Source organism: Pan paniscus, chromosome 23 (assembly GCF_029289425.2).
Source record: "Pan paniscus chromosome 23, NHGRI_mPanPan1-v2.0_pri, whole genome shotgun sequence".
In the NCBI taxonomy this organism is placed as follows: domain Eukaryota; kingdom Metazoa; phylum Chordata; class Mammalia; order Primates; family Hominidae; genus Pan; species Pan paniscus.
The window spans coordinates 54,367,631-54,433,553 of NC_085927.1; the positions used below are offsets into that span (position 1 = coordinate 54,367,631).

Below are 65,923 nucleotides of genomic sequence, written 5' to 3' on the forward strand. Positions count from 1 at the left end.
ATCCTGTGTCCTCACACAGCAGAGGAGAGAGAGAGAGAGGAGAGAGAGAAAGAGAGAGATGACACACACGCTAACTCCCTGGGTTTCTTTCATAAGGGCACTAATCCCATCATGAACACCCCACTCTTGTGACCTAATTACCTCCCAAAAGCCCCATCTCCAAATACCATTGCATTAGGGATTTAGGTTTCTACATGTGGATTTGGAGGTGACAACAAACATTCGGTCCACAGCAAATTCCTTAATAATCTGGCCCAACAAGATAATTCCATTGCCGCCAAGCACACCACTCCCCCTGAGGTCTCCATGCCTCTGCCTCTGATCTTTACTGGCTGGAAACCTTTCCTTCCCTTCACCTGGCAAGCTTTTTATGCCCATTTTATTATTGAGGTATAATTTATATATAGTAAAAGGCCCAGATCTTAAGTACAATTCACTTCCATAAATAAATTCACCTGATTAAGCCAAACCCCCGTTAAGATACAGAATATTTCCGTCACCCCAGAATGTTGCCTCGTGCCCCTGGTCCCAAGGCTGGGGTTGGGGTAAAGCAAACCACCAGAGCACATTTAAAGCTCTCCTTGGCCCAGCATGTTCCATTGGCCTGAACGGATCATACGGCCAAGGCCTGAGTTAAACAGGAAGGCTCATCTGCTTGCAGCACAATATGGAGGGTGAGAGGCCACAGGAAGCTAGGATCACACTTAGCTGAGGTCATTCTGACTTCACATGCCATAAAAATCCAAGCTGATAATACAACGTTATGCTGTCATGACAACCATCATAATTCTTGTTTTTACCTTCGACTGAGCAAAGGTGAAAAAAAATGCTTGATCGTATTGGCCAGGTGCTGGAGGTCAGTCTCGCATGCCGCTGGTAGAAAGATAACTTGGTCATCCTTTCTGGAGGACAACTTGGTAACATTTTATGAAGCAATGAGAAAATGCTCAGATCATTCATCAGGCATTACCTTGCCATGAATTTCATCAGATGAGGCCACAAACATCTCCCTCCCTCTGAGGGTGCATCACCAGGGTTGCATGGAGTGGGTGGAAACTCCATTTTCTTTCCACAATCTTCCTTCCCTGCCCTCAGCCCTGCCACAGTCCCTGTGGGTAGTGTCGCTTTCAGAGCTTCCTTGCCTCAAGGCTGGGTCATGAGACCTGCTTGGAACCCTGGGATGTGGGCAGAAGGGACGGCATGGCTCTTTGAGGCATGCCAGGGTTCCGTTACCCCTCTGGCTTTCCTGCCCCCCACCATCAGAAGAGATATCTGAGCTGACACCACTCCTTCTTCCTGGGTTTTGGGGAGAGGGGGGCAGAAACAGGTGGAACAGGCCTGAACCCAACCACAGCCCAAAATCGAGCATGGTGCTTGTCATTGGAAGCCACTGAGAGACAGGGAATGTTTGTTATGCAGCATTATTACAGCCAAAACTGACTAATACGATGGGGGACATTTTAAAACAACTGAGCAAAAGTAGAAAAACATTGTTAAATGCTTACTGTGTTCCATGCAGGCACTTAACCAAGAGCTTTACAAATAATAACTCATGGCCGGCTGTGGTGGCTCACGCCTATAATCCCAGCACTTTGGGAGGCCAAGGCGGGCAGATCACGAGGTCAGGAGATCAAGACCATCCTGGCTAACATGGTGAAACCCCGTCTCTACTAAAAATACAAAAAAATTAGCCGGGCGTGGTGGCAGGCTCCTGTAGTCCCAGCTACTTGGGAGGCTGAGGCAGGAGAATGGCGTGAACCAAGGAGGCAGAGCTTGCAGTGAGCCGAGATCGCACCATTGCACTCCAGCCTGGGTGACAGAGCGAGACTCCATCTCAACAAAAAAATAAATAAAAATAAATAAATAACTCATTTAATTCTTACAGCAACTGTATGTGGTCAGCGCAGTTTTCAAACTTATTTTACAGATAAGGAAATGGAGGCCCCAAGAAGTAAATAAGTTGCTGGGCACAGTGGCTCATGGCTGTAATCCCAGAACTTTGGGAGGCCGAGGTGGGTGGATCACCTGAGGTCAGGAGTTCGAGACCAGCCTGGCCAACATGGTGAAACCCCCTCTCTACTAAAAATACAAAAATTAGCCAGGTGTGGTGGCATGCACCTGTAATCCCAGCTACACGGGAGGCTGAGACAGGAGACTCGCTCGAACCTGGGAGGTGGAGGTTGCAGTGAGCTGAGATTGCGCTACTGCACTTCAGCCTGGGCAACAAGAACAAGATTCCGTCTCAATAAAAAAAAGAAAAAAGAGAGAGAGATAAATAAGTTGTCTCTGATGAATCACCAGTGCCTGGCAGAGCCCAGATCTGAACCTGTGCAGCTTGGCTCTGGCACCCAGATGTTTATTCACACTAGCGGCAGAGATTTGGCTCCGTAAAGCCGTTAACAACCCAGATAACGGAATGTCTGCAGCCCTTAAAAAGACACAGTCTAGCAGGTTAAATGGTCAGTCCTCACCCTTTCCTTTTGCTGAACAGCCACTGTAGATGGTGTCCCATACCCCTCTCCCCTGAGCACACCCCCCTGACCAGTGCAGCACACACTGCCTGTCATGTGACCACGGCCACGAGCACCCCCTCATTCCAGCTAAGCAAATGCCTCAGAGCCCCTGTACCTGATGTTGACCTTGAACTTATGATGATTTCTGAAAAAGGTCATGGACTTTCCAAAGCATCAGCATATAAAACGCTTACAAGCCTTCATGCATCCATGGTGGCCATTATTTTAAAGGGTTTTTTGTTGTTTTTTTTTAATTGAGACAGAGTCTTGCTCTGTCACCAGGCTGGAGTGCAGTGGTGTGATCTTGGCTCCTGGCAACCTCCACCTCCCAGGTTCAAGCAATTGTCCTGCCTCAGCCTCCCGAGTAGCTGGGACCACAGGTGCACACCACCACGCCCAGCTAATTTTTGTATTTTTAGTAGAGACGGGGTTTCACCATGTTGGCCAGGATGGTCTCGATCTCTTGACCTTGTGATCCCCCTGCCTCGGCCTCCCAAAGTGCTGGGATTACAGGCGTGAGCCACTGCGCCCGGCCTATTATTTCTTGATGTAAAGAAGAAGTTGTGTGTGTGTGTGTGTTTACAGAGAGGGATAGGGATCCCAAATTTGGAAGGAAGGAAGAAAAGGAGGGAGGGAGAGAAGAGAGGGAGAAAGAGAAGAGAAGACAAGGAAAGTGAAAAGAAGCAAAGTAAATATCCTCCCACACATAGCCCTGTTGGGTTGTTTTGTCTGTTCTGGTTTCACATATAAATGTCATCTTGGAATGGGTCATCTTTTCTGTCTGATGTTTTCCACTCAACACTGAGAGAGTCATCGTCGCTGCTGCCTTTGTCTGTGGCACCTGCGTTCTTGTTATTGTGAAGTATTCCATTGTGTGGCTCTCCCAAGTGCACCTCTCCACCCACTGTGATGGGCGTACGGGTGGACTTCTAGTCTGAAACGGTCAGGAACACCCCAGTGGGTGTCTCTGCACCTGCGGTGAGCAGCTGTGTGCATTTCCGCCCTCTGCAAACATCCTTCGGAGCAGGATGGCCGGGTCACTGCGGGGCTCAGGTTCAGCTTAGTAGATACTGCCAAGTGGTTTTCAAAATGGCTGAGCCGGTTTCCAATCCTGCCAGCATTTATTTCATCTATGGCACAGAGGCTATGATTATTGCAGGGAGGAGCAGAGACTAGAAGGGGCGTGGAGGTTTTTTGTTTGTTTGTTTTGGATTGTTCGGTTTTGGTGTTGGTTTTGGTTTCAGAGACAGGGTCTCACTCTGTCACCCAGGCTGGAGTTCAGTGGCGTGATCTTAGCTCACTGCAGCCTCCATCTCCCAGGCTCAAGGGAACTTCCCACCTCAGCCTCCCGAGTAGCTGGGACTACAGGTGTGCGCCACCACCCCTGGCTAGTTTTTTTTGGTATTTTTTTGTAGAGACAAGGGTCTCACTTGGTTGCCCAGGCTGGTCTCGAACTCCTGGGCTCAAGCAATCCCCCCCTCCTCGACCTCCCAAAGTACTGGGACTACAGGCATGAGCCACCATGCCAGGAGGCGGTTTTCGAGGTGCTGATAACATTGTTTCCAGATCTGGGTGCTGGATACATGGGTCTGTAACCATTGACAATTCACCCAGCTACACACTCAGAATTGGTGCACTTTTCTAGATACATATTATACTTCAATATGTTTTAGAAGAAATATGTCCATAAACGCAGATACATATACACAACTCTGCAACAAGGGGCATGAAAAATTAAAAAATAAATAATAAATATTTTTAAAAGATACATGGCTGCATGTGGTGGCTCACGCCTGTAGTCCCAGTACTTTGGGAGGCTGCCGCTTGAGCCTAGGAGTTCCAGACCAGCCTGGACAACAAAGTGAGACCTCGTGTCTACAAAAAAAGTTTTAAAATTAGCCAGCTGCAGTGGCATGCGGGTATGGTCCCAGCTACACAGGAGGCTGAGGCAGGAGGATCGCCGTAGCCCAGGAGGTTGAGGCTACAGTGAGCTGAGATCATGCCACTGCCCTCCAGCCTGGGTAACAGAGTGAGATCCTGTCTCAAAAAAAAAAAAAAAAAAAAAGATAAACGCATGAGTCAAATGTCCCCACGTCCTCTAGTTATTGCCATCTTTCCCCTTAATACGCAAATATATATGGGTCACCTGCTATGTGCCAGACACTGGGTGTACAGTGGTTCGCCAGACAGTGCTTGCACACACAGGGCATACATGCTAGGGGCAGGAAAAAATCATACACGAGTAGCCAGATAGGCACATCAATGATGGCGGCTGTGACGTGTGCTCTGAAACAAAAGGGGCTGCAGAGAGGAATGAAGGATCCAGCCTTCACTTAGCCAGGTCATCCAGAAAGAGCTGTCCTCGTGGGGCCAGGGGGCCCAGCCAGGAGGAAGTAGCAGGTAACAAGTATCCTGGGTACTGGGAACAAGAGGAGAAGATCTTGGGGCACCCAGGGACCAGCAAAGAAGCTGTAGGCCTGAGGGCCAAAGAGCAAGGCAGGGGAATGGCGCAAGGCAGGGTGAGGAGGCAGCTGGAGGAACAAGGAGCTGGAGTCTCATCCTAAGAGCAGTGGGAGCCACAGAGTGTTCAGGCAGGAGAGTAGCATGATCAAGTTTAGGTGCCAACCTGCACCTCCCCGTGATAACGCCACACAGGCCACCGTCTCTCCTGGAGTTTCCTGGCCTCACCCTCCAAATTCCTGGGCAGTCATACTTGCAGTCACACACCCCTAAAAGGAACACTGGGAGGAGCTGCATGAAAAGGCTGTCATCATTGTCCCTGGGAGGAAGAGTGAGGCAAATTTGCCTCTTAATATGAGGTTTGCACCCAAATTTTCTTCAAGTAATTCTTACATTATGATTACATATTACATACAAATACATGTTTATTATATACAAATGCAAATACATGTTTATTATATATTAACGTATAATTAAGTTTTTTTTTAACTTGGGGCAACGAATATTTATGGTTCATTCAAAGGAGGGTTTCTTTTTTTTTTTTTTCCTTTTGAGATGGAGTCTCGCTCTGTCACCCAGGCTGGAGTGCAGTGGCGTGATCTTGGCTCACTGCAGCCTCCGCCTCCGGGTTCAGACAATTCTCCTGCCTCAGCCTCCAGAGTAGCTGGGATTACAGGCACCCACCACCACACCCAGCTAATTTTTGTATTTTTAGTAGAGATGGGATTTCACCATGTTGGCCAGGCTGGTCTCGAACTCCTGACCTCAGGTGATCCACCTGCCTCAGCCTCCAAAAGTGCTGGGATTACAGACATGAGCCACTGCACCCGACCCAAAGGAGGTTTTTGAAAAGCTGTGCCATGCATCCTGGCTTCAGCTAGTGCAGGAACAGGTCCTCATCTGTTCCACCCTGGCAGTTTTGCTGAGAAGGGACTCTGATCCAGGTACTTCTCTAGGCTCATGGGACACATCAGTGAACAAACAAGTAGGAGTCCCTGTCCCTGGGGAACTTATCTTCCTGCAGGGAGAGAAAGATGGTAAAGCATGAAGGAAATAGACAGGTTCAGTTCTTACAGTGCTGGAAGGAGGTAAGAACAGACAAGGCGGGTGGGGAGCACCCAGGGTGGAGTGTCCTACCCCACGGTGGTCAGGGAGGCCCCTGGGGAAGGGAAGGCCTGCAGGCCCCTGGAGGGAGAGCTCCTCAGGCAGAGTCAAGGCTCTTGGGGATGTGGGGGCTGTGTGCCTGGCAAGGTCAAGGGCACAAACAAGGAAGCTGGCATCGGGCCTGGAGAGGAGGCGGTGAGCAGCTCACGGAGGGTCACTTATGGCCATTGGCTCTCACTCTGAGTGAGATGCCTCCAGGTATTGTGCAGAGGAGAGAACTGACCAGCCTCATTTTAAAGGGACATTTGGGCCGCTGCACTGCAAGCATCAAGGGCAGCAGCAGGGACGCCCCCGTGGTCCCTCCATTGGCTCCAGGGGAGACGCGGGGACATGCCGGCCATAGCAGTGGGCTGCAGAGAGGCACCGCCGTACCTGCATCAGCTCTGCTGGTGGAAGTTTCGGGGTCCCCCATGGGTCTTGTGTGGGGAAATGAGAGAAACTGGAGGGCGGTAGCCAGCTTCATCCCACCAGCGCCTAACCAGCCCGCACCCTCACTCTATCGCCACCATTGCCTGGGGCGGTGGGTTTGCCACCCCCTACTGTGACCATGGCATGGTGGTGGCCATCTGGCCTTTGGAAACAGCAGCTTTCCTAGCACATCTTAAAGAGTCTACATCCCACCCTCGGCTTTTGGGGAGTCTCATGTCCAGACACGGCCATAAGGTGGCCCTGGCCTTTGCCACAGTGACAAGGTTGGGCACCGCATCCAGGTCATTCACCAGGACCCCCGCAGGAAGCTCCACTTGAGGCCACAGTCTTACATCCAGGCTGGGAAAAGCTCTGCCTCTCCTGAGAAGCCCCCACGATCTTTTCTTCTCTCCAGGACCAAGAACCTGCCCCCACGGCCCGTTCTTGGAGCCAGGCTTGACCATCTTCCCAGCAGCTCTGTTCAGCGTGATGTATTCCCTTTGTGTCGGTACCTCTTGATTCCAAGAATCAGACTTACACAAAGTTGAGGGGCTTATTATCAGGATAATGTAGAAGTTTGGGAAAGCCTAAGAATGCCTCAGAGCAGAGCTGCTGGGCTGGAGGCTTCCTGGGGTTTCCACTCCATGCCTCTGGCTTCATTCTCTCTACCCCATCCATCCCCGTGCAGGAGAAACAGTTTCTCTCCGGGTGACAGGCTCTGTGACTCAGTCGCCCTGGCCCTTGATTTCTGTGTCTCAGCCCAGACCTGAATGGGTCATCTCTGTCCAAGGGCAGGAGGTGGCAGGACCTGGGCAGTTCCCAAAGAACATCAGGTGGAAAGGGGCAGGCCTGGGGCAAGGATGCAGCCCCTGCACTGTGCAACAGTAGGCATCCCCTGCCTCTTCTTTCCTGTACTTAACTTTTCTGTTCTTATTCTGTGAACCACTTTATTTTATTTTTTATGTATTTATTTGTTTGAGACAGAATCTCACTCTTTCTCCCAGGCTGGAGTGCCGTGGTGCAATCTCGGCTCACTGCAACCTCCGCCTCCCAGGTTCAAGTGATTCTCCTGTCCCAGCCTCCCAAGTAGCTGGGATTACAGGCAAGCGCCACCACGCCGGGCTAATTTTTGCATTTTTAGTAGAGATGGGGTTTCACCATATTGGCCAGGCTGGTCTTGAACTCCTGACCCCAAGCGATCCACCCACCTCAGCCTCCCAAAGTGCTGGATTACAGGCATGAGCCACCACACCCAGCTAGCATTTTAAACAAGCCTATTTTGGAAACGTCTGTGAAACAGCAATGGTATTTTATCTCATGATCTCATTGTATCTTCAATAGAGTCCAACAATGGAGGCACTGCATGCTCCCATCGTGCAGATGAGGAAACAGGCTCAGAGGGGTGAGGTGACTTGTCCAAGGACACACAGCTACAAAGTGATACAAAGGATTCATACCCAGTCCTTTCTGACTCCAAAAGCTGTGTGGGGTTTTTTTTCCCCATATCAAGACAAACTTGTTCTTAAGGCTGATTCCAACCCTCTCTGAAATGTGGGGAAGAGTACAAATGCATCCGATAAATAAACAAAAGCATTAGGATGTCTGTCCTCATAACGCCCAGCTGTCTGGGGTCGAGCTTAGGAAGAACCCGACGCTTCAGTTCTCCTGCAGGGCATGAGCTCCCGTCTCAGCAAAATGCCTCAAATGTCAAAACCTGACTTTAATTAGCAGAAATCTCTGGGTGTATGTGGTGCCAGGATCCATCTAGGATGCAAAGAGGCAACAGCTGTTTATTAGCTCAACAGCCAGAGGCGGGCGCAGGGAGGGTTCCTCCAATAGCCCTGGAGCCCGCCCACTCCTCCAGGGGATGTGGGGAGGTAGCCAAGCCCCTGGCATTGCCTGCTCCAGGCGATGGAATCCCTGGCAGCAACATCACCTGTTTCTGGGGTGGGACATCCTGGGGCCCAAGATGCTAGAGATTCCTGGGGCTGGCAGGGGAGCCTGTGGCTGAGGAACTACCACCGACACCTGTGCCCGCAGTCACTGGACTCAAAGTTGGAGAAGGTTTTATCCATGTCCTTCTTGGAGGCCTTTTTGAAGGACCTAATTATCCCAAACCTGGTCCGGTCAGTACCTTGATTGACCCGCTAAAACCTAAGGCTTGTTAAAAGCATCTGACAGCCGCTTGTCACCCAGAAGCCGCCAGCGTCTGAGCAGGGAGCCGAAAACGCTCTTTTTCAATGCCAATGAGAAGGTCGTCAGCAGCGGGACTGGAAACCTGTTTGCCTGTCAAGAATTTGCATTCATGCTGTTATTTCCTCAAGCTGCTCTCCACTGCAGAGAGCGGGAGATAAAAAAGCCTAAAGAGATGAGAGCACTCTCCGATGAGTCACACGGCGTTAACCTTAACTAACATTTGCACAGTGCTTTCGGCACACGGGCACTGCTTACAACGCTGCACACGCATTCCTCTTCCAATTCTCTCAACGGCTCTGTGTGGCAAACAGTGTTGCTGTCATCCCCAATTACATATGGGACACTGAGGCATGGAGAGAAGTCAGGTGTCCAGGGCTGTACATCTAGCAAGTGGCAGAGCAGGGATTTGAACGCTGGCAGCCAGACCTGGAGCCCAAATGTCAGCCAGGACGTGCCTCAGTCACCTTTGCACCTGCCCTCATTTTCACCACCTGAGTCCCAACCCTCCTGTGCACCAGGCCAACCTTCTCAGCCTCATGACTCAGCTCGACCCTGATATCTTCCCGGAGGCTTCTGGGCACTCCGGGTGATTGGCACTCCCTACATTGCAAATGCAGCAGTGGAGGCTCAGAGAGGCTAAGTCACTTTCTCAGGGTCACACAGCCAGGAAGTGGCAGGGCCGGGATTCAAGTCCCAGGATGCCTGATCTGTGAGCTCGGACACTTAACCAGTGCTCTGAGATGGCTCAGGCAAGTCTGGAGCCCCCCTCATCTGACAGCAATGCCCCTGCTTTCTCCCAAAGTGCTGGGATTACAGTCATGAGCCACTGTGCCTGGCCCATCATTTCTAACCTGAACTGGCCCACACAGAGGGCTTGCGTGAAGGGTAAGCATCGAAACCCAGGCAGATCCTGGCCTTTCCAGGTCCAGCTGTCAGAGCTGCCTCCAACCCTGCAGCCTGACCCCAGGCCAGCCTAGGTTTGGCCCTGCTCACTCCTCCAGCCTCATGGACCCAGCACACCTGGCCTAACTTGACTCAACTCCCTGTACCTCTTGCCCTGGCCTGGCTTCCCTGCCCTGGCTTGGGCTGACCTCTCTCCCCTGCCTAAAGCCCTTTCTCTCACCCCTTGCCTGGAGTCCTCCTTCAGATCTAACTAGATTCATCTCAGATGTCCTCTCCTGAACCTACCATGCCCCTGGGCACTGCCTCTGGGCTCTCAGCCCCTGCCCTTCTTCCCTCCTCCAGCATCAAGGCCAACAAAGGTTGAGGAAAGTCAGTACCAAGTCCTAGGGCTTGAGGTCTGCAAGGGGTCAAGGCCAGGGACTAGGTTTAACTTTGCTTAGCATCCTTGGAGTATGGCACAGAGCAGACACAAGTATTTGAGGGACAAGTGGGTAGTTAGGTGGGTGGGTGGGAGGGTGGGTGGGTGGGTGGATGGATGGATGGATGGATGGATGGATAGATGGATGGGTAGGTGGATGGGTAGGTGGATGGTGGATGGATGGATGGGTAGGTGGATGGTGGATGGATGAATGGGTGGGTGGATGGATAGATAAGTTAATGAATGTATGGGTAGGTGGATGGATGGATAAGTAGGTGGATGGATGGATGGATAGGTGGGTAGATGGGTGGGTGAGTGGATGGATGGATGGATGGATAGGTGAATGGGTCAGTGGATGGATGGATGGATAGGTGAATGGGTCAGTGGATGGATGGATGGATAGGTGAATGGGTCAGTGGATGGATGGATGGGTAGGTGGATGGGTAGGTGGATGGGTAGGTGGATGGTGGATGGATGAATGGGTGGGTGGATGGATAGATAAGTTAATGAATGTATGGGTAGGTGGATGGATGGATGAGTAGGTGGATGGATGGATGGATAGGTGGGTAGATGGGTGGGTGAGTGGATGGATGGATGGATGGATGGATGGATGGATAGGTGAATGGGTCAGTGGATGGATGGATGGGTAGGTGGATGGATCTACGGGTAGGTGGTTGGGTGGGTGGGTGGATGGGTGGGTGGATAGATGGATGGCTAGATGGGTGGATGAGTGGGTAGATGGATAGGTGAGTGGATGGATGGATGGATGGATGGATGGATGGATAGATGGATGGGTAGGTGGACGGTGGTTGGATGAATGGGTAGGTGGATGGATGGATAAGTTAATGAATGGATGGGTAGGTGGACGGATGGACGGGTAGGTGGATGGATGGATAGGTGGGTGGATGGATGGGTGAGTGGATGGGTGGGTGGGTGGATGGATGGATTGATGGATGGATGGATGGATGGATGGGTAGGTGAATGGGTCGGTGGATGGACGGATGGGTAGGTGGATGGATCTATGGGTAGGTGGATGGGTGGGTGGGTGGATGGGTGGGTGGACGAGTGGGTAGGTAGATAGGTGAGTGGATAGATGGATGGATAGATGGATGAATGGTGGATGGGAGGATTGGTGAGTGAATTGATGGTTGGGCATATGGATGGATGAATGGATAGAAGGAAGGAGTGGAACTGACATCCTGTGCTTTAATATGATGGATCAGTTTTGCTTCTTCTATAGCAAGAAAATCCCCAAGCCCCACCCTGCCGCACCCTCCCCCAACAATGTTAGGAGCCTTTTCTGGGCTCCCTCTCCCCTTCCTGAACTCCCTTGTGCCACAGCCCTGAGCACATTGTGTGGTCACCCCCTGACCATGAGAGCCTGAGGGTCAGCTCCGTGTATACAGTGCCCCGCACAGGGCCTGGCATATAGACCCTTGAGTGGCAGGACTCATACTCAAGCAGCAGGTGCTGGAGAGGCAGATGACTATGACACATTGGCACCTGCACCACTCACTCTGCACAGGGCTCTTCCAGGAAGGCCAGCATGGCCTCCACCAAATACACTGGCATTGGCAAGAGCCTCTCTGGCCTGGGACCACATAGGAGCAGCAACCAGGGACGGCATCCCTCACATTTATGGTGGAGCTGTTTATGTAGAAATAAAGGCAGAAGGCTAGAGCCAAGCCAGCCAAGCCAACTGGGGTTAGGAGGGATCCTCCTAGGAGGGAAGCCTGGCCCACCTGGGCCCCAGGTCTACAGGGTAACCAGCTAGGTGGGAGTGACAGTGGGGACCTGGGACTCAGCCTCTTGTTCTGCCCCTTAAGGGATGCTGCAAGGTGATGCCGCAAGACATGAACTCGAGGACTGACAGCCCCAGGTTCAATGCTGACTCTGCCACTGGATGGCTGTGTGCCCTTGAGCCTGTCCCTTGCCTCCGGGGTCTAAATTCCCACATGGCTGCTGTGAGAATGGGTGGGTTACAGTGGTCATTACTGTGCGGTGTGTTGCAACGAGCCATTCAGTTGCGTCACCTCACTCCTACTCCTTCCTCCCTCCCCAGCTTCTCCCCTACCCTGCTGTCTGCTCCTGGCTTCCCCGCTGTTTCTCAAACTTGCCAAGCAGACTGCCCACTTAGGGTCTTTGGGTCTTTGCACTAGTACTCCTGTAGATGAGCACCGCCAGCCCTCACTTGCCGGGTCTCTGTTTGATGCCATCCCCATGGAGAGAGCACCCTCATCCCCATGGGAAACTCCCCAGGGCAGCTGGGGTCATGTCTCTCATTCACACAGTGTTTTGGCAGCACCAGGAGTGAGGGAGTATCTGCTTGGAGGAACTGGGAAAGGTTCACAAAGAAGGTGGCATTTCTGGGTTTTGAAGGATGAGTAGGAGTTGGCCTGATCAAGAAGAAAGGCCTCACAATTCCAGCATCAGAACAAGTATTGGTTAATAGAGCGCAGAATGGAAACACTGACTGAGAAGCAGGGAAAGAAGTGATGGTAAAGAAGAGGGGGCGGTGTTGACGCCAGGGTCCCAGGGGAGTTTTTCCAGCATATTTTCAGCTGAGGGCGTAGGGTTTCCTGGGAGCCTTGCAGGCACAGGAGTTATGAGAGCCATAGGGCTGCTTGTGTCCCCACCCAAGATCTGCCCAGGCCTCAGTACACAGTCAGTGCTCACAGACAGTGCACCCGTACCCATGCAGGCTGATGTACCTGGAGGAGCCAAGATTCTGGGTGTCCCGAGCAGTGGCTTCATCAGCCAGAGCTAAGGGGGTCCAGCCCCACCAGGATGGCCTCTTGCAGTCAGTCCAGAAACGCCAACCATCAGAGTAGCAGCCTCAGAGGGAAATTTCACAAAACCTATGCCAGATACAAGAGCACTTTGTTAGCCTCAAATCCTTGGTGGTCAAGAACATGTGCAGAGGTTCGAGTGCTTCACTTTGCAGAAAGGACGAACTCCCACCACTGGGGCCCATGAGGGAGATGTGGGGGAGACACCGGCTGGCGTGCTCACGGCAGACCTTAAGAATGGTTGGCGGCCAGGTGCAGTGGCTCACGCCTGTAATCCCAGCACTTTGGGAGGCCGAGGCGGGTGGATCACCTGAGGTCAGGAGTTCAAGACCAGCCTGGCCAACATGATAAAATCCCGTCTCTACTAAAAATACAAAAATTAGCTGGGCATGGTGGTGGGCACCTGTAATCCCAGTTACTTGGGAGGCTGAGGCAGGAGAATCATTTGAACTTGGGAGGCAGAGGTTGCGGTGAGCTGAGATCGTGCCATTGCACTCCAGCCTGGGCCACAAGAGCGAAACTCCATCTCAAAAAAAAAAAAAAAAAAAAAAAAAAAGAATGATCGGCAAGCAAGGGAGCAGTTGTTCTCAGTGTATGGGGAGATGGAGCCTGGCAGGCTCTGCTCTACCTCTCCTTGTCATGGCTCTCAGGCAGGGGCATCAGTGTCAGCCCCTCACCTCTCTTTGGCATCTGGCCAGGAGGAGCCTCAGCCTCCTGCTCCATGCCAGGCTCCTGTGTCTGTGCCCTGCACCTGTTCATTTCAGCTCTGCCCACAGTGATGTGCCTCCGCTCTGGCTCTGGCTCTGCTCCAGAACCTTCTCAGGCTCAGCCTTAACCCCAGCCAGATGCATCAGAGCCTTTAAGGTTGGCTCCTGCTCTGAGCCTGAACAGATGGGGGCAGAACCCACGTGGGCATGAAGTGGGAGGCTGAGCTCCACCGCTCTGAGCAGCCCCTTCCCCCTTCCCTGTGTGTGACCGCTGGGCTCCTGGGTCCCAGCTCCCTGGCCAGCAGTGCGGGCTGCAGAGGAAGACTGATCTGGGTTCGATTTATCATCCTGCTGCCTCGCAGCCACGTGGCCTTGGGCAAGTCACTTCACCTTTAGGAGCCTCAGTTTACTCATCTGTGAAATGGGCATCACAGAGCCTCCTTCAAGGCATTGCTCTCCAGATTAAAGGGGAAGCTATATAGTCCCTGCACATGAGCATCCCTCACTTCTGGCTGCCAGTTTCCGCAGCATTCCCTGGCCAGGGAGCAGCCATCCCTGCCCTCTCAGACTCTCCCTCTGCCCACATGGACCCCACGTGGGCATCCACTCAGCATCTCACATTCCCCACGGCCCAGGAACATCACCAAGTCAGGCGGGGCTGAGAGCATGGCTCATAGCAAAAGCAGAACATGGAGAAAATCAGATGCTTTTCTTAAGGGGAGCTTTCTAATGAATGTTCTTATTTTACTCTTTTAAGCTTTCAAATAAACAATAAATATAACTCCATTCAAAACACAAATTAACTTCTATGTTATAATATTAGGCAGGCTCCCACACTCTGCCCCTGCCTCTGAAGTTGTCGTTTTCATTCATTTCTCTTTGCATCTTCCGAAAGTGTTTCTTTATGCAAATATAGCAAATCTATGTTCTTACTCAGAGTGTAGCACTTTGAGTGGCTGTTTTCACTTAGGGGCATAGTCTTATTGACAAATGGCAGTCTTTAATTTTTTTCTGCTCCACACTTTATCCAGTCAGCCCCCTATTGATCGACTTAGGGGCTATTTCTATTTTTTGCTACTGTAAGTCATGCTTTGTGAATTTCCTTGCCTGGACGCTCTTGTCCGGAGGGGTGCTCGGTGGGGGCGGGCGGGGGGCGGGGCAGGGGTTTCTATAGGACAGATTCCTGCAAGTGGGGCTGGCGGGTCAAAGTGTAGGTGCACCAGGTAGTTGCAGCAGAAATCGCCAGGTTCCCTTCCTGAGATGATCAGCACGTTCCACTCTGCCGGCTGCTGTGCACGCGGGGGCCTGTTCCCCTGCCTCATCCAGAGGGCGAGGCCACATTTATCTGCAGCACGTTTATACTCAACCATCAGGATTCCAGAGCCGGCCTGGGCTGGGCCAAGCGTGCACCCTGGGGACAGCGTGGCTGTCAATTTCAGAGCAGCTCTGTGGATCCACGGAGCCCAGGCTCCATTTCTGCCTCAGCCTGGCCTGACCCCATAGCCAGCCCCACCCCTGAGGCGGCGCCACACAGAGCTGTCACTACTCATCCCTGCCTCAGTCAGCCTCAGTCCTGCACTGCCTACCCGCCCCCTCCACTGTCCCCACACCCCACCCAGTCCACCTGCCTGAAAGCCTCCTGGCCCTTGACTTCCTGACACCTTCTTAGTTTGCACAGAGAGGTTAAGTAACTTGTCCAGGGCTGCACAGCTGAGAAGCAGAGCCTGGAGGGGACAGTGGCAGCCTGATTCCAGGGTCCCTCTTCTCACTCAGGACACCCTCTTACCTCTGCATCATCAGCATTGCTCAGCATTGTGTCATTTGAGAGGCCTGGGGCCATCTGTTAGGAAGTGGGGGCACGTGGGGACAGGAAAGGGTTCAGGATCAAGGTAGTGATGAGGGGAGTAAGCCCAGCACACCCAAGGGGCTTAAAGCCACCGGGGTACCTCACAATCCAGGAAGAAGCAGGGAGAACACTCGAGGCTGGGGCGCCGGGGAGGTGAGCCCTGTCCAGCCCAGATGCCCTCTGCTGAGCTCTGCTGACTCCACCCCACGCTCAGCATGCACTGGCCTCTCCTCTTTCCCAGGTGAAATTTCACTCATCTTTATAACCCAGCTGAAACATCCCCTCCTCCAGGGGCTCCCCCTAGCCCCATGTCCTGCTGATACCTGAGCACACAGGTTCCAGCTCCTCTACGTGCCCCAGGCTCCTCAAGGGCAGAGCCTGGGCCTGACCTGCCCCTCTGTCCCCAGTGGGTCCAGCCCAGACTAGATCCAAGCAGGTGGCACAGAGGGACACTCACTCAATGGGGCCCCCTCCACATGTGCTAGGGGCTGAAGTGGGCAGAGCAGGGGAGACAGTGAGGACATCGGGGAGGATGTGGGACTTCGGCACAGTGACCCACAAAATGTGGACCATGGCTAGGCAGAGCAGGTGCCTCTGAAACACACAGCCACTCAGACCGGCTCTTCCCAGCTCAAGCCCACCCTGGCTCGACAGGGTGCCATTGCCTCCCACAGCCCAGCATGGGCACCTCAGCCCATCTCCACCCAGCTCACCCGGGCCCAGGTGCCAGCCCTAAGCTCCCTGCCGGGGATCCATAGCAAGAAGGGAGAGCTTCGGGCAGCCTGCAGCAGGGGATGCATGTGGCCTGGAGTGACACTTGCCTGGGTTCAGATCCCACCTCCCTCGCTGTGACTGAGCGCAGGCCCCAAGGAAAGGCCAGCAAGAGGCCTAGAAACAGTATATGCAAATCAGCTACACCTGGCCCAGGTATCCCACAGGTGTTGTTTGCTCATGGTCTCAGGTGCATGGGATCTGCTGCTGCTGGTTGTTGGTGGGGGCCCGGCCCAGCTCTCCACCTTGACCCTGGTCACCCTCAAGCCTGGGCTCAGGACTTCTCCCTGAGCTGTGCTCACTCTGGGTGGAGGGTATTGAGGGAAGAGCATGGGATTTGCCTTCAGGACCTGCAGTTTGGGTTCCAGCTCCCCCTTTAGCAGCCAGGTGACCTTGGGTGGGACTCTGAGTCTCAGTTTCCCCTTACCTGTGAAATGGGACTGATAGGATTTACCTAATCTGAGGTTTGATGTGATAAGTTGACCACACCCCTGGCTCATGCTCTGCTGACATTTGCCATCATTATTGGGACTGAACCGGCCTCACCCTTAGCCCAGGTTGGGTTCTCACTGAACCCCCAATCCTGCCCTGATTCTCTGGGGCTAGTAAGGGTGGAACTAGAAGGGGGACTTGGCCTGGGAGACATTCCTGAGAAAATGCCCCCAGGGAGCCTGGGTTTCCTTGGCTGGAGAGGCAGGGGGAGGAGAGGAAAGGGCACACGCTCATGAGCCCCTGATAACGCACACCCTGTGTCAGGCGCCGGTGAAACAGATCGACCCTCACCTCTCGGCATCCCAGCAAGTCAGTGGGTCTTGTGTCCCCATTTGACGACTGAGAAGACAGAAGCCCAGAGCGGTGATCAGTTGCTAAAGGTCAGCTCCAGGCTGCCTTTCCTCCACACTTTGTGATCTTGGGTAAATTCCCTCACTTCTCTGAGCGTTGAGATCCTCATCTGTAAACAGGGGTGCTACCACCTAATTTCCAGGGTACTCAGGTCACTCAGACCTCGCCCATTAGACACGGAGCTCCCCAAGGGCAGGCCATGTCTTTTTCTTTTTCTTTTGTTATTGAGACGGAATCTCACTCTGTCGCCCAGGCTGGAGTGCAGTGGCATGATCTCGGCTCACTGCAACCTCCGCCTCCCAGGTTCAAATGATTCTCCTGCCTCAGCCTACCAAGTAGCTGGGATTACAGGTGCCCACCACCACACCTGGCTAATTTTTGTATTTTTAGTAGAGACAGGGTTTCACCAGATTGGCCAGGCTGGTCTCAAACTCCTGACCTCAGGTGATCCGCCCACCTCAGCCTCCCAAAGTGCTGGGATTACAGGCAGGAGCTGCCGTGCCCAGCTTGTCTTTTTCAACTCTGAAGTCCAGTCCGGGGTCACTCTCAGGCATGTGGATCGCTCTGCATGCCTGGGATCCATTCTGTGAACTACAGATCCATGTCACTCCCTTCTTAATCCCTGTCAACAGCTCCACAGGACTCCAGGGCTGAGTCCAAACTCATAGTCCTGATATTCAAAGCTCTCCAGGACCCAGCCTCTGCTTAGACCTGCAGTCCCATGTCCTGTCCTGCTCACACTCATGCCCTGTGCCCTTGCAACCTTCAAGAGCTTGGCCCCTGCTCGTCCCTGCCAGGGATGTTTTTCAGTCACCTCCTACACCTGGTGAACTCCTACTCAACCTTTAGAACCCAGCTTGGACATACCCTTTCCTGCATGCCCGACCTGGCTGTCCTTCCCAACCTGGACTCCCATGCCCCCTTGTTGCTGTCTGCCTGTTGCTTTCTAGCTGTCTGGATGTCGGTCCCCACCTCACACTAAGATAGCTCAGGATTGTTCCTGACTCATGTCTGTGGCCCAGGCCCTGGGCCACCTGCAGTCAGCATTCATTAAGCTCCATAAACATGAAAGAAGTGACCGGGCTCAGGCCCTTGGCTGAGAAGCCGAGAAGACTCAAGGCTGCCTCGGTCTCTGCTCCCTGAAAGCGCCGGCCTCCCCGGGCTCCTCTTCGGGCCCTGGCATAGCAAAGGCAGCTCATGAGGAAACAGCCGGGGCCCCTCTGCCCTGGCAGCTGTGAGGCTAAATAACGTATCAGCCTTTTCCTGGGCACGTGGGTAAAATATTTCTTTGGAGACGAGATTGTTCATCAAAGTTGGCATCATGCAGAGTTTTGCTTTCCTCAGGGCACCAAGAGAGTTGGCCTTTCTTAAAAATAGAGGTATCATTATCGGCTCTCCATCCAGCCCAAGAGGTTGGTTTCAAATGCAAATCCCATCCTTGTACCTCCCGCAGGCCCCGGAAACCCTTCAGTTCCCTTGTCCAGGTCAGGGGTAAAGCCCAAGCTCCTGCTGCTGCCTGCCATGGGTGGTGGGTGACTGCGCCTGCAGGACCTAGCCCTGCCTGGCTCCCGGGCCCCTGCCCTCCCTGAGGAAGTGACATTTGATCTGAGACAAGCAGAATTTTTTTCCTTTTTTTTGAGATGAAACCTTGCTCTGTCACCCAGGCTGGAGTGCAGTGGGGTGATCTCGGTTCACTGCAACCTCTGCCTCCTGGGTTCAAGTGATTCTCCTGCCTCAGCCTCCCAAGCAGCTGGAATTACAGGCACCCGCCACCATGCCTAGCTAAGTTTTGTATTTTTAGTAGAGACGGAGTTTCACCATGTTGGCCAGGCTGGTCTCGAACTCCTGACCTCAGGTGATCCGCCCGCCTCCACCTCCCAAAGTGCTGGGATTACAGGTGTAAACCACTGCATCCCACCAGAGATAAGCAGAACTTAATCCCCAGAAAAGGGAAAGGAAGAGCATTCCAAGCAGAGGGGAGAGAATGGGCAAGGGCCCTGAGGCGGACAAAACCATTCGCTGGAAGCATCGCTCATCTTCCCAGCTCCGAGGAAGACTCTGACCCACAGCCCCCCTTGCACTAAGGTAGGGCCATGTTCCTGAGCTCTGCCCTACCTTAGTGGGCATGTCTGCACAGCCAGGCCATGCCCAGCTCTCTCCTCCTCCTCCTCCTCACTGGAGAACATGAAAGTGGCCTGGCTGGGTCCCTGAGTCACTGTATGGAGGACACCACCCAGGAGAGCTACCGGCTTGTGTTAAACCTTTCGTGAGAAAGCAAGCAACTGTGGCCGGGTGTGGTGGCTCACCCTGTAATCCCAGCACTTTGGGAGGCTGAGGCGGGCAGATCACCTGAGGTCGGGAGTTGGAGACCAGCCTGACCAACATGGAGAAACCCCGTGTCTACTAAAAATACAAAATTAGCTGGGCGTGGTGGTGCATGCCTGTAATCTCAGCTATTCGGGAGGCTGAGGCAGGAGAATCGCTTGAACCTGGGAGGCGGAGGTTGCAGTGAGCCGAGATCTCACCATTGCATTCCAGCCTGGGTGACAAGAGCAAAACTCCATGTCAAAAAAATAAAATAAAATAAATTGCAAAATGTCTCTTTAACAACTCATCTAGAGTCCATGTTGTACCAGTATTTTGGATATATTGAGTTAAATACAATGTATTATTAAAATACTTTTACCTATTTCTTTTCTAAACGTGGCTGCTAGAAAACTTTAGCCACAAACTCTGTATGTGGCTCAAATTCCATGTCTATTATAGTGCTGGTCTAATCCACCCACTTCATTTTACAGATGGGAAAAGTAAAACACAGAGAGGTTAATGAACTTGGTCAAGGTCACACAGGCATGAGAGTTTGGAGTTCTCTGTGAAGCTGAGCTGCTTCACAGGTTTACAGAAAAAATCTGAAGTTCCACTCATGGCAAAGAAAACTTCTGAGCGGTAGGCCTCTCTTGCTGGGATTGAAAGCAACTGAGGCTGAGCGATCTGCAGGTGTCTGCCTGAGAACAAGGGTGGCTTCTCCCACCAACGGGCTTCTTAGAGAAAGGAGAAACACAGAGGTGGTCAGCAGTGAGGACCATGGGCCTCAAGGCAGTGAGAGCCCGGCTCGGGCCCCAGGTCTTAACTCATATCTGAGGATCACAGAGACAGGAGGGAGAAGACGTTGACCCTCTCCTTCCCCACCTTCACTGCCCACATCAGTAAACTAGAGATCAGGTGGCGACTTGCCGAGTTGATGCAAGAATGCAGTGTGATGTCTGTTACCGACCAGGTCAGAACCCAGCTCAAACTGACTTAAGGAAAAAGTGCAACTTACTGGCTCCTAAAATGCAGAGGGCCCTGGATTGACCAGCTTCAGGCATGGCTTGACCCAGATTCTCTTGTGATGCCAATAGGGTCTCCCCTTCCTTCATCCTGACAGGGTCAGGAGAATCGCTTGAACCCAGGAGCAGAGGTTGCCGAGAGCCGAGATAGTACCACTGCACTCCACCCTGGGTGACAGGGTGAAACTCTGGCTTAAAAAGAAAAGAAAAAGAACCAATCATCAGTGTTCACATCACAACGACTATGAAAATGCTATTCACAGCTGATTGCAGAGTACACTATGCTATGTACACTTCCTTAAACAACATTTTGTCTTTCTGAAGTTAATATTCTTTGCTTTGTTTTGTTCTTAGCTTGTTCCCAAGTTCCTGTTACCAAACTCCCTATCAATTGTCTATCCCTTGAAGCATTCCCTTCTCGAAGCTCTCCCCCGGGGCCCCCAGAAGGCTCAGGCTCTCGCCAGGCTGTGGTCCACAGTGCCTCGGTGCAAGCTGGTGCCCCAGATGCTCCTTCTCCTCTTTCCTGAGTGGGAGTGTCTGTGTCCATTGTCCTATATCCATTGTCATACAAGCCCATACAAAGTGTTTGCTATATTGCAAAACTCGAAATATCTTTTTTTTTTTTGAGAAGGAATATCGCTCTGTTGCCAGGCTGGAGTGCAATGGCACAATCTTGGCTCACTGCAATCTCTGCCTCCCAGGTTCAAGCAATTCTCCTGCCTCAGCCTCCCGAGTAGCTGGGACTACAAGAGCACAACACCATGCCCAGCTAATTTTTTTGTTGTTCGTTTTTTTGTTTTTTGAGATGGAGTATCACTCTGTCACCCAGGCTGGAGTGCAGTGGTGTAATCTTGGCTCACTGCAACCTCTGCCTCCCGGGTTCACACCATTCTCCTGCCTCAGCCTCCCGAGTAGCTAGGACTACAGGCGCCTGCCACCACACCTGGCTAATTTTTTTTTTTTTTTTTTTTGGATTTTTAGTAGAGACGGGCTTTCACCGTGTTAGCCAGGATGGTCTTGATCTCCTGACCTCGTGATCCACCCGCCTCCCAAAGTGCTGGGATTACAGGCGTGAGCCACCGCGCCTGGCCCACGTCCAGCTAATTTTTGTATTTTTAGTAGAGACGGAGTTTCACCATGTTGGCCAGAATGGTCTTGATCTCTTGACCTCGTGATCTGTCTGCCTTGGCCTCCAAAAGTCCTGGGATTACGGGTGTGCGCCACCGTGCCCAGCCTCGAAATATCTTTATTCTACTCTCCTAGCTGATCAGTGGCTTGAGTGGTTATCCTAGGCCCAGTTCAGTCCAGGAAGAGAAGCCACAATGAGCATTGTGGGAGGAGTGGCCCATCATAGGAATGAGACCTTGCACAATCCTAGGAAGAGCAGGGGAGCGGAGCTGGGGAGGAGGGGAGCGGGAGAGTCAGGAAAGACTCAGCAGCCAGCCCTCCTGAAGCCCGGGGCAGGAGGCCAGCTCGGAGCTTGCAGGGAAGTCATGAGAAAGTCACGCACATCCAGCTGCACGGGTCAGGGCGCCGGGGGAGGTCTGGCCAAGAGGCTGCAGGAGGTGCTGCCTCTGCAGCTGCCACCTCTGTGGGGAAGCCCAGGGCCACTGTCGGGGCAGCAGGGTCAACAGTGGGGAGCATGAGCAGGACCCAGGGTGAGGAAGAGTGCGGACACCCTGGAACTCACGGAGCACCTGTGCAGCGGTCTCTCCCCATCTCCGATCACAAAGTCGCTCAGAGGAGCGCAGCCTGCTTGCTTTTGCCTGCCAACAGCCTGCGAGTTGTCAGCCTGCCATCTAAACAAACCCCTTCTCACTATATTTAACTTCCTAATAAAGACAGCAATGAAATCAGGCTGCTTCCTCACACGATGCAACTGTTCCTTATTAAAATCGAAAGTCACTAACCTTCTACCCTCCCAGCCTCAAAAAGAGACTTTCTCCATCTGCGAAGGGGGCAATCCCCCTTCTGGCTGAGTCACACTCCTTCTTTGACATCCTGTGACTTAAATATCATGATGTAAGGCCAGTCACGATGAACATAGCTTATGTGAGATAGCAGGGCAATGGAAGAAGGAAATGATAATTGGTTAATATGGGGGCCGGGCGTGGTGGCTCATGCCTGTAATCCCAGCACTTTGAGAGGCTGAGACAGGTGGATCACCTGAGGTTAGGGGTTCAAGACCAGCCTGGCCAACATGGTGAAACCCCATCTCTACTAAAAATACAAAAATTAGCTGGCCATGGTGGCAGGTGCCTGTAATCCCAGCTACTCGAGAGGCTGAGGCAGGAGAATCACTTGAACCTGGGAGGTGGAGGTTGCAGTGAGCCGAGATCACACCATTGCACTCCAGCCTGGGCGATAAGAGCAAAATTCCTTCTAAATAATCATAATAATAATTGGTTAATGTGATTGAAAATGTTCGTAACAACAGCATAAAGTGTGAGTACTCCTAACTGACCCCCTTCCACCACCGCTCACATGGCTGTGCCTGGTGTGTAGGGCCTCCTCTCCTGTATTCATCCGGTATTTCCTCTGCCCAAAGCAAGCACTGCAGCTGGGTTCCTTGTCTAGTGTGGTGACTATGCCTTTGGTGATCCCTGGCGTTGCTATTGTCATTGTTTTGGGGCGCCAAAAACCACGGCAAACTTAATGGAGGAATATCGTGTGTGCTCTAAGGGTTCCGCCCACCCATCTTTCCCTTGTCTCTCTTCCTCTCCGCAGGCCTCTTTATTCCCTGGGACACAGTAATATTAAAAATAGGCCAATTATAACCTTACAATGGCCTTTAAGTGTTCAATGAAAGGAGGAGTCCACATCCCTCCCTTTAAGTCAAAAGTTAGAAATGGCTAAGCTTGGTGAGGAAGGCATGCGAAAAGCTTGAGACGGGCCAAAAGCTGGGGCTCTTGAGCCAGTTAGCCAGATTGTGAATGCAAAGAAAAAGTCTCACTCTGTTGCCCAGGCTGGAGTGCAGTGGAGCGATCTCAGCTCATTGCAACCTCTACTTCCCAGGTTCAAGCGATTCTCCTGCCTCTGCCTCCCAAGTAGCTGAGATTACAGGCACGTGCCACCACGCCCGGCTAATTTTTGTATTTTTAGTAGAGATGGAGTTTCACCTGTTGGCCAGGCTGGTCTTGAACTCCTGACCTCAGGTGATTCGCCTGCCTCAGCCTCGCCGGGCCAAGAAAAAGTTATTGAAGGAAATTAAAAGTGCTACTCCAAGCCGGGCACAATGGCTCACACCTGTAATCCTAGCACTTTGGAAGGACGAGGTGGGTGGATCACCTGAGGTCAGGAGTTGGAGACCAGCCTGGCCAACACGGTGAAACCCTGTCTCTACTAAAAATACAAAAATTAGCTGGGCATGGTGGCGCATGCCTGTAATCCCAGCTACTTGGGAGGCAGAGGCAGGAGGATCGCTTGAACTTGGGAAGTGGAGGTTGCAGTGAGCTGAGATTGCACCACTGCACTCAAGCCTGGTTGACACAGTGAGACTCCTCTCTGAAAAAAAAAAAAAAAAAAAAGTGGTACTCCAGTGAACATAGAATGCTAGGAAATTGAAACAGCCTTCTTGCTGATGTGAAGTTTGAGTGATGTGGATGGCAGATCCTAGCAGCCACAGCATGTTAAGGAAAGAGGCCATCTCCTTAACATAAAAGTATAAGGTGAAGCAGCAAGAGCTGATGGAGTAGCTGCAGCAAGTTATCCAGAAGATCCAGCTGAGATCATCAATGCAGGTGGCTACACTAAACAACTGATTTCCAACGTAAATAAAATAGCCTTCTATTGGAAGAAAATGTCATCTAGTGTATAGCTAGAGAAGAGAAGTCAATGGTTAGCTTTGAAGCTTCAGAGGACAGATCGACTCTCTTGCGAGGGGCTAGTGAAGCTGGTGACTTTAAGTAGAAGCCAATGTTAATTTGCGATTCTGAAAACCTTGAAAATTCTAGGACCCTTAAGAATGATGCTATACCAGCCGGGTGTGGTGGCTCACAGCTGTAATCCCAGCACTTTGGGAGGCCGAGGCGGGCAGATCACCTGAGGTCAGGAGTTCGGGATGAGCCTGGCCAACATGGTGAAACCCCGTCTCTGCTAAAAATACAAAAATTAGCCAGGCATGGTGGCAGGGACCTGTAGTCCCCGCTACTGGGGAGGCTGAGGCAGGAGAATGGCTTGAACCCGGGAGGCGGGGGTTGTGATGAGCCGAGATCACGCCATTACACTCTAGCCTAGGCGACAGAGAGAGACTCCATCTCAAAACAAACAAACAAAAAAAAAAACAAAAGGAGAAGGATGCTATATCTACTCTGCCTGTGTGCTCTATACATGGAACAACAAAGCCTGGTGACAGCACATCTGTTTACAGAATGGCTTGCTACATATTTGAAGCCCACTGTTGAGACCTACTCCTCAGAAAAAGATTTCTTTCAAAATAGTACTGTTCATGGACTCTGCATCTGGTCACCCAAGAGCTCTGATGGAGATGTATAAGAAGAATGTTGTTTTCACGCCTGCTAACACTTCATCCAGCCGGGCACGGTGGCCCACGCCTGTAATCCCAGCACTTTGGGAGGCCGAGACAGGCGGATCACAAGGTCAGGAGATCGAGACCATCCTGGCTAACACAAGGAAACCCCGTCTCTACTAAAAATACAGAAAAAAATAGCCAGGCGTGCTGGCAGGTGCCTGTAGTCCCAGCTACTCGGGAGGCTGAGGCAGGAGAATGGCATGAACCTGGGAGGCAGAGCTTGCAGTGAGCCGAGATTGCGCCACTGCACTCCAGCCTGGGCGACAGAGTGAGACTCTGTCTCAAAAACAAACAAACAAAACACTTCATCCATTCTGCAGCCCATGGATCAAGGAGTCATTTTGACTTTCAAGTCTTATTATTTAAGAAATACGTTTCCTCAGGCTGTAGCTGCCTGATGGATCTGGGCAACGTTTCCCAGTTTATATAATACTGAGAAGCCAATACATTTGTGTGACTTGCTTTATTGTGACGCTCTCTTCATTGTGGTGGTCTGGAACCAAACGTGCAATACACCCAAGGTGAGCCTGGCTGTGGTACTTTCCTCCTGGTCATTCTTTGTACCCAGCGCCCTGGTGCCAACTGGACATGAGTCTAGTGACAGGTCTGGAAGAAATGAGAGGTGGTGGGGATCGGCCATCTCAGAAGAGGTCACTACAGGCTCTTAGGCAATGGGAGACTGACCTCCACACACGCAGGAGGAGAGGCTGCCTCTATGAACTAAGGTTGCATAGCAGGATTCAGGGGTCGCTGGTGCTCAGTTTCATCACAATCTGCCCAGGTGTCCGTTCATTCCAATTCTGAGAGTCTTGCTTTTTCCCAATCATTCTAATTTAGATATGAGGTGTTGTGAATTTAATTGCATTCTTAAACTGCATTCACCTGCAAGATTAGACTTTGGGATGGGTTTTCAAAAATCTCTCAATCCTGTGGCTAAAAGAGATGAGGATGTCTTTCCAGGAAGTCAGAGGCACTCTCGTCTTCCCAACCTGGAACTTGTGCTGGGAATTTACAATCCTGAGCTATCATTTCCTTCTCCAAATTCCCCAAAACACTTACATGTCACCAGCCAGACCCACTGTCCGTCTATTCCCCATGGTCACTAAAACATTCTCGGCTGCAGCTTCTCAGTCACTCAAAGCCTTGCCTCTATAGGCACTTGGTCTGGGAGACCCTGAGTGATGATTTAAGTAGTTGCTTTGCCAACATGTGCCATGGATGACAAATCTCCTAATTACCTCTGGCCATGGGGTTGTTAATGCCTTTAAATCTAGTTGAACCAGAAAATCAATTCTAGATTGCTACGCATTTGTTTCTGCTCCCTGGAAACACTTCTAAAAGATGCCAAAAATTCTATCAGACAGTGATTGTTTAGGGAGCAGAGCTAGTATGGATGCTATTGCAGAAATTAGACCTTGTGGCCAGGCATGGTGGCTCATGCCTGTAATCCCGGCACTTTGGGAGGCCGAGGAGGGTGGATCACTTGAGGCCAGGAGTTCGAGACCAGCCTGGCCAAAATGGTGAAACCCCATCTCTACTAAAAATACAAAAAATTAGCCGGGTATGGGGGTACGAGACTGTAGTCGCAGGTACTTGGTAGGCTGAGGCAGGAGAATCGTTTGAACCCTGGAGGCAGAGGTTGCAGTGAGCCAAGATCGTGACACTGCACTGTAGCCTGGGTGACAGAGCAAGACTCCATTTAAGAAAGAAAAAAGGAAGGAAGGAAGGAAGGGGAAAGAGAGAGAAAGGAAGGAGAAAGAGAAAGAAAAAGGAAGGAAGGAAGGAAAGAAAAAGAAAGGAAGAAAGAAAGAAAGAAAAAAGAAAAAGAAAGAAAGAGAGAAGAGAGAGAGAAAGAGAGAGAAAAAGGAAAGAAAGAGAAAGAAAAAAAGAAAGAAAAAATTAGACCTTGCACCATAGTGAGAGGGGTTGGAAAAGGGAAGGTACAGATGGGCAGAAGGTCACCAGCCACCTGTTGTCCACACAGGTGGACAAGTCAGGGCTTTCAGGAAAACCCCTGAAGCCAAGCATATCCAGCCATAGATGTGAGAACAAGCCAGAGGGGTTTTTAGGGAGGGTCTGGGAGAAGCCATTGCCTCTGAGATGGGCCTGGGGCTGCAGGTGGTCAGTGGGGCTGGCAGGAAGAAGAGTGTGGGTGAAGAAGAAAGACTGAAAATAAACCGGAACCCACTGGGCACGTCTGCAGAACCCTGTCATCAATCAGAGACTTTCAGAAAGTAACGGCTACTACACCCCATCTGCTGCTCAAGTCCTGCAAATTATCTTCTTGGCCAAACTTCACGGATAAAGGAATTTTATTCACAGCAATCATTTTCAGCACACTGGGTGTAGAATTCTGCAGGAATTGCTCCACGGTTCTCTCACTCCCAAAATTGCTATTGAGAAGTTAAAAGATATTCTTTTCCCCCATCTTTTGTATACAGCTCCCCCTCCCCATCCCCCACCTTCATTTCTCTGTCCCTAAGCATCATGAAATGTCACGGTCATCTGTTTGGTCTTGGTTTATTTTCATCCGTTTTTCTGGACAATCAGTGGTCCTGCAAGTAGAAAATGTTTTCATCGTTTCCTTGATAAATGCTTCCCTCTGCCTTTCTGTTCTCTCCCTGTGGAACTTCTGGGCTTTCCCCTCATTTTCTTACCTTTTCTCTTCTATTTTCTCTGTGTCTTTTTTTTTTTTTTTAGACAGTGTCTCGCTCTGTCACCAGGCTGGAGTGCAGTGGCGCAATCTCGGCTCACTGCAACCTCTGCCTCCCAGGTTCAAGCTATTCTCCTGCCTCAGTCTCCCAAGTAGCTGGAACTACAGGCAGGCACCACCATGCCTAGCTAATTTTTGTATTTTTAGAAGAGATGGGGTTTCACCATGTTGGCCAGGATGGTCTCGATCTCTTGATCTCATGATCGGCCCGCCTCGGCCTCCCAAAGTGCTGGGATTATAGGTCTGAGCCACCGCGGCTGGCCCTCTGTGTCTTTTTTGTTCTGCTTTCTACCATAGTGGATTGTATTTAGTTTCCAGCTTTTCTACTGAGTTTTTCATTTCTGCTGTAATATTTTTATTTTCTAAGCACTCCTGTTCTGTTTTATGGCTGCTTGTTCTGATAGAAGGATGTCTTATTCCTGTGAGGAGATCAGTGATGGTATTTTTAACTTTTTCTTCTCTTTCCATAGTGTCATTTCCTTCAAGTTGCTTCTTGCTGATAGTTTATTTTGGTCACACCTTTCATCAGGTGACCGTGGGTTGTTGATCATATTTGACTGTGCAGTTCTAGCACAGCTGGTTTCGAGTGGCTGCTCTCAGCCACGAAGGTACGGCACTTGCCCTGCTGCCGTTAATAATTATAAAACTGGAGGGGAGGAATAGATGAAATATTGTTTTCAGATCTTCAACATTCAAAACTCAATTACTGTCATTCATTACAAGATGAATCAAGATTCACAAAATAAAGGTGACAACCCATATGACCAGCTCCACAGATGCAGAAAAAGCATTTGATAAAATTCAACGGTCATTTGTCAGAAAAAACTCTTAGCAAACTAGGAATGAAAAGATACTTCCGCAACCTGATGAAAGGTATGTACAAACAAAGCTCAACAAAATTCCACAGTTAGCATCACACATCACCATGAAGAATAAATGCTTCCTCCCGAAGATTCAAAGCAAGGCAGGGATGTGAGCTTTCTCTTCAACATTAGACTGGAGGGCCTGCCCAGGGAAACTCAGCAGGAAAAAAAAATGTTTAAGCTTACAAAATGGAAAGAAAGAGATAGACCTGTCTTTATTCACAGATAATATTATATATGTTGGAAATGCTAAGGGATCTTTTAACTGCTTTACTAGAAAGCAAATTTAACAAGGTCACAGGATAAAAAGGCAATAGAGAAAGACAAATTTCTATACACTGTAATGACTGATATTAAAAGTGATACCTTTGCAATACCATAAAAAACATCAAATACTTAGGAATACATTTAATAAAATACATGTAAAGCCTCTACACTAAAGGCTATAAAATAATGTGTACAGGCCAGGCACAGTGGCTCATGCCTCTAATACTAATACTTTGGGAGGCGAGGCGGGAGGATCACCTGAGGTCAGGAGTTTGAGACCAGCCTGGCCGACATGATGAAACCCCGTCTCTACTAATAAAAAAATACAAAAATTAGCCAGGTGTGGTGGTGGGTGCCTGTAATCCCAGCTACCCAGGAGGCTGAGGTAGGAGAATAGCTGAAACCCGGGAGGTGGAGGCTGCAGTGAGCAGAGATCATGCCACTGCACTCCAGCCTGGGAGCCAGGCTCCATCTCTAATGATAATAATAATAATAATAGTAATGTGTACTGAGATAAAATAAAGACGAAATAAGCAAACGGGGAGATATACCATGATCATTGACTGGAAGATTCAATATTTATAAGATAGCAATTTGCCCCAAATTTATCTAATGATTCAATGCAATCCCAATCAAAATCTCGACAAACCAATCTATAGTGGCAAAAAGCAAATTGGTGATTGCCTGGGGGCCAGGGTGGGTTGGGCATTAAGGAAACAGAAGAGTCAGAGGAAAACTCCTGGGGCTGACGCTCATGTCCATTGTCTTGATTGTGATGATGGCCCACACATGAACACACGCTTCATAACTTACTAAACTGTGTACTTTAAATGTGTGTCATTTATTATATGTCAATTATAGCTCAATGATACTGTTTTTTAAATAATTTAATCTCAGTAGTCATTTTTTTTGTTTTGGTTTGTTTTTTTGTTTTGTTTTGTTTTTTTTCAGACAGTCTCACTCTGTCACCCAAGCTGGAGGGCAGTGGCACAATCTCAGCTCACTGCAACCTCTGTCTCCCGGGCTTAAGCAATCCTCCTGCCTCAGCCTTGTGAGTCACTGGGACTACAGGCACACACCACCACGCCCAGCTAATTTTTTTGTATTTTTGGTAGAGACGGGGTTTCACCATATTGCCCAGGCTGGTCTTGAACTCCTGACCTCAAGTGATCCACCCACCTTGGCCTCCCAAAGTGCTGAGATTACAGGTGTCAGCCACCGCGCCCAGCCCTAGCAGTCATTTTTAAAGTTAAAAGTTGATTCTTTTTTAAAAATAAAGAAAAGAAGTTGAATTGGCTCACAATTCTGCATGGCACCAACATCTGCTTGGCTTCTGTCAAGGACCTCTGGAACTTTGCAGTCATAGCAGAAGGTGAAGGAGAGGCAGGCACCTCACATGGCAAGAGCAGAGCAAAAGAGATGGGGGAGCAGCGACACACACTTTTACTTTTTTTTTTTTAATTTTTTTTTTTTTTTTTGAGATGGAGTCTCACTCTGTTGCCCATGCTGGAGTGCAGTGACACGATCTTTGCTCACTGCAACCTCCGCCTCCTGGGTCCAAGCGATTCTTCTGCCCCAGCCTCCCGAGTAGCTGGGACTACGGGCATGTGCCACCATGCTCAGCTAATTTTTGTATTTTTTTTTTAGTAGAGACAGGGTTTCACCATATTGGCCAAGCTGATCTCGAACTCTTGACCTCGTGATTCACCCGCCTCGGCCTCCCAAAGTGCTGGGATTACAGGCGTGAGCCACCACGCCAGGCCGCGACACACACTTTTAAACAAGCAGGTCTCATGAGTACGCACTCACTACGCGGAGAACAGCACCAAGCCATAAGGGATCCACCCCCATGATCCAATCACCTCCCATCAGGCCCTGCCTGCAACATTGAAGGTAATCAACGTGAGATTTGAGTGGGGACAAATATCCAAACTACATCATTCTGCCCCTGGCCCCCCCAAATCTCATGTCCTTCTCACATTGCAAAATACAATCATACCTTCCCAATAATAGTCCCCTGAAATCTTAACTTATTCCAGCATTAACTCAAAAGCCCCACGTCTGGTCTAAAGTCTCACCTGAGACCTACTCCTCAGTACAGTTTCTGTGTTAGACCACTCATGCATTGCTATAAAGAAATACATGAGACTGAATAATTCATAAAGAAAAGATAATTAATTGGCTCATGGTTCTGCAGACTGTACAACCACGGCTTCAACATCTGCTTGGCTTCTGTGAGGGCCTCTGGAATCTTACAAGCATCACAGTTGATTCCAAAACGTATGCAGAAATTGGAAAACCTTGAATAGCCAAAAAAAAAAAAAAGTCTTCAAAAAGAAAAATAAGGTTGGAGGACTTTTATGACATAATTTCAAGACTTGCTATAAAGTTATGATAGTGAAGACAGTACAATAATGGCATAAACATAGACAAATAAAAGCACTAGAACAGAATAGAGGCCGGAAGGAAACTCACATTTATACGGTCAATTGATTTCTTTTTACCTTAGGTGCTAAAGCAAGTTAGGGAAAAGAAAAAACTTTTTAACAAATGGTACCCAAACAACTGACTATACCTACATCTATAACCCTGAGGGGTTACCCTCCATTCTTTAGCTGAGTACTGATCAGCACATGCGTGTGAGGAAGTGACCTCAGATTAGAAAAAGAAACACTGGAACAAAGCTTAAAATCAAGCCTCAGAAGGATCCAACTGTTTCCAAGTAACTGATTTAATGCCCAGAAAATTTTGTAAAAAATATTTAAAGGAATACAGGCAAAATTAATTAATTAAACCACACCCAACAACCAGAGCTCACAATTTCTTGTACCTAATCAAAAATCACCATCTATGCAAAGAGGTAGAAAAAGACAGGTCATAATATGGGGAAAAATCAGTCAGTAGAAACAGACCCAGAAATGACATCGATGATAGAATTATTAGACGAAGATACTAAAACAACTCTAAGAAATAGACTCTATTTGTTCAAGAAAATGAGGCAAGTGTGCACCTGATAAGAACAGACTGAAAGAGTTTTTTAAAAGACCCAAGTCAGATTTTAAGAGATGAAAAACACACAACAAATTAGACAACACAGAAGAAAAGTTAGGTGAATATGGATACATAAGACTAAGAAGCTATCAAAAAACACAGGAAAAAAGTGAAATATAATGAACAAAGCATCAAATGACCTATATGCATGTCACTGGAATCTCAGAAAAGAAAAGCAATGGGGAAGAGGGATGGACACCCAAAAAAAAGTCTGGAAAAATAGTGGTTATATTTTTTCAAATTTAATGAAAACTATCAGTCCACAGGTCCAAACATCTCAATGAACTCAAGCATAAGAAACATGAAGAAAACCACACCAAGGTGCCTCATCATCAAATTTCTGGAAACAGATGTTAAAGGAAAGCATTAAAAGCAGCAAGAGAGCAAAAAAAGACACATCACACACAGAAGAACAAAGACAAAGTTTACAGAAAGCTTTTTAGAAGAAACAATAGAGGTCAGAAGATGGGTGACATCATCACTTTGAAGTATTGACAGAGAATTAACTGTCAAGTTTGAACTCTATATAGAGATAATATATTTTTAATGAAGACAAGGTAAAGATTTAATTTAACGTAAGGAGCGGAGAGATTTGATCCCAAGCAGATCAGCACTACAAGAAATTCTAAAAGACCTCCTTTGGGCAGAAGGAAAATGATGCACATACTAAGCAGAAACCTGAATAAACATGTAGGAACAAAGAGCATCAAAAATGGTGATCAGGCCGGGCACGGTGGCTCACACCTGTAATCCAGCACTTTGGGAGGCCACGGCGGGAGGATCACTTGAGCCCAGGAGTTTGAGACCAGCCTGAGCAACAAAGGAAGACCCTGTCTTTACAAAAAAACTACACAAATTAACTGGGTGTGGTGGCATGTATCTGTAGTCCCAGCTACTCAGGAGGCTGAGGTAGGAGGATCACTTGAGCCTGGGGAGGTTGAGGTTGCAGTGAGCCAAGGTCGCACCATTGCACTCCAGCCTGGGCAACAGTGAGACCCTGTCTCAGAAACAAAACAAAACAAAAATGGTAATCATGTCAGTAAATGTAAAAGACATTTTTAAAATTGTTTATGCCCTTTAAAAGATTATTTCTGTTTCAGGCAAAAATAACAACAATGTATTGTGAGATTTATAATAAATGTAGAAGTAAAATCATGGCGGTACTAGTGGAAAAGCAGAGAGATGTAAAGGGAAGGGCACTGTCGTGGGAGCTTCACACTCCAAGTGAAGGGGTGCAGGAGTCCTCGAATGTAAAATGTGACGAGTTAAAGATGTCTACAATAAATACTAGAGCAACTACTTTTAAAACACAGGATGGGGGGTAGCTAATACACCCATGGAGGAAATAAAGTAGAATTATAAAAATATCCAATTAAGGCAAAAGAAGGAAAGAGAAGCAAAGAACAGATGAGACAAATAGAGGGGGAGAAAGCAAAGTAAAAGATTTAAATTCAGTTGTAACTATATCACCTTCAAGGTAAGCAGTCCAGACACTCTAATTTAAAGGTAAAGATTGTGAGACTGATGTCAGGTCCCTTTTTTTTTTTTTTTTTTTTTTTTTTTTGAGACGGAGTCTCGCTCTGTCGCCAGGCTGGAGTGTGCAGTGGTGCAATCTTGGCTCACTGCAACCTCCGCCTCCCAGGTTCAAGCAATTCTCCTGCCTCAGCCGCCTGAGTAGCTAGGGTTACAGAAGTCCACCACCAAGCTCAGCTAATTTTTTGTATTTTAATAGAGACAGGGTTTCACCATGTCGCCCAGGCTGGTCTCAAACTCCTGATCTCAGGTGATCTGCCAGCCTTGGCCTCCCAAAGTGCTAGGATTACAGACATGAGCCACCATGCCTGGCTAAGATTTTTTTTTTTTTAAGCTAAGACTCTATACACTGATTACAGAAAGTCAATATTAAACATAAAGATACATATAGGTTAAAAGTAAAAAGGTGGAAAAAGGCTGGGCGTGCTGGCTCATGCCTGTAATCCCAGCACTTTGGGGGGCCGAGGTGGGCAAATCACCTGAGGTCGGGAATTTAAGACCAGCCTGGCCAACATGGTGAAACCCCGTCTCTACTAAAACTACAAAAAATTAGCCATGGTGGCGCATGCCTGTAATCCCAGCTACTCAGGAGGCTGAGACAGGAGAATTGCTTGAACCCGGGAGGCAGAGGTTGCAGTGAGTTGACATCGCACCAATGCACTCCAGCCTGGGTGACAAGAGTGAAACTCCATCTCAAAAAGTAAAAAATAAATAAATAAAGATGGAAAAAGATATGCCATCTTAAGATTAACCTCAAAAAAAGTCAAAGTGTGGATATTAATATTGGAAAGGTAGAGTTTAGAGAAAATAATATTACCAATAATACAGAAGGTCATTGAATGATGAAAGGGTCCCTGCATCAAGAGACAAATAATTCTAAAAGTTTATGCACTTGTTAACAGAAATTCAAAATGCATACAGCAAAACTGACAGAACAGAACTGAAAGAAGAAATAGACATATCTAGAGTTATAACTGGAGATTTCAATACCCCTGTTTAATAATATAACGATGAGATAGAAAATCAGTAGTATATAAAAGATTTGAACATTATCAACCACATAACCTAATCAACATATAAAGCACTCCACCCCACAATAGCAGAAAGCACACTATTTTCAAGTGCACAAAACGTTTACCAAGATAGACGATTTCCTGGGCCCTAAAACCAGTCTCAAAAAGTTGGAATGGGTTTAAATCATATAAAGTATGTTCTCTGACCACAATTGGGCTAAGTTAGAAATCAATAATGGAGAGATGCCTGAAAAATGCCCAAATATTTTGAAACTAAAAAATACATTTCTAAATAATTCACTGTTTAAAGAATAAATCACAAGTGAAATGATCATTTTTAACTAAATGAAAATGAAAACTTCACATACCAAAATATGTGGGATACAGCCAATGCAGTGCATAGAGGGAAATTTTGTTATTAGTAAATGCTTCTATTAGAAAAGAATAAAGTTTTCAGATTGACTTAAACTTGCACCTTAAGAAATCCGACAAAGGAGAGCTAAGTAGGCAGAAAAAAGGGAATGATGAAAAGCAGAAATTAATGAAATGGAAAACAGGAGAAAAACAAAGAAAATAAATAGAAACAAATGTTTGTTCTTTTAAGTAAGTTGTTAAAATTAATACACCTGTAGCCAGACTAATCATGACCAAAAGAGAGCAGACACAAGTTTTCAGCATCGTGAATGAAAGAGGAGATACCACTACAGACCCTATAGACATTAAAAGGCTAATATGAACAATGTGATGCCAATACGTCACACAACTTACATGAACTTGACAAATTCCTTGAAAATGTTTGCACTACCGAATCTCACTCAAGAAGAAATAGACAACCTAAATAACTTTACACCTAGCAAAGAAATTTAATCTGTAGTAAAAAAAAAAAAAAAAAAAAAAAACTTCCAACAAAGAAAACTCCAGGTCCAAATGGCTTTGCTTGTGAATTCTACCAAACATATAAAGAAGAAATAATGCCAGTTCTATACAAACTCTTTCATAAAACTGAAAATGCTGGAACACACCTCAATTCATTCTGTAAGGCCAGCAATATCCTGATATTAAAACTAGTCAAAAATATTACAAGAAAAAAGAAACTACAGGCCAACATCTCTCACAAAAGTTCTTAAACAAATTTTAGCATATCAAATTTAAATTCACACACACACACACATACACAGAGACAGACAGACAGATAGAAATAATAATGCACCTTGTTAGCATGGGGCTTACCCAAGGAGGGCAAGCTTGGTTTAACATCTGAAAATCAGTCAATGTAATTCACCATCTTAAAAGACTAAATAAGGAAAACATTAGATAGAAGAAATAAGACCTGGTGTCCAACAGATGAGTAGGATGATTATAGTTAATATTAATTGATTATACGTTTCAAAATAGCTAGAAGGGAGTAATGTGAATGTTCCTAGTGTAAAGATAAATATCCATCCATTGCAATTGCAATTACCCTGATTTGATTATGTAAATATATCAAATTATCACGTGTACCTCGAAAATATGCACAGCTATTATTTATCAATTAATTAATTAGTTAAAAATATTTTCAAAGAACAATAAAATCCTCTCAATAGATACAGAAAAGACATTTGACCAAATCCAACATCCATTCCTGATTCTCCTTTTTTAAACTCAGCAAACTAGAAATAGAAGATTACTTTCTCAACCTGAAAAATGGCATCTAAGGAAAACCCACGGTTAATATCGTAGTCAATGATGAAAAGCTAAATGCTTCCTCCTTCCTCCCCAAATCAGAAATGAGGCAAGTATGCCTATTCTTACCACTTGTACTTAACATTGTATTGGAGGTGCTTACCAGTGTGTTGGGGCACAAAAAATGAAATAAAGGCATCCAGGTCGGAAAGGATGTACTAAAACTGCCTTTATTCATAGGCAACATGACTGTTTCTGTAGAAAATCTAAACAAATCTACAAAAACCCACAAGAACTAATAAGTGAGTTTGGCAAGGTTTCAGGATACAAAATCTATATATAAAAATTAATTGATTTCTATATACCAGCAATGAACCATCAGAAATTGCAATTTTAGAAAATAACCATTTAACATAGCATAACATGAACTATTTGGATATAAACAAGAACTGTTCACTGGAAACTATGGAACATTGGCAAGAGAAATTAAAGACCTAAATAAATAAGGTGATACAATGTGTTCGTGGAGTGAGAGACTCGGCATTGTTGTGATGGTTACTATTACATGTCAACTTGACTGGGCCAAGGGATGCCCAGGTAGCTGGTAAAACATGATTTCTGGGTGTATCTGGGAGGGTGTTTCTGAAAGAGATTAGAATTTAAATCAGTAGACAGAGTAAAGACATCCACCCTTATAAATGTGGGTGGGCAAAAATGCAGAGGAAGGATGAATTCTCTATCTCTCTCTTTCTCTTTATTTCTCTCTCTCTCTCTCTCTCTCTCTCTCTCTCTCCTTGAGTTGGAACATCCATCTTCTTCTACCCCTGGACACTAGAGCTCCTAGTTCTTGGGCCATCAGACACTGGAACAGACACCAGCATTCTTCTGCCCCTACCCAGTACTCAGGCCTTCAGACTAAATGACAGCACCTGCACTCTTGCATCTCCAAGTTGCAGGCTGCACATCATGGGACTTCTTGGCCTTCATGATTACGTGAGCCAATCCCTACAATAAATCCTCTCTCATATCCATCTGACTAGATATATACAGATAGAGAGATATACTATCGGTTCTGTTTCTCTGGAAACAGAAGAATCCTGAGAAAACTCAAACTAATGTAATTGCTAGGATGTCAATTCTCCCCAAATTCATCTATAGATGTAACACAATCCCAATTAAAATCCCAGCAGGCTTTTCTGGTAGAATTTGACAAGCCGATTCTAAAATTTGAAAATGCAAACAACTCAGAATAACCAGAACCATTTTGAAAAAGAAGAACAAAGTTGGAGGATTTACACACTTAGTTTCAAGACTTCTTATAAAGCTACAGTAATCAAGACTGTGGAATTTGCATAAAGATGGACATAGCGATCAATAGAAGAGAAAACAGACTGTAGAAATAGACCCACACATATATAGTCAATTGATTTTCAACAAATGTTTAAATAAACTTTTTTCAACAAAAAGTGCTGAAATGATTTCACAGCCGTATGTTTTTTAAAAATGAACCTTGAAACTTCACATTATATACAAAAAGTCACTTGAAATGCATCCTAGACCTAAGTGTAAAAGCTAAAGACATAAAACTTTTTCAAGATATAGAAGAAAATCTTTGCAACTTCAAGTTTGGCAAAATATCTTACAAAAACCACTAATTATTAAAAGAAAAATTGGATATACTGAACTGCATCAAACTTATAGGTGTTTGTTCTTTAAAACACACTGTTCCAAAAATGAAAAGGAAAGTCACACACTAGAAGAAAATATATACAAAATATGCATCGGACAAAGGGCTTGTATCTAGAATTATGTAAAGAACTCTTGGTGGGCAAAACCCAAGTCCTGTCCTCTCTCCCTCCTCCCCGGACAGCTTGAGCTTCACCACTTGCTCCACATTCTCCACCAACTACCGGTCGCTGGGCCCTGCCCAGGCCCCCAGCTACGGCGCCGGCCGGTCAGCAGTGTGGCCAGCGTCTATGCAGGCACCGGGAACTCTGGTTCCAGGATCTCCGTGTCCTGCTCCACGAGCTTCCGGGGCAGCACGGAGTCCGGAGGCCTGGCCGCGGGGATGACTGGGGTCTGGCAGGAATGGGAGGCATCCAGAACGAGGAGACCAATGCAAAGCCTGAACGACTGCTGGCCTCCTACCCGGACAGAGTGAGGCACCTGGAGACCAAGAACCGGAAGCTGGAGAGCAAAATCTGGGAGCATCTGGAGAAGAAGGGACCCCAGGTCAGAGACTGGGGCCATTACTTCAAGACCATCAAGGACCAGAGGGCTCAGAGCTTGGCAATTACTGTGGACAATGCCTGCATTGTTCTGCAGATCAACAATACCCGTCTTGCTGCTGATGACTTTAGAGTCAAATATGAGACAGAGCTGGCCATGTGCCAGTCTGTGGAGAGCAACATCCATGGACTCCGCAAGGTCACTGATGACACCAATGTCACTCGGCTGCAGCTGGAGACAGAGATCAAGGCTCTCAAGGAGGAGCTGCTCTTCATGAAGAAGAACCACGAAGAGGAAGTAAAAGGCCTACAAGCCCAGATTGCTAGCTCTGGGTTGACCATGGAGGTAGATCCCCAGATCTCAGGACCTCGCCAAGATCATGGCAGCCATCCGGGCCCAATATGACGAGCTGGCTTGGAAGAACGGAGAGGAGCTGGACAAGTACTTGTCTCAGCAGATTGAGGACAGCACCACAGTGGTCACCACGCAGTCTGCCAAGGCTGGAGCTGCTGAGATGACACTCACAGAGCTGAGATGTACAGTCCAGTCCTTGGAGATCAACCTGGACTCCATGAGAAATCTGAAAGCCAGTTTGGAGAACAGCCTGAGGGAGGTGAAGGCCTGCTACACCTTGCAGATGGAGCAGCTCAACGGGATCCTGCTGCACCTGGGGTCAGAGCTGGCACAGACCCGGGCAGAGGGACAGTGCCAGGCCCAGGAGTATGAGGCCCTGCTGAACATCAAGGTCAAGCTGGAGGCTGAGATCGCCACCTACTGCCACCTGCTGGAAGATGGCGAGGACTTCAGTCTTGGAGATGCCCTGGACAGCAGCAACTCCATGCAAACCATTCCAAAGACCACGACCCACCAGAGAGTGGATGGCAAAGTGGTGTCTGAGACCAACGACACCAAAGTTCTGAGACATTAAGGCAGCAGAAGCAGGGTACCCTTTAGAGAGCAGGAGGCCAATAAAAAGTTCAGAGGTTAAAAAAAATAAAAGAACTCTTACAACTCAATAATTTTAAAAATCCGGCTGGGCGGGGTGGCTCACGCCTGTAATCCCAGCACTTTGGGAGCCTGAGGAGGGCGGATCACCTGAGGTCAGGAGTTCTAGACCAGCCTGGCCAACATAGTGAAATCCCCTCTGTACTAAAAATACAAAAATCTAGCTGGGCGTGGTGGTGCATGCTTGTAATCCCAGGTATTCAGGAGGCTGAGGCAGAAGAATTACTTGAACCTGGGAGGTGGGGCTTGCAGTGAGCAAAGATCACGGCATTGCACTCCAGCCTGGGTGACAAGAGCAAAACTCTGTCTGGAAAAAAAAAAAAAAAAACATTAAAAATTCCCAAAAATGGGCCGAAGATTTAAACAAACACTTCACCAAAAAAGATACATAAATGGCAAATAAGTACATAAAAATGATCTTCAACACCATTAGTCATTGGGGGAGGGGAGTACACATTTTAGTCACAGCAAGATACCACTACATATCCACCAGAATGGCTAAAATTTAAAGATCCTAACAAGTGTTGACAAAGATACGGAGCAACTAGAATGCATACATTGTTGGTAAGAATGTGAAATGGTACAATCGCTTTAAAAATCAATATGGCAATTTCCCGTAAAGTTAAACAAAATTGCTGTGACCAAACAATTCTATGTCTAGCTATTTATTCAATTAAAAAAAAAAGCAAGCACGTGTCCACATAAAAACTTGTACAAGAATGTTCATAGCACTTTTATTTGTGATAGCCAAGAACTATCAACAACTCAAATGTCCGTCAAGAGGAGAGTGGATAAATATTCCATTCTAAACCATGGAAGATCATTTAACCACAGAAAGGAGCAAACCCCTGAGGCCTGCAACACATGGATGACTCTCAAAAACATTCTACTAGGTGACAAAGCCTGATACAGAAGAGTATGTGCTGTGTGATGTCATCTATATGAACTTCTAGAACAGACAGGGCTCCTCTATGCTGATAGAAATCGGAACAGCACGGCCTGCAGGGGATGGGGAGGACAGGCGATGGAGACGGGGATCAGATGGGAGGGTGACCTGGTGAGAGATTTTCCAGCTGGCAGAAATGTCCTCTACCTTGAGGGAGGCGTGTGACATGGGAGTAAGTTTGCCAAAATTCATCAAACTGTGCTAAGATCTGTGCACTTCACTGAATATAAACGTCATTTAAATGTCTACTTCATTTAAAAAACAAAGAAGCTGATTGGAAGTGCTGAGCCCTTGGGTAGCGTTTTCTGACTGCGGTCTCCACTGCAGGTGATCTGGCGGATTGCTTCCCCGGGGGGTCACTGGGGGTCAGAGGGTGAGGATTTCCACTAGGAAGGTCAGTGGAACTGACCCCAACCAAAATGATCCCCTAGCTCCCCCCTGCTGCATGTGAGGCCTGGCTGCCGGTTTTCCGGGGGCTGCAAGGAGAAAGAGGCGGGGGTCTCCAATACTCAGTACATGCCCTGCTTTTGGAGTGGCATCCCCCAGTCCAGAGGCCTCTGCCAGACCCTTTCTTGAAAATAAATCTTGGGTTTTCTGCCAGGCTCAGGGAGGGGCAATCTCCCAGTTGTGTAAGCAGTGGGAGTGGATAGCTGTCTCTGTCTCTGTCCCTCCCGTGAGAGGAAGACTAACTGCTGTTGTTTGAAACAATCCTCCTTCACTCCCCTCCAGAAATATCTGGCATCTCCATCCTCCCAGCCCATTGTTGCTTCTCATCTTTGCATGCTGCTGGCCGGCCATGTTTCAGCTTCTCAAGCTCACCTAGTGGGTTACAGCTCATCCACCAGGTTTCCAGTCTCCAAAATGTTGGTGCTTGGGCCTCCTCCCCTTTTCTCTTTCTGCTTGAGGGTAATGTCCGTAAAGTGATCTTTACCATCATTTTAGTGAGGTTTCAAGAAGAGGCAAATGTACATGTGTGCGTCTGTGCCACCATCTTTGTCAGAAAGTCCAGTCTTTGCACCTTTTATCCTCATGGTTGCAATGTGGCTGCTCCTGCTCTGGGCATCAGATCCACATTCCAGGCAGGAAGAAGGGTGTGTGCCCCTGAGACCATCCCCTTTTATGGGAAATTAAACTGGCAGACTTCCTCTTATGTCCATGGCCACTCCTAGCTGCAAGGGAACCTGGTAACACCTATTTTTAAGGGGGCAAACTTTCACTCCAACAAAACAGGTTCTGTTTAAAGAGGAGAATGGATGGTTACACATCCTGCTTGGGATCCAATCACTGAGCCAGAGGGGAACACCGTGCATGATGGGCTGGTAAGGCGTGGGGGTCAGTACAGCATGACACAGAAGGTGAGCTGGCTCCTTGAGGGAAAAACAAAGTGCTGGCCCCAGAGGCAAGGAAGGGTTGCTGGCGGGCAGAGAGGACGCTGTCCGGAGCCCACAGTAGATTCTCCTTGATCATTCACTCCCAGTTCCCTTCCTGCTCCTAGTTCAGTCCCTGACTCCTCTTCTCAGTGCTGTCACTGTCCCTGTCCTGGGACCAGGGTAGGGGATGGGAGGAGAGGTCTGCACGTTGCTGAGCCTTGTGGAAAGGTGACCGTGGACCTCTGGGAGGATGATCTCATCACTTTCTGAAGGAGGCGTCGAGCTGAGATGCTAACAATAGCCAAGCACGATGCCGGCCTGATTGGAGAGGCTAAAAAAAGCAGCTCATTCCAAAGCCTCATCAGGGAAGAAAAGGGCCACGAAGGCAGGTTTGCAGGGCTTTAGGGAGGAGGGGGAGAGGGATGCAGAGGGATGAACTGAGTGGCCTGAGTCTCAGCACAGCTGTGGCCATGGGCTGCCTCCATGTCCGGGAACACCAGGTCTGCCATGCACCACCCACCTGCCCCCATGTTTGCACAGGGCACCGGGGAAGACCTTCAGCCCTACTGGGCTACCCCTTGAGTACCCTCTCCTCCCACATTGGAAGGTCTTCTGCTTCCTGGAGCTTGGCCTGCCTCGGGAGGAGGAGAAAATGGTCCATGTCCCCAGAGAGCCCATGATGTGCCGGCCTAGGTGAGCACTCTTCGCACCTCGTGCCATGGAACTTTTGCCACAGCCCTACCCACTTTACGGATGAGGAAATGGAGGCTCGGGAGATGAAGCTGGCAGACTTCCTCTGGACATCTGGAGGGACGTCCTGTCAGCAGAGCAGGCTGGACTGGTGAGTTTCCTGCTGCTGGGAGTCCTGGCTAATGTGTTCAGCCCCCACTGACCTCTCTGTGCCCTTGATGTTTTTGAGCCTCATGGTCTGCCTCCCACCAACATCTTCTGTCTCCTCCCCCATGCCCCAGTGGCAGCTGGTGTAGAGGGTGGCAAATGACAACCTCAAGGCCAGAGAGGAGCGTAACATGCCCACAGCCACACAGCCAGTAACAGGCAGAACTAGGGCTGGAACCCACGTCGCCTGCCTTCTGGCTTCTTCCTTATACCATAGCACAGCAGAGACAGCATCAGAGGCGAGGCTGGACGGGCCAGCTAAAGGAGGGTGCTCGGACCCTGCCCCATGGCCAGCAGCACCATGCCTAGCTTTCCGCCATCAGCCTAGAGAGAAATAACGAGGCCCGAACTTATCTGCACTGAAAAGGCAAAGTTACAAATAAAGAATGGCTTCAAGCCCGATGATTGGAAACTTAGCTGCGTTGCCATCTGTCGCAAATGCCACCGCGTTCTTCGTAACCCCCGATGACATTTTCCTCTTCATTTTCAGCTTCACAAAGAGGATGCAGCCCCACCTCCCAGCGGGAGTCAGTTCTGCTCTGAGACGTGAGGCTCAGAATCAGATGAAGACTCCTGCTGCTGCATCTTGAAGATAATGATGCTGTTGCTCCCGGCCGGAACCACAGCAGTAGCGATGAGTGAACAGCCAGCGGGGTGGAGCGGCCACACTGATACAGGTGAGGCTCCAGCACTGCCGCAGCCCAGGGCCAGGCAAAACGGCCTTCCTATCCCCCGGGAGCTGAGGCCTCTGAGATCGGCGCTGGAGGTCGCACAGTGCAGGCAAATCACACGGACCTCAGAGCAGGGTCCCTGGCCGTGAGAAGTCAAAAGACACAGTCTTTAAAATAAGGACAGAAAACTGTATTTAGTGCCACAATAAAGCTGTGTAACAAACTACCCAAAACTTGGAAGCTTCAAATAAGTGTTTATTTGGCTCACAGTTCAGCAGTTTCAGCTGGGCTCTGTGGCGCGATTCTTCTGGTCTTGGCGGGGCTCACCCACGTGTCTGGTGGGCGGCCAGCTGCTGGCAATGAGCCTGAGTGCTCCTCACCCTCTCAGGCTGAGCTGGGTGTGTCCTCGTGGCAATCGCAGAGGTGCAGGAGAGCAAGCAGAGGGTACACAGCCCCCCGAGACTCAGCTCAAGGTGGGCCACAGCCACTTCCGCTTTGTCCTGTTGACCAACATGGATCACAGGGCCAAGCCCAGAGTGAGAGGTGGGCAGGCCAACCCAGCCCCGGTGAAACGGGCAGCTCCAAGGAAGGTGGGAGAGTGGGGCCATCAGTGTGACCTAGCACCAATGCCTGTCCCCAGGGCTATAATCTGGAGGATTAAGTGAATGAAGGGTCATGAAAACACCTTATGAACAAGTGCAGAGGCCTCCCACATCCAGTCACCAGTGGAGGCTGCCTTGGTGAGTCCAGGTGCCATCTCTGCACTGCGTCCCAGCCTTCAGCCTCTGGCCCTCTGGGCCGGCCTTCTCAGAAGAGTCAGGCTGCTCATGCTGAAGCACAATTCTGATCATGCCACGTCCCTGCTTTAAGCTCCCCCACCGCTCCCCACTGCCCTCTGGGCCTCTCTGATTCATCCTGGGCTTGCCTCTTGGGCCTCAATGTCCCCTTTTATCCCCTGCCTCAGGGCAACACCAACAGAATGGGACCTGTGCTCTCTCCTGACCATGGACCTTTGCACAGGCAGCTCCCTTGGCCTGGAACTTTTGCCTCTTATTATTTCTTTCTCTTTTTTTTTTTTTTTTTTTTTTTTTGAGGTGGAGTCTTGCTCTGTCACCAAGGCTGGAGTGCAGTGGTGCCATCTCAGCTCACTGCAACCTCCGCCTCCTGGGTTCAAGTGAGTCTCCTGCCGCCCGCCACCACGCCTGGCTAGTTTTTGTATTTTTAGTAGACATGGGGTTTCACCATGTTGGCCAGGCTGGTCTTGAACTCCTGACCTGAGGTGATCCACTCGCCTCAGCCTCCCAAAGTGCTGGGATGATAGGCGTGAGCCACCAGGCCCGGCCTGCCTCCTATTATTTCTGCACCCATCACTCAGGCCCCTGCAGCCTTCCTTGACCCTCCATCCAGGGCCAGGTGCCTCCTCTTGGCTTCCACCACCCAGGGGCTTCTCCGTGTCCGCCACAGGCCACACTGTGGAACTGCTTACCCTGTCTCTGGAATGCCAGAACATTGTCAGATCCATCTTCAAGCTCCCATTGCCCTGCACAGGGCCTGGCACACAGTTGGTGTCTAATAAATGTTCCCTTCACCTTACCCTATCTGATCTTTGGAGCGCTGGGTGAGGGCAGCATCATGAGGTTGAGAAGCAGGAGAAGGCTTAAAGATGGGCTGATTTATAGATGGGGAAACTGAGGCCCAGAGAAGGAGAGGAGCTTACCTAGGGATACAGAGAAAAGTTATTCATTCATTCATTCACTCAACAAATTTTTATTACACACCTACTGTTTGCTGGGGAACATAGAAAATACAGAAACCCCTGCCCTTGTGAAGCCCACAGTCATCAAATAAGTCAAGAAAAAAGCAAATATAAAATTGCAATTGAGACGTGCTACAAAGAGAATTACTCAGAGCTGGGAAAGCCTTCCTGGCAGAGATTGCCAAGAGCCTGCCCAGTGCCCCTCCTTCCCTCTCCTTAGAAACTGACTCTGCCAACCGGGTGAGGTGACTCATGCCCGTAATCCCAGCACTTTGGGAGGCCAAAGCGGGTGGATCACCCGAGGTCAGGAGTTCAAGGCCACCCTGGCCAACATGGCAAAACCCCGCCTCTACTAAAAATACAAAAAAATTAGCCATGTATGCTGGTGCATGCCTGTAACCCCAGCTACTTGAGAAGCTAAGGCAGGAGAATCCCTTGAACCTGGGAGGCAGAGGTTGCAGTGAGCCGAGATCACTGGGGGTGGGGAGGAAGAGGAGGAGGAGGATGAAGGAGGAGAAAGAGAAGGAGGGAGAGGAGGACCAGTAGCTGAATGGCATGAAGATGACACCACTGCAGGATGGGCCCCAAGGACCACGCCACAGCGGGGGCAGCCGTCATATTGGTGGGCTTCCTGATGGATGGTCCATGTGGGAGGGGGTTGTTATGGTGATAGGGCAGGCTGCTGAGCCGGAAGGGGCTTGTGAAGGGAACTGCAAATCGGAAGAGGACGGAGCCTGCGGTGGGAGCTGGGTTGAGACGCCCATCCTGCCCTCCAGGTCCACAGTGCCCTCCCCAGCCCCTGGGACGTGTAGGGTGCCCCCGCCATAGCGCCACTGCCCATCCCCAGAACTGGGAGAGCTGAGAAGCCCTCTCCCCAAGACAGAGCCCTGCGGTCCCCAGCCACAGGCCCTAGGGAGTTCCAAAAGCCTCCCAGGCAATTTACCAGAGCATGTAGCCAGCTAATAAGGAGGTGACTGGATCCTTTGTTCAAAAGTTATCTTTAGACAAGAGCATTTATCAAGTTTAATTAACGTGTCACGGGCTGCAGTGTGAGCGATGGCTCTGAAAGCAGCCCTGATAATACTAATTTTTCTACATTAATGCCAACTTGGCACTGAGTCCCAAGCAGGAAATAGACCGTCAATGCTAACACCACCGAAAAAATAGAGATTTCCCTCCCTAAATCAAATTAAATGTGTTGTGGACGCCTGAGTGGTGTGCGGGAGGCTAAGGTGGGGAGCCTGGGAGGCTCTGGCTGAGAAGCCAGGGTGCGTTGTAAGCTGCCCTGCATCCTGTGGGCTGGGCACCTCCCACCTAGGTCCCACCTGGAGTGGAATCTTTGAGGCAGGTTGGTGTCCTTTCCCCAATTTTACAGAAGTAGATGCTAGGGTTCAGGGAGGCCCTGTGAGTCATCCAGGCCACACGGTTTTATAGAGTCTGGCACCAAGATCTGTTCTTCCTCCATCTCACAAGACCTCCAGGCACATGTAACTGCTCAGTCAGTAAACGCTCGCCCAGCGCCTACTGTGAGCAGGCACGATTCTAGGTGCCCAGCACCCAGCAGCAGGCAGAGCAGACAAGAGCAACTTCTCCTGGAGCCAATGTGCTGCTGGGACACAGAGGAGGAGGAGGAGGATGACAAGGAGAAGGGGGATGGGAGAAGGAAGAAGAGGAGGAGAAGAAGAAAGAAGGGAGGAGGAGGAAGAAGAGAGAAGCAGAGGAGGAGGGAAAGGAGGAAGAGGAAGAGGGAAAGGAGGAAGAGGAAGAAGGGAAGGAGGAAGAGGAGGAAGGGAAGGAGGAAGGGGAAAGAAGAGGAGGAGGGGGAGAAGGAAGAGGAGAAAGAAGGAGAGGAAGAGAGGGAGGAGAAGGGGAGAAAGAGGAGGAGGGAGGAAGAGGAACAAGAAGGGAGGAGGAGAAAGAGGAAGAAGAGGAAGAAAAGAGGGAGGAGGGGGAGGAAGAGGAGGAGGAGAAAGAAGAGGAAGAGAAGGAGGAAGAGGAGGAGGAGGAAGAGGAGGAGGGAGGAGGAAGAGGAGGAGGGAGGAGGAAGAGGAGGAGGGAGGAGGAAGAGGAGGAGGGAGGAGGAAGAGGAGGAGGGAGGAGGAAGAGGAGGAGAAGGAGGAAGAGGAGGAGAAGGAGGAAGAGGAGGAGGGAGGAGGAAGAAGAGGAGGGAGGAGGAACTGGAGGAAGGAGGAGGAAGAGGAGGAGGGAGGAGGAAGAGGAGGAGGGAGGAGGAAGAGGAGGAGGGAGGAGGAAGTGGAGGAAAGAGGAGGAGGGAGAGAAAGAAGGAGGAGGGAGAGAAAGAAGGAGGAGGGAGAGAAAGAAGGAGGAGAAAGAGAAGGAGGCGGAAGGAAGAGGAAGGAGGAGGGAGAGGAGGAGGCGGAGAAGAGAATTCAGTACTGCACCTGCACGTGTTGCCATGTGCTAAGAAGAGATTAGAACAGGATAACGGTCAGGAGAGATGTGAGGTGCTGAGAGGCCACGGGAGATGGGGTGGCCAGGGAAAGCCCTACAAGGAAGTGGCATTTGGGAAGATGCCCAAATTAGAAGGAGTGGGCACAAGAGTAGCTGGATCAATGGCATCACAGGCAGAGGGGACAGCAGGTGCCAAGGCCCTGAGGCAGAAGTGAGCTTGGTGCACTGGATGGACGCCAGAAAGCCACCGTGGCTGGAGCAGAGAGGAGAGAGTCGGTCCCCAGCCCTGGGAAAGGGGAGGCTGTGATGGCACTGGCCTGTGCAGTCAGGGTCCTGTGTGGCCAGGTGTGTGGGAGGAACAGCTCCTCACTGGCCTTGCAGGCATCTGAGGCTCAGCAGGATGCCCGCTTTGGATGAGCAGGGCCATTTTGCCAAGCCCTGAGCAGAAGCGTGTGGGCAGCCAGCTGGGATGGAGACTGAGGGAGCTGTGGGGCAGCCAGGTGCCCGTGTGGCCCAGCTGTGGTCTGCTAGAAAGGAGTGCAAAGCTGGGGGGATCCTCTCTCACTGGGGGTGCAGTCTAGGCCCTAGAAACCCTGAGGCACCAGCCTGAAGACAGAAGATGGGCCAGAACCACTCAGTGAGGTTGTCCAGAACTGAGACCACATTCCCTGCAGAGGATGTGGGGACCGAACAGGCGATCTCAGAGGGAGCCTGGTCCTCATAGAGGTGGGGAAAATGGGCACCGGACCACACCATGGCACAGAGGGTGGAGCAGCCCAACCTAGCCTGGGATCCTGCTTCCAAAGTCCCTTCCCACCTCTGTGCTTCCACGATCTCATCTACGGAATGGCGAGGAAATCTCGGACTCTTAGATTTGTTGTAAGGAATTGACAACCTCAGACAGGGGAGGTGCCCAGCCCTGCACTTGTCCCAGAGCCCTTGGAAAGTGGAGGCCATTGTCATCAGCACACAGAACCCTTGGGGAGACCAGCAAATGACTAAACAGTAGCAGGCACGTCCATTTCCTCTGCTGGGTCCTGGGAATAATTCCAGGCTGGTTGAAGGTAAGATCCCAGAGGCATGCTACACAGGGGCAGACTTCAGCTCAGTAGGGACAGAGGGACCCCATGAGGGGCTTACTGCCTGTGTGGAGGTGAGCTCCCCGTCACAGGAGGATGCCAGCAGGGCTGGAGTGGGCTGCCTGCATTAGGTGAGTTCAGGCAGAATGGCCTCTGCACTCCCTGACTCAGGTCCCAGGACTGGAACGTCCTCTAGTCCTCCAGCCCCTGCCCATTAGCGTTAACTGTGGTCAGGGCCACCTCACCCCAAGGTCGCGGCACATTCAAACCCGGCCCTTCTGTCTGCCTCCCTGGTATGGCATGGAGCTCCGGCCCCCACTCTCCCTGCACCTCCGTCGCTGCCCATGTGTCTCACGTCCTGAGATGCCCTCCTTGTTCTGAAGAAGCCTTTCTCTCATGCTGGCCCCTGTCCCCATCCCTTCAAACCCTCAAAATCCCCAGTCGGGGCTACTATGCCATAGACCAAGGCTGAGCTTGGCAGAGGGAACTAGTGGCCGGCACGGCCTAGACCAGAAGGAGCTGGAACCGCAAGCCACGGCACCCACCAGCCGGCATGCACCATTCCCCGTGGGGACTTTACAGCTGGGCTCCCCCCATTCCTGGCTCTTCTCCCCGCCCACTGCTGATGCGCAGTGCTCAGAGCATGAACTTGATTGGGGCCTGAAGTGCAAGTCTGAAGCTCCGCAGAAACCGCTGTGCCTGGCTCCCCACTCTCGCTGGCATCTACGCCTTCCCTTCCCAGCTTTGGGTAGTGACGCTGGGGCTCCACAGGAGTTACAAAATCTTCAGAGTCCCTGTGTGTGGTGGGTTCGGGCACATGCCCCTCCCCCCCACTCAGTGCCCCTCCCTCCTGGGTCCCGGCTCCCAGCAGAGACCCCTCTGTAGGTCTCAGGTGTCACCTGCCCCTGCATGTACAGACAGGCTCCAGGAAGGCCAGGTCACAGCCTGCGGCACACCAGGAGCATTGAACAGGGAGCTGGGAACAGGTGCTGTCCTAGCACTTCTACAGCTTTGCAGGCACTTTGGGCAAGTTGCTGTCTCCCTCTAGTCCTCAGTTTCTTCATCTGTAGAATGAGGAGTGAGAGGAAACACCCTGGGCCCTGGATTCTCCAGGTCTCAGCATTTCTAAGTAATTGTCCTGGGCCAGCTCTTCCTAAGCCCTGGGTCAAACCTTAGGGAGCAGAGGAGACATGAGCTGATGTTTTCATCCAGCCACCTGCTTGCAAGGGGCAGCAGAGAAGGCTTTGTTCTTCAGGTGTGGGGCCTGAATCAAGGAAGAAATGAAGAAGCGAATCCTTCCTCGAGGGCATAACTCCCCACCCTGAAGCCTGGAGTCATCCCTAACACTCCCTGGGGCATCCAGCCTGGGGACTCCTGGGAGGTTTCCTGTGGCCTCCTGGGCTCTCTCTGTCCCTTCCTCATCTCCCTGATACTCAGCTGGTCTCCGTCCCTCTGGGAAATTGATAACAAGAGCGCCTCCCCTTTCCTTTACCTGAAGGTACCGCCTAACGGCTTATGATGTCAACAGGGCTATGCGATCCCCTGACAAATCCCTGCCCAATCTCATTTGTAGTCTTCACCACACTGCATGCTGGACAATTTTGGCTCGGAAGCAGGAGAAGATGCTCACACAATCATGTCCAGCTAAGACCCCATGACCTCGGGCCTGGGCACTGCAGAGCCCCTCATTGGACTCTAGTTGCTCCCTCCAATCTCTCCTCTGAACTACAGCCCCCAGCCACCTGGCATCCTCCAAGGGCACCTCACTGCCCATGGGAAGCTCTCTCTCCCTACTTCACCAGTCAGAATTGGTCTAGCTACATAACACAAAAACCTGAAATAAGAGAAGCTTAAATGAAATAGAAGCTCATTCCCCATCCTTAAAAACTCAGAGGTGGGCCCTTCAGAACTGGAGTGATGGCTGGTCCTTTATCCAGAATGCTGGCATTGCTATGTCTGCATCACCATTCTCAACACAAGGCTTCCGTCCTCAAAGTCGTCTCATGATCCAGGACGGCTGCTGGAGCTCCAGCCATCACATTCTCCTTGCAGATTGGAAGGAAGAGGAAAAGCAGACAGTTAACAAGGGCCACTCCCCAAGGGGAGCCAGTTCCCCTTAAGCATCAAGTCTGCTTATCTTCTTAGCCAAAACTTCATTCTGAGGCCACATCTGTCTGTAAGGAGGGCTGGCAAAGGCAATGCTTTATTCCCAAAGCCGTGTGCCTATCCAAAGCTCCAGGCCTGTTTGACCCCTGAAGAATGGGAGAGTGGGTCCTGGAGGGACATCTGGCAACCTCAGCCACATCTCCTTGCAGAACAAGGTTCCTGTCCCACCTCCTCCAGGAAGCCCTGGAGGCTCAGAAGAGGGTTAAGGTGAGAAGTCAAATGTGTTTGGGGGGTCTCTGAACTGGAAAAGGGGGACCCACATGATAAAAGTGGGTCCCAAACTTTGGCACACATCAGAATCCCCTAGAGGACTTGCCGAGACACAGATTGCCCGCCCCACCCTGAATTCATCGGGTCTGTGGTGAGGCCCTAAAATGTGCATTTCTAGCAAGTTTCCAGCTGATGCAGGCTAGCTCAGGAATCCCACTTTGAGAACCACCAGGGTAACAAGAAAGGGCAGCCTAGCAGGAAGGATGTGGACACTGGGATTTTCCTATTGTTATTTGTAAAACACAGACAGACCGCACTTTACAGTTTGTGAGATAATTTTACGTCTCGTCTCACCTCTCCGCCACCCTGTTCGTATTATTTTTCGTTTTATATTTGCCCAAGAATATCACAGGGCTTGCCCCAGGTCTCGTGGCTTGCTCAGCAAGTAGTTGGAATCGAATCGAATCCAGACCTCGTACCTTTTCCCATTCGTCTTAACTCCTCTCTTTATTCAGCCCACATTTCTGCCACTTTTCCTAAGTACCTACTCTGTGCTGGGCCCTGGCTCACACATCACATACATTGTTCCATGTGACCCCCGTACCCAACCGCCCCAGTGGCCTGTCCCATTATCTTTTTTTACAGAAGAGGAAGCTGAGGCTGGGGCCAGGCATGCCGGAGTCAGGATTTGAACCCACATCATTCAGTCCCGATCCCCAGGTCACCCTGAGCACCTCCCTTCCTCCCGAAGGCACTGGAGAGCAGAAGCCCTTGGAAGCCATCAGAGTCCATGGAGCTATGGGGCAGGTGGTAGAGGGAAGAGACCCCGGGGGTAACTGGGTCCCTTGAGCCTCTGCATGGCCCAGACGTGCCTTCCCAGTGCAGAAGGCTTTGTTCAAGGTCCTCTTCAAACAGTCTTTTCAACCACCCACTTCCCCCATTTTTAGCTTGCTTCACCCAGGTCTTTGAGTTAATTATTCCCAGACAGAAAATTACTTCTAACGCTCAGAACAAGTAATTTCGGATGGCGGAACTCATTATCAGCATTGTCCACATTTCTCCGGGAGAGCAGGGGAGATTTTCTCCGGCCTGGGAGCTTAATTATGGGAAACAGTGGAACAGAGCTGCAGTCGGCACAGACGTCAGTGCATGGTGGCTCCTGGCAGGGGCTGAACCCAGAAAGCCAGTGGCCAGGGTGGGGAGGTTCGGAGCCCAGCTGCCATGACCTTCCACTGGCAGGATTGGGGGCGGCAAACCTTGGGGCCCACGCCTGACACAGAGTCCCTGTGTGGGTTGAACGGCCTACCCCAAAGGTTCCTGTCCACCCAGAAGCTCAGAGTGTGACCCTATTTGGAAATAAGGTCTTTGCAGATGGGATTCGAGATCTCTAGAGCATTCTGCATTTAGGATGGGCTCTAAGTCCAATGACTGGTGTCCTTATAAGAAGAGGAAAAAAGACGCAGACACACGAAAAAGGCGGCCGTGTGAAGAGAGGAGAGATGGGAGTGATGTGTCCCAGCCGAGAACCGCCTGGAGTCAGGAGAGGCGGAAGAGGCAGAGAGGCTCCTCCCATCTAGCCTTTGGAGTGAGCGCTGCGCTCCCAACACCTTGGCTTTGGATGTCTGGCCTCCAGCAGAGTGAGAGAATAAACACCCATTTTGTTTTTTGTTTTTTGTGTTTTTTTTACTTTAAGTTCTGGGATACACGTGCTGAACGTGCAGGTTTGTTACATGGGTATACACGTGCCATGGTGGTTTGATGCGACTATCAACCCGTCAATTAGGTTTTAAGCCCCGCATGCATTAGATATTTGTCTTAATGCTCTCCTTCTTTCCCTACACAAATCAATAAACATAATCTATCACATAAACAGAAGCAATGACAAAAACCACATGATTATCTCAATAGATGCAGAAGAGGCCTTCGATAAAGTTCAACACCTCTTCATGCTAAAAACTCTCAATAATCTAGGTATTGATGGAACATATCTCCAAATAATAAGAGCTATTTATGACAAACCCATAGCCAATATTATACTGAATGGGCAAAACCTGGAAGCATTCCCTTTGAAAACTGGCACAAGACAAGGATGCCCTCTGTCACCACTCCTATTCAACATAGTACTGGAAGTTCTAAACATTCATTGTTTTAAGGCCTAGGTGTGTCCTCCTTTGTGACTACAGCCCCAGGATATTTCCAGAGTCTCGCCCAGCAAAGGCCCTCCTGGGGGGACAGCGCTCAGTCCCCTCCTGCTGTCAGCAGCATCTCTGCCGTCTCTCCAGCCTCCTCCTGAGACTCCATGTGGGCATCCCGCAGCAACCTTTCCTTTTCTCACCATTTCTCCTGCCCACTCTCTGCTCACAAATCCCAATGTCCCTCTCCAGCCCAGACCCCAACGCCCCACCCGTTGATCCAGCAGACCTACGGTGTTCCTCCTGAAACCCAGCCTTCCCCACCACCTCCTCCCCTTCCCGCTCTAGCTCCCAAGCTGCTCATCCCGCTGGTGCCACTGCCATCCTTCCCTCTTGCAGCAAAAAGGTATTTGGCACCTTTCCCAGGCCAGGCCCTGAGGATACCCCAGTTAGCAAACCCAGGTCCCAGGAGAAAGTGGTGACAGACATTAGCTGGAGGCTTGGAGTCTGGATGAACCCTAAATAGCCTTCAGGCACAGGCTGCTCCCAAAAGCCTTCCTGCTCCCAGAGTGGGGCAGGGACTTCTCTGACCTCCACCAGCCCCTGTATGCTCAGTCATACCATGTGGCTGCTCAGGAGTAGACAGCCCAGGGCTGGTGAGGTGCTCGGGAAACTCATGTAGACCCGATTTCTTCTAGCTTCCTGCTCCACCACCCTCAAGAGCATCTCTGTCTTCATGGTCAGAAGATAGCTGCTGGGCATCCAAGCATCACACCCACATTCCAGGCAGAAAGAAGAGAAAAGCTAAAGGCTGAAAGTTACAAACCATCTCCTTGGAAGGCTTTGTCGTTTTATTAGAAGACAGAAGCTCTCTCCAAGGAGTTCCACCCACCTTCCACTGGCCAGAGCTCAGTCACACGGTTGCACGTGTCTGGCTGTAAGGGAACCTGGGAATTTGAAAGTTCTGTTTTCCAGTCTGTACATTACAGGGAGGTAAGGAAGGGGATTGGACTAGGTCATTCAAAGCCACCATCTCTGGTTCAAGCCTCCCATCGCAGATCTCGGGAGGCTGGTGTGGATACCTTCCTGTTCCTTTGCACCCTCCGCCCCTCTCAAATCCAACTCCTTTCCACCTCCTGCTCTTTGATGCCTCTCCTCCTGCTTCCTGACTGGACTTCCCTTCCGCTGCTACCCGCTCAGTGTCCAAACCTAAAGCATCACTTAAGACTCAGCTAAAAAGCCACATTCCCACCCCAAGGTGGACCCCCACTGCTGGCCACCTGCACACCTCTTACCCACCCACTGTGGTATCGTGTCCACTGCTTGCTTTTCCCACTGGATGAGCCCCTTGTCAAGTACAGGGGCCATGTCTGGCTTGGCTGTGTCTGCAGCACCCAGCCAAGTGGCCTCGGTGAGCACTTGCTGAACTGAGCCACTGATCGGGGCTGAGTCAGAGCCAGAAGAGATGGCGCCATTTCCTCCTCCGCCCTGATGCTCAAGGAAGCAGGGAGGGAGAGAACAGCCCGCAGGAGGAGGTCTGCTTGTGTTTTGATCTTGGAAATGAACAAGGATGGGCTCTCATTAATCAGCGGAGACAGGGACAGACGCCGCTGTTTGTTTCCAGTAATAACAGACACCCAATAATAACAGGAAATTGGTGCTGATGACTCCTCTCCTCCTGTCATAGGCACCAGGCAGGCTGGAAGGACCTCAGTCACCTCTCATGGAGCCAATGGGGAAACTGATTATCCCAGGAGGCAAGTGACCCACTACGTCACTCAGCAAATCAGTGCACAGCCAGGGATTGCACTTCTGAGGCTAGGACCAGGGTCGCGAGTGGGATAGGAAGGACGACGGGCAAGGACCTGTGCAACCTCCTGCTTCGTAGAGACCCTTGAAAGGTGAAATCTGCTTTCAATCACTCTGTGGGGTCCTGTTTCAAGACCCCTTCCCAGAGGACAAAACAAGGACATGGCCAGTGTTATAGGCTCCAAACATCATCGGCCCTCCCCCCTTATTTCCCTCTGCACCCCCTACGATGGCCCCAGGCAGAGCCACCAGCAGCTCTCCTGTACGATGCTCCAAGCCCTTAATGGTCCCCGCCATCACCCCCTACTGCCCCCGACCCAGCCAGACCACAGGTCTCCTCCCCATGCAGTGGCTGCTGTGATCCCAGCACATCCATCCCATCACAGTCCCGTGCCAGCCTCTACTCCAACCCTATACCCTGGAGATCCTACATGACATCCAGCCCCCACCGCCCCCTCACCTGGCTCCAGGCACGCGCCAGCCTCAGGGTCTCTGCTTTAGCCGTTCCTGCTGCCTGGACATTTGTCACCAGGTACTGGGTATTGGCAGGGCCCCTCCCTCACCTCCTGCAAGTCTCTGCTCAGTGTCACCTTTCTGACCGCCCTGTCTAAACCTGCCAGCTCCACTAGCACCCTGGTGCCCCCACCCCATCACCTGCATCATGTTTCTTCCCAGGACCCATTTCCACCCCCCTGCTGTATGCTTTATATAAATGTGCATTTGTATGCAGGGTCGTCTGATTCCCCCACTAGATCAGCAGCTCCACGGTTGGGGCAGGGGGGCGCGCTCTGTCTATCCTGATCTCAGACCTCCCTCAGGCCCCCAGAACAGTGCCTGGCACCAAGTGGCAGCCCACATCTTCACTGACCCAACGAAAAAGGAGATGAGCAGAGGGTGCCTTTTGGAGACTGAGAGGTCGTAGCCCTGAGTGTGGTAGTTACTGGCACCTCTAAGAACCTGGCCAGCAAGCCCGGAGGCTGCCTGGAGGAGAGGGTTTTGGAGGAGGCTGGTGTGGAGCAAACAGAGCCTGCCATGTAGAGCTGTGAGTGCCTGGTGAGGTCAGTGAGGAGGAGGGCCTGGCACGTGGCCACAGGGGAGCAGCTGGCCTCTGCTGGGCACAAGCGTTGGTCCACACCAGTGTGAAGGGCTGCACAGTGAATTCCTACGATAGCTTCACAAATTATGCACTGTTACTGCCTCCCTCCTACAGATGGGGAAACTGAGGCTCAGAGAGGCCAAGCGATTCCTTCAAGGTCACCCAGATAATGAGGAGACCAAGATTCAAAACCATGTGAGCCCTGACTCTTCACAGCAGTTTATTATTTCTCTCAATAAATAACACATTCAGTAGGGTTTGGGTCTAAAAGTCACCGCTTTGCTAGTAAAAAACTTCCACAAATGGCAGGTGGAATAAGTATGCGGTGATAGAAAACAGAAACTCTAGGAAAAGAAAGAATGGAGAGGCCAGGTGCGGTGGCTCACGCCTGTAATCCCAGCACCTTGGGAGGCTGAGGCGGGAAGATCACCTGAGGTCAGGAGTTCGAGACCAGCCTGCCCAACATGGCGAAACCCCATCTCTACTAAAAACACAAAAATTAGTCGGGCATGGTGGCAGGCGCCTGTAGTCCCAGCTACTTGGGAGGCTGAGGCAGGAGAATCCCTTGAACTGGGGAGGCAGAGGTTGCAGTGAGCCAAGATCAAGCCACTGCACTCCAGCCTGGGCAACAGAGCAAGACTCCCATCTCAAAACAAAATAAAAAAAAAAAAGGCAGGACCGGAGAAAAGGAGGGAAGGCAAGAAGGAGGACAGACAGGGGAATCATAAACTGGCATTAATTACCTGAAGACAAAATGGGTTAGAAGCCAAGTACCTGCCCTGCAGGCCATGGAGGGGTCGACCATCGTTAGGGGCTGGAAGAAAACCTGCCCACTAGGAATGAGATGGGGGTCCTCAGGGGCCCATGCTCCAGCAGCAGGAGCCGGGGGGTCGCCTCAGAGCCCTGTGGTCCGGGGCAAGACAGCTTCCCTCGAGCACCCCGCCGCCATCACCATCTGACTTGGGTGTTGAGATGAAGTTCATCTCACCCTGTGTCCTGATGGCATCAGTCCTCAAGAGAAGCCGGGGACCCCGTCACCGTCTGCCTCATAAGGCCCTGCATATCCCTCCCACAGCAGTGCCCCCCTCGGCTCCTCTCCCTTCCCCTCCATGACAACCCCCGGGCTTCAGTCAACTGTCAACAAAACCACCTACACCTTCAGACTCTGCCTGAGTTAAATCTAGTCCATCCCCGAGGACCCTGCCACCCCCATGGGGTCTGCTCTCAGGGGGCTGTTCCCTCGCCCACATCCCACTGGCCGTGGCGGTCTCCTTGTCCCTCACTGTGGCTTCTATGCCATTCTCCCTCCCTCCATCCTGAACGCCCCACACTCACCCAATTCACGCTGTTGGACTTTGTCACCCAACACCCTCCCTGCAACAGTTGCGGCCCACCCCCAAGTCACACCCCTCCTCAGTCACTGTCACCCCCTCAACACCACTCCTGATAGAATTCCTGGTGACTGCCGTGGCCACAGCCTTGATCCTCCCAACAGCCTGGCCTCTGGGCTCCCGGGATCCCCTTTTCTCATAACCTTCCTCCACCTGATCTCAGCCACCCACTCCCAGGGCCAGGAGTGATGTCAAATCCCTAACAGCCAGCCTGGGAAGGGGTGGCCCTGCAGACGGGTGTGGCCATGCAGGTGTGCACCAACCCTGCGTTCACCCCGCCCTGCGCCTCACCATCCGCAGTCACTGAAGCACAGAGCTCCTGCTCAGTGGGAAGCACTCACCGCCAGCCCCACCTTTCCAGCTCGGCGCTCTCATGCCCCAGCCCCGACCATCTCTTGCCCCCTCCTTCCAAACCAACACAGCAAGGTGGGTGTTGTTCTGAGCTTCACTGCTTTCTGACCACAGAGGAGTGAACCCAGCTCCAGCCGGGGGGGTACGCGGAATGGAGAATGTGAGCTGCGGGGCTGAGCCTCTTCACAGACTCAGGAACTACAGACGGCATTCTGCGGGATCCCCACAGAGGCTCCTAAGTAGGTGTGTGAGCTGCAGTGTAGACATTTAACACCATCTCAAGACAGAAAACCAAGCCGGGTTTTCCAGCCCAGCTGGCATTTCCCCTGCTGTGCTCAGAGACAGGGGCTGCAGCCAGACACCCACCGTGGGCAGAAGCTAGAGGGTAAAGTGACATCCCGGAAAAGTGGGGGCCAATCACAGGGGTGCCCCAAAAGTCACCCATGGCAAGTGTGCATCATTTTGCAAACACTAAGGTGCGATTTTCAAAGAAAAACAAGAGAGAACGCATCAAAAGAGAAACTGGAACCAAATACGCCAATTCCCCAGAACAAATAGACGGTCAGGACCGAGCTGCCCAAGCGTGAGCGAGATGAAACGATGCCATGGCAACCGCGCAAGCAGACGGCACCGAAGAGAAGGGAGAAGGAAGGGGGATCTCATAAGCCAAAGCGAGGCAAACAGCCCAACCCAGACCGCGTCAGCCAGAAACAGGTGTGGCCTCCCGGTGGCTTCATGCTGGAGAACAAATGGCTGAGGACATGAATTCCACAAAAGCAACACTCCCAGAGGCGAGAAGCCAGCAGAATGAGATGAAAAGGGAGATTTGGAACCTGAGGAAAGAAATGTGGGACAGTTCATCCTTGTGAACCTAACAGACGAGAAGCAGCAAAGGACCTCACCTCCCTCACGGCTTTGCTCAAACATCCCGTTCCCAGGAAGTCTTCCCGGCCACCCTCCCCACCGTGGTTCACGCTCCTCACAGCCCTTGTGGACATCTCGTGTGCTGGATGCGCTGTTTATTTTGCCAATCCTCTCTCTATCCCCACCACTTCCAAGAGGAGGCCTTCCCTGTCCTGCCATGCTCTTGCCCCAATACCATCTTCGCCTGGCACCTGGCCGGCACTTGATTAAACTCAGTGAAAGACTAAATGGATGACTAGACACTGATGAACGTGGAATTACCGGTATAGAGGAAAACCTTGAGATAACCATAGTGATTGCAGTTGAAAAGATAGAGATAAAAGGGAATTTGAGAACAGTTCCTAGACTTGGAGAATGAGCACAACCCAAAGATAATTGGCGTCCCTGATTCAGAGCCCCTGATACGTGCTGCAAATGACGCAGTAAATACAGCAGATGAGAGAGAGTCTTGGAAAGGGAGGAGGCATTGGATCCAAAATTAGAGCAAGCACTCCACATTTCAGGAAAATCTGCTAGAGTGCTCCACACAGATTTCTTAGCAAAGTTATGAATTTCAAGGAAAAAGAATCCTTCCATCATTTAGGATAAACAAGAAAAACGTTTGCAAGGAGAACTGCCTGCCTCAGGCTCTGCACAGCAACCTTTGGTTCCTAAGGCCATGAGGCACCAGGCTTTGAAGGAAAGAAACCATGGCTTGCAAAATTATTCACTTCTGGGATGTCACTTATTGTATGGTAAATAAACTGACCTGACAGAAAAACTTAGGGAGAACATACCCACGAACCTTTTTGGGAAAAAATATAAATAAGCTACAGTAAAATCCAACCAACTAAAGAACTGCTGAATGTCCAATGCATGTAAAGATACAACTACTGACTGGGCATGATGGCTCACGTCTGTAATCTCAACGTTTTGGGAGGCTGAGGCGGGTGGAGCACTTGAGGCCAGGAGATCGAGACCACCTTGGCCAACACAGCAAAACCTCGTCTCTACTGAAAACACAAAAGTTAGCCTGGCGTGGTGGCGGGTGCCTGTAATCCCAGCTACTCGGGAGGTTGAGGCAGGAGACGCTCTTGAACCCGGAAGGCAGAGGTTGTGGTGAGCTGAGATCGTGCCACTGCACTCCGGCCTGGGCCACAGAGCGAGACTTTGTCTTTAAAAAAACAAAAAAGATACAACTAATAACAAATAATTATAGGAAATGTGGTTACAAAAAATAATGCAAATGTTTCAGACTAAGATATTGTAAAATGATGATAATATAACTGAAGGGAGCGGCGAGGGGAGGGGAAGTGGGGCTCTGGATTCACGTTCCCTCCAGGGAGCTGGTGGACACCGTCTGAAATTGGCACAAGTCAGTAAATACTGACCACAATTTTCATCCTTTAATGTTCTTCAGAAGCTTTTTTAAAAAAAATTCATAAAGAGATCTTTGAAGAAATAGTTTACTTGAAGTTTCATGATTGCTTCAAATTCTTCTTAATTTTACTTGAATGTAAAAATTAAATAGAATATGTTCATTAATCATCTTTTTTTTTTTTTTTTTGAGATGGAGTCTCACTCTGTTGCCCAGGCTGGAGTGCAGTGGCACGATCTCAGCTCACTGCAACCTCCACCTCCCAGGTTCAAGCGATTCTCCTGCCTCAGCCTCCCAAGTAGCTGGGACTACGGGCACCCGCCACCACACCTGGCTAATTTTTGCATTTTTAGTGGAGATGGGGTTTTGCCATGTTGGCCAGACTGGTCTCAAACTCCTGATCAGTGATCCGCCTGCCTCAGCCTCCCAAAGTGCTGGGATTACAGGCATAAGCCACAGTGCCCGGCCCATTAGTCATCTTTTATAGTGAAATAACATCTTCAAAAAAGTCTCCCTCTCTCCCTTCATTTGTCCAGAGTGATGTTCAAATGCTATCAGAGATGGTTACTTCTGGAGAGCAGGATGTGGGTACTTTCTGCACCCTCAATATTGCTTTTTTCCTCCCTTATTTGTGTCCTGTTTGCTGAGTGTGGTGGTCACTTGAGTGTCCAGATCTCTTCCCGGGGCACATGGTGGGGTCACGCACCTCCTGGTCCCCTTGACGCCAGGCGTGGCCATGTGGCTTGCTTTGGCCTATGCATGTAGAAATGAGATGTGAGAAAATGAGAGCTGTCACTTCAGAGGAGAGGCTTTAAAGTTACCGATATGTGGGGCTGTTTGTTACTGCAACACAACCTACATTCTTCTGACTGATACAATGAGCATGGATCATTTTATAAAAAGCCATAGAGTGTTTTTTTTTTTCCAATCAGAAGGAGGAGAGAGGAGGAGGCAGAAAAGGAGGGAAGGAGGGAGGGAAAAAGAAAATTAGAAGCAAATATGCCAAAGTGTTCATGTAATTAATTTTGTGAGGTGGAAACCTGCATCCTTGTTAGTCCTTTGAAGTTTTCATATTTCTTTTCATTGAATATTTTTTTCATGAAATGAAATCAACAGTAATAGCTTGAGAGGCCACTGCCACCTCAGCACAAAGTCCCCATGATAGACACCCAAGTCCACCTGCTGGACCAAGCCGCCACGCTGACCACCAGCCACAGACCACTCGTGGCATCTGCCGACGCTTGATACAGTCCCAGAGGAGACCCTCGAGTTAGCAGAGAGGTCGGACAGACCTCAGGCCAGACCTTCTGGGCCCTCCAGCCATGCAAGCACTGGCGCCAAGGGTCTGCTCCATCTTGCACAGTTAGCCAACCTCACAATGCAAGGGCTACAGCCCCACTTGACAAATGGCAAAGCTCACATCAGACTGGCCAACTTGTCTGAGGCTATACGGCAAGTAAGGGAGGTCAAATTCAAGCTCCAGGCTGGTCTCTAAGTCTCTCCATCCCTCATGAGGGCAGCCGGCCTCTCGGGATGGATTTAAAGTGTCATGGCTCCAGGGCTGAGAGAGCTTCCAGGCCAGGACCTGAGTGTATTCTGGGTGGTAACAGGACCACCGGGTAGACCTTGGGGCTGGGCTGCCAAGGCCACCCTGTGAGCGAGGACAGGGGCGGCACTGGCCCAGGGCTGAGGGGCTGCGGGCAAGGCAGCCGGCACCCTATGGGACGGACACCAGGCATGTCGAGAGGCCCCACGGGAGGGAGGAAAGGGGCCGTTGTATGAAAGCTGGTCACAGAGCTCCTCTTTGGGGAGACTGCCCAGGATTTGCCCACACCCCAGCCCCCTTTACCCACGGCTGGTGAGAGTGTGGCTTTCCCAGAGGCCTGTTCCTAGAGGCTCCCGAGAGGGCCAAAGAGAAGACAACAGCTCAGACCACTGAGTGGGAGACAGGGGCTTTGAGAGAGGGGAATCGAGACCACACAGAGCCCTGGGCTGAGACCCTGGGAGCTGAGGAATTCCTGGTGGTGAGAATTCCTGGACCAGCTCTAAGATCAGCAATGCCGTACCAGGCTGGTGGAGGTAATTGTCCACTCCCCACCACCACGTCCCCCTATCTAGAACCTTCTGCAGAGCCTGAGGCACACCGTGGCCTATGAGAGTGTGTGCTTTAGTGCAATCAAGGGCTGGAAGCAACACTTGGGCCAAGGCAGGTGGAGACGGGAGAAGAAACCTCCAGGGCTGGATTTGAGAAGCTGGAGAGGCGCCTCCGACACTGGCATCCCAGCAAGAGGAGACCAGGAAAGTCAGGTGTCAGAAAGTCACCAGGAGGCGGGACCACCAAATTAGACCCAGCTGAGGAGCTGGGACAACAACCCCAGCGCCCAGCCCATCTCACCTCACTACATGCTAACATGGTGGAGAAGAGAACACCCATAGCACAGATGAGGACACTGAGGCTCAGGGAGAAGCCAGATCTCCCCAAGGTCAACTAGCACTGACCTAGCACCCACTGAGAGTGGGGCCCAGCCCGGACTTCTAGGCCTGGGGAGTGGCAGAAGGGTCCCAGGTGTGGCTGTGACTGCGGGAGCCTCCCTCTGTGAGTGCCAATTCCCTCACCGACTTGGGGTCTCCCAAGAGGCCACCTCACCTGGCCATGCAAGGAGGAAGCAGCAGAGACCTAAACAGTCATACTCCCTCCCGGGCCTGCGGTAAGGACAAGTGAGGACCCATACCCAGGCTGAAGCTGCTCACCCTCAACAGCGGCGCTGGCGTCCTTGTCTGCCCACAGCTGCCCAACCGCCTCCATGAACTGGGAGGTAAAAGACGCCTCCTTCCGCACCCTGCCGGGCTGTCCTGCCTGTGACCACACTGCTGCCGACCCAAGTCCTCGCAAGGCCCTGCCCCACTCTGCAGCAGGCAGGCCCCCAGTTCAGCCCCCTGTCCTTGCCCGGAGACTCTGAGACCCCAGCACCCCCTCCAGGCAACCAACCTCCAAACTGTGGCTGCGGCTCTTTGAGGCCGTATTTGCAGGCAACTTCAGAGCTAAAAATTTCAAGGCAGGTAAAGGGGAGTGGGGGTGCCCCTCCTTTTCCATCCTGCTGTTACAGCCTCCCCCTGGCACCAGGAGGCCCTGCTCACTGCATCTGGGTGTGCAGATGGGATGGAGACGCTGATACAGGGGCAGAAACAAAGCAGCAGGCAGCAGCCAGCACATGGGGAGACACAGGCTCTGCAAGCACGCACCGTCAGCGCCCCCACTCCCAACTCCACCAATGCAGGGCGTGGGGACACAACCAGGCTGCCCTGTGACCTGTGACCACTGGGAGAGGGCTTGGCCCTCACAGATGCTGACCCTGAAGGCACAGTGGACCTGCCCACTGCAGCTAGAGGCTAATTTTCAGTTCTCTAAATTGGGGAGAGAAGAGCATGTGTCTCCCAGCCGTGTGGGGAGGACACAGAGGACAACCCAGAGCGGGGCTCTGTTTTCTTCAGGCACTGGGGCTGCTCCCAGAGACAGCCACGTGCAGAGAAGCAGAGATCAATAGCTCTCAGGTCTCCATTGATGTGGGGAATCTTGACGTTAGTAGCAGGCACTTGGGTATGATTTGGGGCAACTTCTCACTCAAATGCACTCTTTTAGAAGAACTTTTCATGCAGAGGCACGGCAGGGGCGGTTTTTTTATACTGAGGTTCTGGGAGTTGTAATGGTGTATTTAGGAATCACTTGACCTACCCACCACCCTGAGGTTTGACACCCCTCCCATGCCCCTCCCTTGCCCACACCTGGACACAAGGAGCCCACCTCCACACTAGGGCCAGCTCAAGCCCCTGTTGGGAAGGGAACTTGCCTCCTCCCGTGGCTGCCCCACCAAGACCAGCTCCATGCTAGAGGCCTCAGACCCGTGGTTCCCCCGCCCGGCAGAGCTGGTCAGCAGTTTGCAGCCAGCCCGGCCCTGAGCCTGCTCTCCTCCAGGCTGGCCAGCCCCTCCACCATCACTCAGGGGACACTTAACTCTCAGGCCCCCTCCTATAGCAAAGCTTCCAACCTCCGGCATTTATGGAGAAAATGATTTCCTGATCAAATATTCATGGGCCTGCCAAGCTTAAAATAGGTCCAAAAGGAAGGAGGGCAATTTTTGTCCAGCACAAATGCTTGATGAGGTGATGTGAAACCACGGGGCTGGCTTCTCCGTGCTGTCCCTCTGCCCATCCCCCACACCACCAAAGGCCCCGAGACACTGAGCAGGGTGGGCCTCACAAGCATGTGATCTGTGCAGCTACCCAGGGCCTGTGCAGTGCTTAGCCCTCTGTGGTTTGTGACAATTCTTTTTGTTTGTTTGTTTTGAGACAGGGTCTCGCTCTGTTGCCCAGGCTGGAGTGCAATGATGTGAAATTGGCTGACTGCAGCCTCAACCTCCTGGGCTCTAGCAATCCTCCCAACTCAGCCTCCAGAGTGGCTGGGACTACAGGCACACACCACCACCCCTGGCTAAATTTGTATATTTTGTAGAGACGGCGGGGGAGGGGGTGGTCTCCTTATGTTGCACAGGCTGGTCTTGAACTCCTGGCCTCAAATGATCTGCCTGCCTCAGCCTCCAAAAGTGCTGGGATTACAGGAGTGAGCCACCGTGCCCAGCCTGTGGCAATTCTGAAGCAAAAGGCCCTTGCTTCATGCCAACCCCACCCCACCAATGACGAAGTGGTCCTGGCTGTCCGGGAGACACCTGCCCTCCAGACTCTGGGGACACAAATGCAGTCCTCTCAGACTGGGCAGAAGGAAGGTGAGAACCATAGTTTCCGATGTGCTATCACCTCATTTCATCCTTAACCAGCCCTGCGAGATCAAAACAACATTCACAGAACAAAGGCCTTCATCCCTGTGTACTGGACACCCACTGTGCATGGCAGGTGCCCAGGTCACCTTGAAAGACCTCCAACAGCCTTGGAGTTGTGGGGATGGGGCGCATGGTGAAGGGACCATGGAGGCTGAAGACGGGGGCCAGGACCAGGCCAGCAACCACAGTGACAAGTGACTGGATTCTAGAGTGACAGGACCACTCTTTGTTAGTGGCTGCAAGCCCAGGATCCCTCTGCACTCCTCTGTTTCACATACCCTGTGTCCAGTTGATCAGAAAATACTTTCAGGTCTACTTGCAGATTTCTTTAGGATCCAGTCACTTGTGGCCGGGCACAGTGGCTCACGCCTGTAATCCCAGCACTTTGGGAGGCCAAGGTGGGCAGATCACCTGAGGTCAGGAGTTCGAGACCAGCCTGGCCAACATGACGAAACCCCATCTCTACTAAAAATACAAAATTAGCTGGGCGTGGTGGCACACGCCTGTAATCCCAGCTACTTGGGAGGCTGAGGCAGGAGAATCGCTTGAACCCAGGAGGCAAGATTGCAGTGAGCCGAGGTGGCACTATTGTACTCCAGCCTGGGCAACAAGAGCAAAACTCCATTTCAAAAAAAAAAAAAAAATTCCAGTCACTTGTCAGCCATGTTCCCCGACCTGGCCCAGGTCCCTGTCTTCAGTCTAGGTTGTCCCCGACCCCCGCCATCCCCAGTCTCTCTCCAGTCATGGCCCACAGTGTAGCCACATCTCAGGGGCCGACCACCTCCCTCCTCACCTACTCATAGTAAAGCCAAAGTTTGTAGGAGGCCCTGACGCCCCACTTCCTCCTGCCCCCTCCCACCCCTAGGCAGCCTCAAAGCTCCCTCCCTCACCTCCCTATTGTGACTGACCTGGAGGGGAAGAGGCTGGATCATGGAGGACCTTATAGCCCCAACAAGGACGTGGCTTTTTCCTGAACAAGTTGCAGCTGCTTACATGAGACTCAGGCGTTAAAGGGTGGCAGGTGCTGTGGCGGGGAGCACATAGCAGGGGGTGCCGGACGGCACGAAGACCTGTTGGGGATATTGCAAAAATCCAAGTAAGCCATGAGGACGGCTCAGCCCAGGGTGAAGACCGTGCAGGTAGGAAGATGGGGCCTGATTCTGGCCGCGTATTTTGCAGACGGATTTGCAGGTGGGTCACCTGTGGATGTTAGAGAGAGGGAGACATCAAGGACGACCCCCAGATTTTTGGTTTGAGCCACTGGAAGGTTGGAGCGGGTCTTGGGGGACAGCAGGAGTGGAGGG

The 65,923-nt window shown here is 50.6% G+C and overlaps 1 long non-coding RNA gene and 1 pseudogene across 2 annotated transcripts; both read left to right on the forward strand.

The window, feature by feature from the left end:
- The first annotated feature begins 38,099 nt into the window (after positions 1 to 38,099).
- LOC100967521 (keratin, type I cytoskeletal 18-like) lies at positions 38,100 to 40,195 on the forward strand (annotated as a pseudogene).
- Positions 40,194 to 43,330, forward strand: LOC129395076 (uncharacterized). 2 transcript variants are annotated; one of them, XR_008955185.1, is made up of 5 exons: positions 40,194 to 40,490; positions 40,893 to 41,026; positions 41,394 to 41,518; positions 42,141 to 42,374; positions 42,921 to 43,330. It is a non-coding gene; the product is annotated as an uncharacterized LOC129395076 (long non-coding RNA). The 2 variants fall into 2 exon arrangements; XR_008622552.1 differs by having other exon boundaries at positions 40,893 to 42,374.
- Positions 43,331 to 65,923: the final 22,593 nt, after the last annotated feature.